This window comes from Micropterus salmoides, unplaced genomic scaffold (genome assembly GCF_014851395.1).
Source record: "Micropterus salmoides isolate LMB-PRFRI ecotype aquatic unplaced genomic scaffold, ASM1485139v1 Ms_hic_scaffold_17, whole genome shotgun sequence".
Lineage (NCBI taxonomy): Eukaryota > Metazoa > Chordata > Actinopteri > Centrarchiformes > Centrarchidae > Micropterus > Micropterus salmoides.
The window spans coordinates 19,307,802-19,374,474 of record NW_024040817.1 but is presented as its reverse complement, the minus strand read 5'-3'; the positions used below and the strand labels follow the sequence as shown (position 1 = coordinate 19,374,474).

Sequence of the window (66,673 nt, the reverse complement as noted above, 5' to 3'; positions counted from 1 at the left end):
ACATACTCACACGCAAGATTTGCTCCAGACTTATATGTCCATTTCATGAGATATGTTTTCAGACACTACCTTATTGGTAAAATAAGATAAAAACAATTCACAGTCATCATTACTTCCAGCTGAGGCACAAGGAGGGGTTGGGTTTACCAGCTGATCCACAGTCTTAAACAGAAACCTGGGATTGTGTTTATGTGTAGTAATGAGTTCAGAAAAATAGTGTGTTCTCGCATCCTTAACCATGTTATTGTAGTTAATTAATAAATCCTTCAGACTGAGGTAATGGACTTGGAGACTGGATTTTTTCTATCTGCGCTCTGCTTTCCTGCATTCCCTTTTTAGGCTGCGAATGCTGTCATTTATCCAGGGTGGCTTACTAGCTTTAGACGTAGGCCTAACTTTAGAGGAGCAGTAATATTTAGTGACGATAAACAGATATGATTGAAGTGATCGACCAGATTGTTGGTGTTGGAATCAGACAGGTGTTGGCTTTGGCTCTGAAAGAATGCGCAAAACTTTGAAACACTTGTTGAGGCAGGCGAATTGCAGCTAAAAACAATACATCTATGGTCAGATATGGTCATGTCCACTAATTCCACAGAGGAAATGCTGACACCCAGGGTAAAAACCAAGTCCAGTGTATGACCATGGTTATGTGTTTGCCCTTTGACATGTTGTTTGAAGTTAAAAGAAGTGGCCATATTTAAAAAGTCAGTTGCATTAACATTGTTGGGGTCATCAACATGAATATTAAAATCGCCACAAAGAACAATTCTGTCATAATTTAAAACCAGAGTAGATAAAAATTCAGGAAGTTCTGATAAAAATCCTCCAGGCGGTTTTGGGGGGCGATAAATTATAACAAATATGATAGGTTGCAGCCCTCCAAGTTTAAGAGTGAGAACTTCAATGGAGTTAAATTCATCACAGCGTACTTGATGACATTTAAAATATTTCCTGTACACGCTCACTAGCCCACCACCACGACCACTGACCCTCGGTTGACTAAAACAATCATATTGAGGCGGACACAGTTCAGCTAGCTGTCTATAGTCTTTCATTTGCAACCAGGATTCAGTTAGTTGTCCTAATCCTTAAGAGATTACTAATATTTCTGTGTGGGATATTCACATTTCGGTTTACTGGTCTATGCGTGATGATGACAGGAAAAGAAGTCTTTGGAACAGCGCTGGGAGCAGACGGCTTTACATGCCAGCAGGTGGAGACAGTTGTTTGTGGCAGTAAGGCAGAGATCTGTCCAGTGAGCGGTGGTGTGTCCAGGTGTGCTGCATGAATGATTAGTCATTCACGTAAGTCATGTGTGGACCGCACCACATGCTGTATGTGAGCATCTAACATTTCTGAGCCCCGTTTGTTTGGGTGAAGTCCGTCTGTCTTAAAAAGAGACATTCTTTGCCAGAAAATATTAAAGTTATCGACAGAACACACGATGAGCCCTGCAGGCGGACCAAGGAGGCCAAGGAGTCTACTGAAGCGGCCAGCACCGCGACCAACTGTGGGAATGGGACCAGAGATAAAAACTCTGGTCTCTGATAAAAACTTTCCGCACTGCTTTAAAAAGTTAAAAAGACGGTTAAAATCTGATTTTGTCAGCTCAGACTGCTGAAGAGCTGTGTCATTTGTTCCGACATGGACTATCACTCTTGTGATGGAGGACGGGAGCGACGGCATTAGGTCCTGGAGTTTTTTTAAAATGTCAGCCGTGGTGGCACCGGGGAAGCAGTAAGTGGTAGCGTTAAAGAAACGGATGTTTCTGGTTATGGAGTCACCAATTATTAGTGTGGTTGGGGAGAAAAGGGGACGAGGAGATGCCGGTTGTTGGGTTCCAGAGCAGGACTGAGCAGAATCTGCTTCAACACTGTGTGCGGACTGAGGATGGAGTGTGTGAGCTGCCGAGTGTTGTGTTGGAGTAGCAGTAACAGACCTGAGAGAAGGGCTACCTGACGGTGCAGGGTAGAGACGGCCTCCGGAGCGTCTGAGCACAGCCTCCTTCAGGATCCTACGTAGGGAAGTGGAGGTTTTTGACCGGGATGACGGCCGCCAATCAGGCCCAGTGGCAGACCGGCGGCCCAGCCAATCACTGTTTGCCGCCAGTGCAGGAGGTGTAGCCACTGGAGAAGATGCAACAGTGTCGGCCAGCACTGTCTGCCAAAAGAGATCCGTATCAGGGAGACTCGAAGCCGCAGGTGCATCCGCTGGATGGACCGGAGTGTCGTCAGACAGGGCTGCATAGTGGTTGGAGAGGCGGATGTGCGGAGGAGAGGCAGCCCCTTCCGAGCCTCTCTTGCTCGGGTTGACTGATGCTTCGGAGTCGAGCAAGAGGAAAGCCCTGGAAGGGATAGAGGGGTCCCATAGCACGGTGTCCTGGATGTTGGCGGTTGCGCTAAGAGAAACAATCTGTTTGGCTTGTACTGAAGCCACATCCATAAAGCCAGTCAGCAGGGAATCTTTCTCTTTGAGTTCCTCTGAAAGTTGTCGGATGTCTTCCATAAGGTCAGCAATCTTCTTGTTCGCTTTCTTAAGGAGTGTGCAGTCCTCATGGGGCAGAGTTATCTCGGCTAGCGTAACGTTAGTCGCCGGAGCTTTGTTGTGGTAAGTAGCGTTGATAGCTTTTTTCGGTCATCTAGCTTAAAATCTGTGTCGGATGACTAAAATAGAGAAAATAATAATAAATAAAATGATGATTAACATATTTACAGCTGGACTAATACAAGTTCTCTGCTCTTCTTAGACAAATTTGAACAGCAGAGAGTTGAGTCTGATGTGGAGTCTCAGGTTGAAGCGTTACCGTGCTGCACTGTGTGCTGGGTAAAATCATTAACGTTAGTTGCGCATTGATTTTATTAAAGTTTAGTTGTGGCAGTCACTCGATCAACAGCTGTCTGTCTGTGCCGAACAGCGAGAACCACACGTCTCCGTTGTGTTCACCGCACAGACGGTCCGGAGCTGCACTTCTGCATTTCCGAGTTCCGCCTTTTTCGTTCCGTCAGCATTATGTGATCAATTAACCTCTAGATAATCGATTATTGACATTTGTGAATCGATTCATAATCGTCCAAGTCCGCATCGCGATGCATCTAAAAAACTGTTATTTTCCACACCCCTACTAACAATGTCTTATTTTGTCTTTGCAGTCTCTTTATTGGTGGTATGTGTGTCGTCTCCTTCTGCATCATTACTCATTTACACTAATCCATAATCTCTCTGCTTTAGTTATTTTGCATGGCTGTCAACAGGCGAAAAAACTCAGGGCAGTCACTTGTCCACATACTTGAAGGTGCGGGGACTGGAAAATGAACCAGTAATAGGTGGGTGTTTCCATCCTCACACAGCAGACCCTTTTATGTAATGTCATAAAAACACACATATGTGAAAGACGGTGTGTCCTCATCAGGTCTGGGCTCTATTTGGGAGTGTCGAGGGATAACTCGGAAAGCATTCTTCTTGTGTGAGAGCTGCAAGGTTATGCTCCCAGCGGGACTCATCTGTGCCCACGTCATCAGCATTGAGCACAAGTTGTCATACACAGTGAGTGGAGTCTTAATAATGTATTGAAAACCTCTAAACAACAAAAGTATTTCATGTTTGCTCCCACGGTATTTTATGAGATAATATGCATATCTTTCAGCTGAGGCAGGACCCCAAATTAATGTCGCTTTGGCGGGATGATGAGCACCAAGAGAACATACTTTTAGATAATTTATTAAACATTGTTGACAAACTCTCAGACCGCGAAGGCTTGGACAAGACCGAGGCGCAGGTAACCTATTGGGCCCATGTATTGTGTATGTTATCTGAAATGTCCTTGGGGCAATTTGAGCAAGATGTGGTTAAAGATAATTCTAAACATATTTGTTGTCTTCTTGATAAGTTCAGAAAGTAATTATGTTGGACAACCTATTTAACCTTTATTTGCCAACAAAAACAAGTTAATGTACAAAGTGGAAATACACATCCATAATGCTAATTGTTAACCTGTGTTTTCTCTTTCAAAGTGTGTAATGCTGGGAAACGAGTTGTATGAGTATCTTCAGAAAGCTTCATTCAGTGAAGGTAGCAGTAAGCTTAAAAGGCTACAGAGTTTATGATCCATGGGAGTGTACAGTGTGTAGTATCAACTGTGCTCTTTGCTTTTCATAGCTTTAGAAATTGTAAAAGACATCTGGAAAGAACAGAGACTGAACGTCCTCTTTCCAACCCCTTCACAACCAAAAGGTGAGTCCCATTAGTCCAGTCACAGGGTCATGTTTTGTCATTCTTATACACAACTAAAGTGACTAATAAAGGCAGAATGTGGGTCTGAGCAATGAGTTTTTATTATTTCTGTTGCACAGACCAGCAGCCTGATGGCCAACAGAGTCTAGAGGAATCTCTTCACTATAATAATACACTGATGGAGAGAAGTTACGTTTTGAGTTAACATATATTTTATTTACATAGTTTACAGCTGACACATTACAGTGATTTACTTTTAAATGTCAGGATGCCTTCTGTGTTTTCTGCATTTCAAATACTTAAATTGCTTGTTTTTGTCTTCATCCAAAAGGTCTAGATTGCAATTTAAGAATTTGTGTGTGAGTGTGTGTGTAAGAGAGAGAAATGTGTGTGTGAATGTAGTTTTTGTTTTACTTTTTCATTATGGAGAATACTGAGGCTTGATGATGACAATGTCAACACAAAGTTTAATTTCATTAAACAACCTGACCTAAATATACGCCAAGATTGTGTCTGTCCTTTTGTCCTTAAATCTGTGTCTTTCTGCTTTTGACATTTTATAACTTTACAGTAATTGCATTTACTTACCTACATACTTAGCATTGCACTACCTAAAATTGTTGGACTCACAGTTAAAAAAAAGGATAAAGATTGATGTAGCAGAACCAGAGATACTGTCTTTATTATTCCACACATTCTTGCAAGCTCAGGCGGCGCCTTTGTAATGCTCCTGTCTATTTCGAAAAAATAATGTATTTTCTTCAAGCAAAAGCGTATTTCACTAATTTTGTGGTATAAAGTTCACACAATATACTGAGCAGCAGATTAAAACACAACCTGCAAACAGAATTTGATGTGTAAAATCGATGGAACCCCTTTAACACACAGCAGGATGAATCACAAACGTAGAGGAAATGATTTTGATGAATAACAGTCTCCCTTTATTACTTCCTGATCAAGGTTGTTTAGGTCATGATGCATTTAAGGGAAAATAAACTTAGACTGTGATTTGGAGCATCCACGTGAGGTGAAAAATGCAAATCACTTTGCTGATTTCAATCCTTTAGTTGAGTTCATCAAAATAACCGACCATATAGTGTGTGCATATTGGATGATTGCATCTCTAATCAAATTAATAGTAAATCAGTCAGAAATGATATCATCGTTCATCGCTATAAAGTTAACATAGGCTGTTTTTGTTTTATTTCATGTGGATTTTATCCAAAACCAGATTGGTGGTGTTGTGTAAGAATGTGTGATCTCTTCAGTATACTATATTCTTTGTTATTCAGAATGTATCATCTTTTCAATATATTACGTGCTATGTTATTCAGAAACTTGTCTAAGCATGTAACACCTATAGTTAGATCTGTGTGTTTGAACTTTGATCTGCACTCTGCACTCCACACTATTCTGTGGGAAAGGGTAAAGCCATGCAACTAGAGTGTATTGGAAACATAAAGTCTCATTGGTATTCTGTGAGAAAACAGATAAGATCAAGTACCCAGAATGTGTGTAATCCCTGGACCGTAAAGGCTGTGTAGGGTAAAGCAAGGATGTATAGCTATAGGGGACACATTAAACTTAAAAAAAAACAGGACCTACATACTAGAAAAAAACTGCAAAAACATACTCTATTAGCTTTCTTCTTTTGTCAATAACTGCGTAGTCAAAAACTTCACTGGAGACGGTCAAGAGTCAGTGCAAAAGAGTTTATTCCAATAAAGGACAAGTAAACCCGAGTAACATCTCTGCAGGTCTCAGGATGGAACTGAACTGGTGGTCAGCAAACATCGCTTTATATTTACCTTAACCTCCACCTTCCAGTGTGGACGTTACACCTTGTCTCCGCCTATGGTGTTTGCTGACCACGCCCTTCCAATGGTGAATTTCTTATCCTCTGCTGCTATCTAGTGGCCATTTTTATATACTGTTTTACCAATTTAACCCTTTCACTAATGTCAAAGTTAAAGTTATAATTTATCCTTCTTTATATTTTTAACATTACTGGACTAGAAATTCACCAATATGTTTCAACTTCAGTCTCAGCGTATAAACTTTAACAGGCATAATTTGACACCATTAAAACTCAAACACTTACAATTGGATTTTTTAAAAGAATTAATAAGGAATAACATAATTGATAAATGTATAACATGATTCAACATCAAACATGAGTATGCAGCGCCGTGTCTCATACAAAGCTTAGTTTCTTACAGTACAAAGCTTAGTTTCTTACAGTCAACATCATTCACATCATCATTCTTGGCCACAGTGTGACATGATCTCATTCTTGGCATCCGTGACTTGCAGCAGGTGCCTTACTTCTATTGTGTATGCTATGGTAGGCTAGGTTTTGCATATTCTGCCTGAACAGTTTCTCTGCTCATGTAGGGCACAGGTTCATGAATAACACAAAGAATAAAATCCTTTAAGTCTTAAGAATAAAATACTAGTTGACTTAAGCACTTAGTCAAACCTTACATTGAAAGAATGACATTAGTGGTCAACACCTTTACCCAGTGAGACCACAGTCATTCTCCCAATGGCTACACTAAATGCACTTCTGAGTAATAACAGCACCTCTAGGATATCAAAATAAAGTTTTAGATAAAACACAGCACACCAACAAAGTAAACAAAGGAATTATTATTCAACACTATGCCTAAACTATGTCTGTTTGCACGCTGTTTACCAGGTTGACTCAGAAACCATTTATCTGCAACAGTTGTCATCATGATTGTTGTTTTTCAGTGAACTTTTGACCAGGAACTATCTGGACAGTTTCCCAAGAAATTTACATTGTACATCATATTTCACATGGTTAAAATAAAAAATAAAACTGAGTTATCACTGTATGAATTCACATGTGTTTGGAGGTTAATCCCTTTCTGCTTCATATAGACACATCTTCTTGGACTAATTTGTCACCTAGGCCATAGAGGCCAAAGTTTTCTATGTGACATCATGTCAGCCAGACAAACCAAATCAGCCACATTTTTTACCTACCAAGAAAGTTACATCATTAAAATAAAGAGAAATTGGTTATTACCAGCCACCCTATATTCTGATCATTTTGGTAATGTGGTGTCCGAACAATAATGCTGCGATGATGTGTTGAGAAGAAATCTGCTTGACACTGTTCTGGATCATAAAAGTTTATTAAATCAAGGAGTTCAGTATCAATTACAAGTGACCCAGCCCGATGACCACTCTGTCTCTCTGTACATCAAACAAAGCTTATATAGGATATGTGTACCATAGAAGGGTACAGTACTATTCTGAGGTAACAAAGCAAGGGGTTAGAGGTCAAATTCTATAGAAGGACTGACTGGTTCTGACGAAGTGTCATTCCTTACACTTAAATGAACTGGGAGAAAACGAGGGGCTTTGTGAAGGAAGCCTTGGATGGGCTGGATTTAAAAAATCAGGTCAATTACAATCATAAATCTTTAAATTGATCAAAACAATCTACCTGGTTTTATTTATCAAAATTTAAAAACATTCAAAGCCTATACACTCAGATGGAAGAAAATAAAAATGTTGACAAGAAGTCTAAGCAATAAGGGAAAAGATGACATGAGATGAGATTTTTTTGTCTCTCAAGGGAAAATTTTATTTACAGTAGTGGGCAAAACCACAAATACAAGAGCCAAGAGGACATGGTACAATAATCACCACAGTTACAGCAAACAACTAAATAAAAAAGACGCAGCTTAAAAGTGTCAAAGTGACATTGTAATTACTCCTAGAGTCAGTTGTTTATAGAATATACAACAATGATTGTGTAGAATAACTTTTGTTATCAGCAGGGTTAGTTAGTGTTAGGCTTATTTTTTGGTTCTTGTCCAATTACTCTCTCCCCCTCCTAATAAGGAGCCAGGCATATTCGGCATAATCAGAACATAATGGAAGTAAGGGTTTAGCTCTCTTGCACAATCTTCTGGCACTACATACAAGCCAGGATGTTCATATAAGGACCATTGCCCAGCCAAATAATGTTGTTTATCTTAAGAGTGTTTCCACATATTTTCCAAGCACTTATGAGCCTTTGTGGTGTCCGAACAATAATGCTGCGATGATGTGTTGAGAAGAAATCCGCTTGACACTGTTCTTGATCATAAACGTTTATTACATCAAGGAGTTCAGCATCAATTACACGTTCTGCAGCAGCTTGGAGAGTGACCCAGCCCGATAACCACTCTGTCCCTCTGTACATCAAACACAGCTTATATAGGACATGTTTAGGTATCTGCTAAATACCATATAAGGGTCAGAGTCTGCAAACTAAGGCTCCAATCCATATAAGAGCAAAGTTCTATAGGATAAGTGTAGACATCAGATAAGGGTCTGAGCCTCCACGTGACCACTGACCTCTGAACTCCCCTTAAAGGTCACTAATCCTCTATCCAGCTGCTACAGTGCTATGTTAAACTGTTATGCGTCAAATGCACATATGTTATACACCACACCTTCTTACCAAGCACTTGGGAGTTGCTCAATAACTCATCAGAAATAAAACTCAGAGAGGTAAAGCTCACATTTCAGGACACAGACCAGTAAGCTCTTTCCAAGGCATGGGCCCCCTTTTGCATTTTTCTTGACCTCTGGTTGTACACCATTAGCTTCTATGCAAACAGGTCTTGTTTTGTAAAAAGATTTATGACTCCCTTATCTTAGCTCACAGGTCAGGTTGGTCACAGTCTGTGGTCTTGTCTCTTCTCGCAGAACTTCACTCACAGAGCGTAGAGTGTCACCTCAGAGTTCAGTATTTCACATAGATCTGACAAGGGTTGGCATGCTTATACAAGTTCATATATTGAATGAATGATACATTTTGAACAACATAAAATGTAATAATAATGACATTCTTACACAACAACTTCTTGATGCTGAAGATCACTTTGTTCACATTTATTCATTTAGCAAACACTTTTATCCAAACCAACTTACAATTGCTATACATGTCAGAGGTTGCTCCAGTTGCTCTGGAGCAACTAGGGCCTAAGTGTCTTGCTCAGGGACACATTGGTGCATGGGTAACAGTGGGGAATTGAACCCAGTTCTCTCACACCAAAAGCATGCGTCTTATCCATTGGGGCATCACCACCCCATCCTGTTCACTCATTTGGTATTTTGTTAATTGTCTGTCTGGTGTCTGTTCTGTGTCTAAAATCTGGTGTTTGTACACAGGTGTTTGTTGGAAACAAAGAGTGTGGCCCTCATCCCGCCACATAACACTATTCCAGCCGTTCCAGACATGATTTGTGTGTCAGGTAATGTTAGTGACACTGACATTCAGCTTACTCTCTAGTTCATAAAGATATCTTGTTGTGATGTTAGCTATAGTAGCAGGAGAGTTGTGAGTATTGCTGTCTGGAGCTGGTGTGCTGCTCTGGGACGTCCCATCCTCTCTGCATGTTAGCTTTGCAGCAGCAACTTTAACAACAGTTTACTAAGCCACAACTTGGCTAAAGTAAGTTATGTTACTTGCTGTGTTGTTGTTTGCTTTATGTCATGGTATTTTTCATGGTGTTGGATTTTTCCAGAATTGCTTACTTCATCTTTAAGACTACTGATAAATGTAAGGTGATGAGTATATGTAGTATAGGTTTCTACAACAATATCTTAGTTGGTACTTCAAATTGGGCAGTCTTCTAAAATCTGGGAGTGGCCTCGCTGCCAGGAACAGTGTACTTGATCATGTGTCTGGAAAGTACCCTTGACACCTCCTACAGCCCCTCATATTTCCTGTGGAAATAAATGGCTTGCTGACACAGCCACATCTTGCAGGCCTACTAATAGTATAAAGTAAAATAATCAGTAAGCTATAAAGAAGGATTGCAATAGCTTGATGAGTGATAAACACTTTGTCTGGTTTTGGTTCCACATGACACTCAGCATAGCAGGAACCTGCATTAAGGCAGTTCTGGCTGAGGCAACTACAGATATGCTGAATGAGTGAACTGTGTGTGTCCTTCTAGCCTTCTCTTATGTTCTTTCCTTGTGTATAAAAGTATGCATATTTGCAAATGTGAAATAAACACAATAATATAAAAATAAAGTATTAATCCGACTTAACTCTAAACTCCTAAGGGAACCTAAGGGATTGGTTGGAGATGGTGAGGAGAGCTAAAAATTCACATTCTGCTCTTTTTACCACTGTCAACCGTGGAAACCATGGGAAGTAAGTGTGCTTTCACACCTAACATGTTTGATTTGGTTAAAATGAACCCTGGTGCGTTTGCCCGGTGAATGAGGTTCAGTTGAGCTGATGTGAAGACTGTCAATCGAACTCTGGTGTGGACCAAACAACCGCTTTGATGTGAAAACAAAGATTGGTGATTTTTCTACATAATCATCTGTCAGTCAACTGAATTTGATTTTCCCATAAGGGTCCTGATGAAACACTGATCAAATCTGTCATGTTTACTTCTCTTGGTTCGTTTGTAAAAAGTCAGAACATGAACCAGACTGAAACTAAAATGCAACAATAGCATTATTTTCCTCCTGGTCTGGACCAAATAAACTAAACAACAGGCGTGAAAGCGCCATATGACTCTCACACTAAGTGAGAAAATGTGTTTTATTCATGTTTTGTATGAATCGACCCTTTATAGCTTCATTAAAAAACAAAAACAAATGCAGTTTGTCACCCTGTGTGGTGTATAATATATGTGCATTTGACGCATAACAGGTTAAAACAGCACTGTAGCAGCTGGATAGAGGATTAGTGACCTTTTAAGGGGAGAGCAGTGATTAGTGGTTATGTAGAGACTCAAACCCTTCTATGGTACCTAACAGATACCTAAACATGTCCTATATAAGCTGTGTTTGATGTACAGAGAGACAGAGTGGTGATCGGGCTGGGTCACTCTCCAAGCTGCTGCAGAGCTTGTAATTGATGCTGAACTCCTTGATGTAATAAACTTATGATCAAGAACAGTGTCAAGCGGATTTCTTCTCAACACATCATCGCAGCATTATTGTTCGGACACCACACCTGGACTGAAATCATACAAATTTCAACTTCATAAAATCTAAACAAAAACACTTTTGAACTACTTGTTTTTTCACACCAGCAGCCTTCAACATGTTTGTGTCCTGCTGTAAGGTGACCCTCAAATCAGTCCGCACATGAGCTGAGAGAAGGGAGGAGTCAGCCCACCCGCTCTTTGAAAAAGCACGGCAGCTGAGGCAGATCGGTGCATTTGAGCAGAAACTGCGCTTCAGGAAGGAGGAAACATTCTTTGCTTTTTGAATCAAGCTCGATTTGACACGTCAGTTTTTTTTCTTGTCAGCAGCCGCATTAGATGAGCCGATGTGGTACTTTTTTTATAACCCTGCAAATGACAACTTTACATTAATTTCCTGTCTGAAGAGAAGTGTTTTAGTTCACGACGGCTGTAACTTTTCACGATGGAGCGCAACAGCGTGGGCTGCCAGGTGGGTGTGATTGTGTTACATGCATGTGTCTGTAGCTGACCGTGCCTCAGCTTTGTTTTGAAGCTGTAACAATCCAGAAATTAGGGGGAAAAAACGTTTAGGTGGTTTAGTGGCAATGTTTAGTCAGACTCGATCTGTTCCTGCTTGTGCACGAAAGGGGTGTGTGTTACGTGTTCATGCTTTAAAAAAAGTGCAGATCCATGGTCTGAAATGACATAAAGTTATGGCTTAAATCAGAGAGGTTTATTAATTTCTACCTTGACATAGGCTGTGAGACCGTTACTCCACATATGACGTAGGCTAATTAACTTCATTCAAATTTAAAGGCTCTCTAAAACTGAAAACCAAGTGAAAAGATGGGAGGGAGATTACTATTCGGCAGTTAAGGTAAAGTTAACCTTAGTAGCATGTCAGTATTTCTCATGAAGGCTATGAAAAGTGAAGGTTCGCTTGAGGAATGCCGACACTGCACTCAAACAATGGAGCACCGCGTGGTCACGTGGAGTTTCTTGACTGTGTAACAAATGTTTCTTCCATCTGTCTCAGGACAGAATCCCTGAGTCTGACCACACTGAAGCCTCTTTCCTATTCGGCAGTTAAGGGGAAAGTTAACTTTTTGCACCTCTTGCTGTTGTGATGGCTTGTAGGAAATTTAGATAGGCCTAATGCCTTATCACTGCCTGAAACAGGCTTTCAGATTTGTAAAACCTTTTTCATTTTCGTTTGTGAAAATTAATATAATAGGCTTTGTTTTTTTCCCCATATAGACTACATTGAATCAGGTCCAGATTTAAAAAAAAAAACTATGCTGAGAGCAGTCAGATATGGTCTAGATTATTCCAGAGAGGCTAAAATATATTTAAACCACAATACAAGAAAAGCACATTGCAGGAATTGCATGAATCATATCGGTTTGGTTTGAGGAAAAACTTGCTGGTACATTGTAAACAAGTTTGATGCACTTAATCTGTATTGTCACTGTTCTGAGGTCACTCATTGCTTATCCATGTTAATTTGGGGAAAATGCAAATGTCTTGCTAACATGTGCAGGTAATGTTTGCTTAATGCCTAGATAATGGCATAGTTTTTGATCAAGGTTCAGATAACATGCTGTATAGTAGTAGGGATGAGTTGTTAGGTGGACACCTGCTAAAGATCACGTTCTACTGAGGAAGATCATGACATGTACACTGTAAGAGACTATTGTGTGAAATCACTGCTTTTTAGAAGGTACTTACTACATACTTGATGATGATCTTTTAAAATAATTAATCTTTTTAAAAAATACCATTGTGTGTTTAAGTTTTTTTAATACTGTCAAATTATGCACATGACTTTTAAAAAATGCGGCGTGACTTGTTTATAAGACGATGTTCGCTGACCATAAGATCAGTCTCCAGAGAAGTTTTTGACTACAAGTTATTGACTACTTTGGTGAGCTATTTAAGTATTTTTCACTAAGTTTCCTAAAGTGGTGAGGGTTACAATTGGGCCTTCAGCTGGTCTAGCCTTTTCTCTTTATCAGTTGCTTTGAGGTAAATGCTAACATCAGCATTCTAACATAAACATGTTTTGCTGCTATAATGTCTACTATGTTTAGTTGAGCATGCTGGCAGCACTCATTTGCTTATTACCACAGAACAGCTGAGGATGGCAATGTCAGTTTCGGAGCTGTTTGGTCATAAGTTACATTTAAGCTACGTTGAGACTGCAAGCCAATGTGACCCAGATCTGATTTTGTTTGGTTTTTTTGCCCATATGTGACTCAGATCTGATCTTTTTATGACCGTGTGAACAGGCCAAGTTACATGGAATCTGATCTTTTCAGTTCGGAATTGGGCCACTTCCATATGTGGTCCAAATCCAATACAGATGGGATCTTTTTAAATGCGACCTCAGTCTGGACACTCAGGTCACATTTGATGCGACTTTGACGTCACTGTAGCGCAGCTGTTCTGCTGCAGACGGAGCTGCGCTGAACAAAAAATCTCCACAAAAAGCCATAATTAAACACGTGACTCTCTTCCTTCTCTACCTCGCTATGTTCGAGCAGACACAGTGGAGGGAGAGAGGGACTGAGTTGTGGGGCAGATGCGTACAGCGCCAGAAACCGAAAAGAACAGAAAGTTGTGAACACTTGTTATAATTCGGGAGAAATGTGACAATGAAAAACGTGAGTCTCCCGCTAACCGGAGCTAACCTCTGTTGCTCCTTGTTTACGTCTGTAGGCTGCAACAGCGTGCTACGTGACATTGTGTTACTCTTCTGCGCATGCGGGTCACTTTCAGGCCATGGACAGTTCACACTGGAGTCTGATATGGGCCACATTTAAACTATAATATGAACTGTCAAACAAAAAAAATCAGATCTTGGGGAAAAAATCGGAATTGAGCATTAAGGCCTGCAGTCTGAACGTAGCCTTAAAGATGGTGCTAGATGAAAAGTCGGAGCAGCAACAAAGTTATTACTATTCATGGGGGAGTTGGGGGGGGCATGAATGTCACTACAAAACTTAGTAGAAATCCATTGAAAAGAGACATTAAGTCTGGACCAAAGAAATGGACTGACCAGCATTGCCATCCCAGAGGTGCCCCACAAGCATAGTTACAGAAAACAAAATGTCTCAGTAAGGTGTATGGAACACCATGTGCATCCAGAAAACTTCAGAGCTCCTTGTTTTGATAATGGTGGGAACGTCTGTCCAAAATCTGGTGATTAGTTAGTCTCTGTTTCATGGCATGTAGAAACTTTCCAGCTCTGATGGGAGCACTTGGCAAAGTTGGTAAAAACACTGGAGACGTCATACAGTTGAGAAAAATAAGGTCAAGTTTAGACACCATAACCAAGTTATAACTCTGAAATGTAAACATTGTTTCTAAATGCAACTGGAGGATGGAGAGAATGTTTTCTTTTACCTTTGGTCTGCATCATAGAGTGCATGCAAAGATGGATGACAGGACAGCTCCTCAAGTGAAGCCAAAACATCTTGATCACCTCCTGGTGGCTGGCATTTCAGGTAGCCTAATTCTTATTATAGAAAAGATATCAAAACCAAAATCTGACCCTCTAACAGACGCAACTTTACCACGTCGGTTTTTTTGTTGTATTTTTTCCAAATCCTGTTAATATTTCCCCCGTGTGTGTGTGTGTGTGTGTGTTCATGTACTTTCCCCTTAAAAGCAGACTACCGCGTGTGTAGCCGCATCACTCCGCCAGTCCCGTCCAGTCCTTCTCCGCTTCCAGACTGGAGTCTGAAACACTGGGAGATATTAGCTTGCGCTAACAGCATTCACTTTCCAGCAGATGGGGGAAACAACAGATATTTGTTGACAAATATTTTATTAAAGGGTAGGGCGCAATGTGACCTACACTCCATTTTTACTGCCAGACTGACAAGTAACTCGCTCACTTTCCTGTCTTTCGGCCGCACACTCTCACATTCGCTCGCCCTTTCACTTGTTATGCACCCACACATTGCACTGCCGTTAAAAGACCTAACTCTGCCGTCCATATAAAGGTACCTGGAAGCTAGCCAATTGACATCAATTACGTCAACTAATCGTTGCAGCCCTAGTGTTCATGCTACTTCACGTGTTTGTGGACTGCTGTTGTGCTGCAGTGAAGCCATTTCCAATTCACAGAGCTCACGGAACCGCACGTTGTTGACTGTCTAAAATACTCCCAAACTTTAGATGGGCATTATTTACGTGATTGATATGTCGACAAATTGCCACAGCCCTAATTGTAATCAAGGTAAAATGTTCAATTAATTGTAATTTTGATTTTAGGCCAAATCATCCAGCCCTACTGATGTATATTAAGTGTTTCTGAAAAGTTTGGTTTTAATTAGTTTATTTGATTGGCTCCAAATGACGTCAACAGTGCAAACTGGCAGCACCTATATCCAGGATATTGTGGCTTCATTTTTGTACAGGGGTAGGGAGTAGAGACCCATCGTTCATCTTGACATACAGTCTATAGTCAGCATCTGTTTCTTAGTCTTGGCACAGTAATGAAATTTAATTATTTGGGTACATTGTCCTTAAAGGGATACTCCAGCAATTTAGCATTGCACTTCCATAATGTTGGAAGAAATAGTCTGAGTAAGACCAACATAGTCTCTAGTATGGGTCAAGCTCCAAAGTTGGATTCAACAAATCAAAACATAATGCTACTCAATAGTGTCTTTAATTAACCCTGATGAGGTCATCAGGGTTATGTTCCTGCCAAAGCTCTTCCAGAGCTACAAAATACACTGAACAAAATTATAAACGCAACACTCTTGTTTTTGCCCCATTCATCATGAGCTGGACTCAAAGATCTAAGACTTTATCTGTGTACACAAAAGGCCTATTTCTCTCAAATATTATTCACAAATCTGTCAAAATCTGTGTTAGTGAGCACCTCTCCTTTGTCGAGATAATCCATCCACCTCACAGGTGTGGCATATCAAGATGCTGATCAGACAGCATGGGTATTGCACATTATAGGCCTACAGCTGTTTTCACAGGCTTGTCCTCATGACAAGTAAACTGAATTTCATGTGTAAAATTGGAGTGTATGTAAATGTTTTGATATTTTCAATATTTGAATTTCTTAGAGTTGCAATGTGTTTTTTTTTTTTTTTTTTTTTTTTTTTTTCTGGTGCTACTGTACAGAGCATGCTGACATGTTGCATCACTGCGTAGTAGGGGAGTGATGAAAGTATAGTGCAGGTAGACGAGATATTGTGAATTCTCATGAAATGATGACGTTAGTGTCGTAATATTACGACTTGTCAGAACCCAAATATGTGATAGATTTTGAATGTGCAGAAAGTTTTGAACATGAGCAGAAAACCTGCTGAAAACACCTGCTGAAACACAGGAGCCCAGGAGTTTATAACTAAATTATTAAATTATTTAATTTGTCATTGAGGTGAAAAGGTCCCACAATCACATTTACAGAGATTACTTCCCAAATGGAAGACAAGACAGGGAAGACGATATCATGTCTGCATGTGTGTTGACTCAGCAGGTATGATATTATGAGAAAAGTTGATCAACAGGAGAAAACATATCTGAAAGCATTATAGAATGCCTGAGAGCCTTACTGATTTATATCCCCTTTTTTTTTTTTTTTTTGAAGTTGTTTCCCTTTACATAAAAAAGCAATTTGTTGCAGAAATAGTCACCAGAATGCAGGATCTAAACTGTCTAATGCTCAACATTTTCATATTAAATCAGCATTGAAAATGTCTTCAAAATGGTGTTAAAATCTCGTCATGTCTTGTGAGCTGATTGTATTGTCACACCCCCACTGCGTAGTAGAGCAACATGTTTCCTGCTAACAGGCAGGGTCTACACCAGGAAGTAAAAACTGCCAAGAGTATTACTGGTATTAGCTTACCCTGCACTGAAAGAAGCCAAAGAAGGGCCAGCAACATCATGAAACCTCCAACCCACTGTACTTGGATTGTTTGTTTCATTCCCATCAAAGAACATCCACACTAAGATGACCACACCCGAGGAAGTTTCACCTCCCAAGCTGTCATCTGCTCTCTGGACTCCATGATGACTCCTACAGCAGCTTCCCGATATGTTTTTGAAACACCTTTTCTTTCATTCACTTGGACAACTTGCTGCTGTTTTTTATGCACATCAGCGATGTGAACACAGATTTTAAGTCATTAATATATGTTCTTAAATGGTTTCTTCAATGGGGTAGTGATTGTAAACCAATACACCTGTTAAATACAGCAAATATTTCCTAATGGTTTGCCAGCTATGTTCTCTGAAAAACAAATTGGGGTTTCCTACATAGCCCAGACTCTGTAAATGGGAAAACAAAGAAAGTAGTGTGGTCCTGGCCCACAACATTGTTCCAGTCAATCAGCAACAGGTGGCGTTGTGCACAGGAGTGATCGGGGAGTGGGGCGGTGGAGAGAGAGTTCTATACACAGGCACATTCAAACATGCTAGACTCCAGGCACTGTAAAGGAGAGATGGCAGAGAAACGTCAAGTAAGAAAGGTCTGAAGAGTGTAAATAGAGAAGAAAGGCATATTGACCAGACAAGGGTGAAGGCACTCTGGTGCTGAAGAAACCTCCCAGAGATTTAAAATTTGGGGGATGGAGCCTCTGAGGGAGCACTGAAGGAGGGGTGTATTTGTTTGGCAGTTGAGTTCAAATGGCAACAATCCTTCTGCAGAATCACTTACACTCCCTTTTAATGTTTGCTATATAGTTACCTTTGCATGAGGGCACCTTAGAAGTGAGACCATTAGTTCTGAGCTGGTCCAGATCCTGGCTGCTGAAGGGGATGGGGAGGTGGATGAGCGTTGTGGTGCAGTGAAAAGGGAAAAACTGCTCAAACACACAGGACCAGCTTCTATATCAGAGAACAAACCACTTGCGTGGGAGATCACCTCTCTAGACCCAAGTAGTAACTGTAAAATCTACTGTCAGGTTCAGGGATACATTTGGCTACTGCCCAGAACTAACTAAAACAAACTAAAAGTTAATATTGATGACAACGAAGGGAAATGTGTTGGACTGGAAAAGTAAATATGAAAGTGTCATAATTATAGTGAGTAATTGTAATCTATAATTGCGGTGTCACCTGTGTGATATCAGTCAGTTGGCATTAGGATTGCAAATATCTTGCATTGTAAACATGTTTTATTAAAAACATGTTTACAATTCTCTTTAAATAAAACTTTAACTGAGTTAAACAGTTCAAGCCCTGAAATAGTGAAATATTCATTCAAGTTCGTCCGTGCTAAATTAGAAAACCAGATAGCCCAGTCTGATAGGGTCTAACTTCAGCTTCTATATTTTCTGGAAATGTTAGCGGTACCCCGAGAGCCAAATCTGTCATCCTTCAGTCCCGTGCCATCTTTATGTTTTGCAATATTTTGATTGAGGATTGTCAACTAGGAGAGGGTCTGTAACCTATATTGTATGGGAAAGAAAATGTGGATGTAGTGACACCCACTGGTTTGTGGACTGCTGTTTTGAAACCTCAAGTTTGGTAGTTTGGCTGCCTACATCCTGATTTATTATTTGATTTATTTTTGATTTATTATTAAGCTTGGTTTGCTAGATGCACCGGTTATTCACGTTTACTGTTTTTAACCAGGTGCTACATTTGGCTAGCTATAAACTGGCTTAGAATAAAACATTCTTACCGGGAAAAAATCAACAGCAGACTCCTATATTGCTTTTTCCTATTCAGCTTTTTCAACGGCACTGGTTACACAGTGCAGTGAACAGAGGTGGGTAGAGTAGCCCAAAACTGTACTCAAGTAATAGTACTGTGACTTTGCACAAACAAGTACTCAAGTAGAAGTAAAAGTGGTCATCAAAATAACAACTTGTGTTAAAGTACAAAAGTATTTATTAAAAAAATTCTTTAGTAGTAACTTAAGAAAACAACAATGGGTAATTTTCCCCAAGTCTTTATTTGTGATGAAATGACAAGTCTTCGTTTCCAGACTAGATAACCTTCCATATTTACCAGGACAATATTCAGTGTGTATCCAGCTATTTATTATTAAACATGTCTGCATTAACACAACAGACACTGCTCTCTGTCAGCTCAGTGACAGCACAGTGTAGCCTATTGGCTTCACAATCGAAACCCGCTGCACCAACATGGTCTCATCCCAGGGCGTCCGATACCGACCATCAGGCTTCCTCAAATCGTCTGTATCTGATGCACTGGGATGAAACAGTGTTGGTGCAGCGGGTTTCGGGCTGGCTGCATAGTGCACTAAATTTTAATCTGTTGCCATTTGAAAGCCATACTATCATGCTGTAGCCTCAGTCATTCTGTTCTAACAGAGTCATAAAGAGTCATAAGCGGTAAATAAACAAGTAGAGAAGTGGTGGGATAAATGTATCCAAATGTAGTGGAGTAAAAGTAATGATTTATCTCTTTAAAGTGTGATACATTAAAACTACTCTGACAAGTACAATTTACTCAAAGTTACTTGAGTACATGTAACGGAGTAATTACCCACCTCTGGCAGTGGATGTGAGTCACTCTTGCCTGATTTGAGAGGTCACCATAGTAGCGACTGATCAATCACAAGGTAGTCCCGCCTAAAACCATACCCTACTTTATTGTCTACCATCCTCTAAATGGGACCATGTAATGGATTTGAAGTGGGATGACACAAGGCACTCAAAATACTTTATTAGCACAGAGGTTAGGGTGACGGGTCATTTAGTCGTGATGTCAAGGGTGATGGTGGAGGATTTGTAGCAGGCTGGCACATGGTATGTTTCCAGTGAGGTGTCTGTGAACACTGGAGACAGCTGATCGGCACAATGCTTCAGGGTAGATGGGGAGACAGAGTCTGGCCCAGCAGCTGTACGCCTCTTGAATAGTCTGTTGATGTTCATTTCTAAAATGAAGAGAGGGAATGGGGAAGACGTGGCCCTCACTGAGAAGGGGGAGGATGAGTTGGTGGACTGGGTCTGATCAGTGAAGTCACTGGGGTTCAGCTCTTTGCCCAAGCGGGGTTCAGCTCTTTGCCCAAGCGAGAGTTGAGGAGTGGGGGGCTTTAGGTTTATACACTACTCAAAAAAAAATAAAGGGAACACTAAAATAACACATCCTAGATCTGAATTAATGAAATCTCATTAAATACTCCTTTCTTTACATAGTTGAATGTGCTGACAACAAAATCACAAATTGTCAATGGAAATCAAATTTATCAACCTATGGAGGTCTGGATTTGGAGTCACACTCAAAATCAAAGTGGAAAACCACACTACAGGCCGATCCAGCTTTGATGTAATGTCCTTAAAACAAGTCAAAATGAGGCTCAGTAGTGTGTGGCCTCCACGTGCCTGTATGACCTCCCTACAACGCCTGGGCATGCTCCTGATGAGGTGGCGGATGGTCTCCTGAGGGATCTCCTCCCAGACTGGACGCTCATACGCTGATGTCCTGGACTAAAGCATCCGCCAACTCCTGGAAAGTCTGTGGTGCAACGTGGCGTTTGTGGATAGAGCGAGACATGATGTCCCAGATGTGCTCAGTTGGATTCAGGTCTGGGGAACGGGCGGGCCAGTCCATAGCATCAATGCCTTCCTCTTGCAGGAACTGCTGAGACACTCCAGCCACATGAGGTCTAGCATTGTCTTGCATTAGGAGGAACCCGGGGCCAACCGCACCAGCATATGGTCTCACAAGGGGTCTGAGGATCTCATCTCGGTACCTAATGGCAGTCAGGCTACCTCTGGCGAGCACATGGAGGGCTGTGCGGTCCCCCAAAGAAATGCCACCCCACACCATTACTGACCCACCGCCAAACCGGTCATGCTGGAGGATGTTGCAGGCAGCAGAACGTTCTCCACGGCGTCTCCAGACTTTGTCATGTCTGTCACATGTCCTCAGTGTGAACCTGCTTTCATCTGTGAAGAGCACAGGGCGCCAGTGGCGAATTTGCCAGTCTTGGTGTTCTCTGGCAAATGCCAAACGTCCTGCACGGTGTTGGGCTGTAAAACAACCCCCACCTGTGGACGTCGGGCCCTCATACCACCCTCATGGAGTCCGTTTCTGACCGTTTGAGCAGACACATGCACATTTGTGGCCTGCTGGAGGTCATTTTGCAGGGCTCTGGCAGAGGTAGCAGTCCTGCTGCTGGGTTGTTGCCCTCCTACGGCCTCCTCCACGTCTCTTGATGTACTGGCCTGTTTTCTGGTAGCGCCTCCAAGCTCTGGACATTACGCTGGCAGACACAGCAAACCTTCTTGCCACAGCTCGCATAGATGTGCCATCCTGGATGAACTGCACTACCTGAGCCACTTGTGTGGGTTGTAGACTCCGTCTCACGCTACCACTAGAGTGAAAGCACCGCCAGCATTCAAGCGACCAAAACATCAGCCAGGAAGCATAGGAACTGAGAAGTGGTCTGTGGTCACCACCTGCAGAACCACCCCTTTACTGGGGTGTCTTGCCAATTGCCTATAATTTCCACCTGTTGTCTATTCCATTTGCACAACAGCATGTGAAATTGATTGTCAATCAGTGTTGCTTCCAATGTGGACAGTTTGATTTCACAGGAGTGTGATTGACTTGGAGTTACATTGTGTTAAGTGTTCCCTTTTATTTTTTTTTGAGTAGTGTAGTTGGGGATCTGTTGGAAGTCCCTCCAGACAGAAGCAGAGTCTCATGTTGTCAACTCATGTTGTAATCTTTGAGTATAGGCGTTAAACTTGCTAACTGCTAACCTGTACTTTGACTCCTTAAACCTGGCCCTGTCTCCTGTCCTAAAAGCCTCTTCCTTTTCCAGCCTTAGCTGTCTGAGTTTAGCTGTGAACCAAGACTTGTCGTTATAACTAGGCCTAGTGCGTGATGGTATACAACAGTCCTCAGAAGTTGATGTAGGGCAGCTGTTACAGCCTAAATTTCAATTCAAAGAACTTTATTTATCCATTAGGAACTTCATTCATGCTGAGCATCAATGCGTGGATGGTTCCACATACACAGCACAATATACCAAACACACATTACATGAAAGTAATAATAAACGGTTCTATGTAAATAAGTAAAGCACAATAAATGAAAAATAGGCAGTAAACGTTAATAGGATTGAATAATAATGTCAGATGTTGTCAGCTGTTATGCTTCCTACTGTGTTGACAATGATAAGATTGTACAGGTGTATCCAAATAATAAGCCATGGGTAAGAAAACCACTTAAGCTGTTATTAAACAGAAAGAGGCAGGCATTCAGGGAAGGCAACTTCTTAGAATTGAACAAGCTGAAAAAGGATATAAGAAGTGAAATAAGGAGCGCAAAGCAGGGTTACAAAGAAAAAATAGACTTTGGAAGAAATCTACGTTCAGCCTGGGATGGCATGAAAACTGTTATTGGAACCAGAAGAGAAAAGAACGATAAGGTTGTGTTGAAGGGCTTCAGTTGTGACAGTCAACTTGCAACAGAGTTAAATAAGTTTTATTTGAGGTTTGATACCTCTAATTTTAGGAATGTCATTTTAGAACAGAAATCCCACCTATCTGGAAATTGTCCTGTGCCTTTCTTTGAACATGACGTGGTCAATATGTTTAAACACTCTAGAGCTAGAAAAAGCCCTGACAACATAGGCAGTCGCCTGCTTATCTCTTGTGCAGAGCAATTAGGCCCAATTTTTCATTATATCTTCCAGTTGTCTTTAGAACAACACAGAGTGCCGAATATCTGGAAACAGTCTACAGTCATTCCAGTGGCCAAACATAATCATCCCAAAGTATTAAATGACTTTAGGCCGATTGCTCGACCTTCTTAGTTATGAAGTGTTTCGAAAAACTGGTTAAAGTTCCTTCAATTAAATGTAGAAAAGACAAAGGACATGCTGATTGATTTTAGGCATAAGTCATCAACTCCTCAGAACACTACCATCAATGGGCAGATGGTGGGATTTGTAGAAACATAAGTATCTCGGCAGTTTGACAATAAATTGAATTTTAATTCCAACACGGAGATGCTCTGCAAAAAAGGCCAACAAAGACTGTTTTGCCTTCGCAAACTGTCAAAGTTTCATGTTAAGACCCTCACGACCCTTTTTTATAAATCATACATTGAGTCTGTTTAAACATTCTCTGTAATTTGCTGGTATGGTAATCTCACTGTTAAGGCCAACACTGCTCTTTCCAATATAGTGAAGGTCAGCAGTAAAATGTTAGGTGTCCAGCAGTGTAGCCTCACTGACCTGTATAATAGACAGGTAGTTAGGAAGGCCAAATCAGTTATTGCTGACAGCTCCCACCCCCTCATTTGGAGTTTCAGCTCTTACCTTCTGGTTCTCGGTTCAGATTACCCCCAGTAAAGAGCAATAGATACAGGCACTCATTCGTTCCGAATGCCATCTCTTTTCTAAACTCGGTCCGGAGAAGTAGATGGAGTTAATAATTAAATAGTGATGGGGTTGTTTTATAACATGTATAGTACTGATGTTGTTGAAGTGATGGTGATTGTTATGGAAATGTTCCTCTGTGTTGCAGTCTATTATTGCTATATTGTGTTAGATGTTTGTTTTTAACATATGGTTGTCGTATTGGAGGCCTACTTATTTTTAGAAATGGAGCACCTCATTCTGTAGTGCTTATCTATCTTAATTCTCTGTTGCGCAACCAGAGCTTTTTAACATTTAGTATTTATGTATTTCGGTCTTGCATATGTGTCTGTCCTTTGTCTATGTCTTGCTGCAGAACCAATTGCCCTACGGGGACAAATAAAGTCTTAAGTTTTAATAAAGGAAATGATCGATTTTGGGAGGGACTGAAGCATAAAAGTTAATTGAATCACATCCTTAAATTTAGCTACAGTACTATCAGATAGACATCTTGTATAGAAATGTTTGCCTAATGGCATGTAGTTCAGCAATAAAAACTTCAAGTTATCAAATGATGATCAGAAAAAAATGGACCAAAACAAGGTCGAGGGTGTGGTTAAAACAGTGAGTTGGTTTATGAAAACTGAGAGAAGCCAATTGAATCTAATAGAGAGAAACTCATCTCTCTCTAGGCAACGTTAATATTAATAATATATATAGGGCTGTACATATCAATTATTTTTCAAGTCGATTAATCTAACGACTAATTTTGCCTTATTCTAAAGAAAGAAAAGTTGCCAATTACTTGATTTAACATACCAATTTATCCAAAATATCAAAAACATGTCTAATCAGTAAATCTGTATTTTATTCAATCATCCTGATGAAGCACATTAGAATAATGACAATAGTAGCAAATCTTAAAAGGAATCAAATTTCCACGTCACTGCTGTGTTATAACAATAACAGACATTAATTAGGCTACTTAACTTAAAACTTTAAATGTTTCTGACATGGATTCATTTCAATATTAAGTAATGCAGTATGATGCATCAGTGAACACCTGAAAGGACTCAGACTGTACAGTCACAGATCATCTGTACTGTTAGTTTCAGCTGTTTTTTCGCTCATACGTGGCCGTTAAATAAACAGAAAATATAAAACCAACATTAGATGACACGCGGTGTAACGTTACATTACCATGACAGCAGCAGGACAGAAATTACTTTTAACATGAAGGCAATAAACATGTGTTGTGTTGTGCTTGTGTGTTGACAAAGTAAACAAGATTTGCGGTGCTGCCGTCTAGACAAAGTGCTCCGGGATACTTTCGTTTCATGTATTTGTGGACAGCAGTTGTGCTGCAGTGAAGCTGTTTCCAGTTGAGCTCACGGAGCAGCACGTTGTTGAGTGTCTGTCTGAAATAATCCAAACTTTAGACTGCCGAAGGCATGGTCTTGTAGCTGCTGGAGCTTGTCCGGGAGAATCCCACACCGGATGCAGCGCCGCGTCAATGCACGTAATGCGCCCCAGCCCTAATAATATAATATCCAATCCCCTTCAATAATAACTTTATCCGTTTTTTTAAGGAGTAAAGTTGACAAAACTCTGCAAATTCAGATAAATGTGAAGATTAATATGTCTGGGGGGGTGGATTCATTTAGGCTAACATAATTTTCATCACTCAGCCACTCCTCCCATAAATTACTATGCAAATAAACATAAATGTGTCAACTCCTAAGGTCCAAATAACAATGGCTAATCCTGCTGCAAAACCCGTGATAAAGAGAAATTACAGTGTGAGATTGAGTTGCTGATCTTTGAAGTGGAGGAAAGGAGAAATATTTTATTTGATGGTTTGAACTCTTTGATCAGCAACAAATGCAAAACGACGGAGTGGCGTTGGTGTTACAATGGCAGTCAGTGCAGCTGGCTCAGAGACTCATACTAGCTAAAAAAGAATACATGGTCTGACATAAAGTGGATGTCAAAAAACATACAGAAATCGAGGCGCATGTGAGGTGGAAGTTAGAAAGTAGCTTATGTATTGTTTGATGCAGCTTGTTCAGAGTGTTATAGAACTATATTATTGTAAACAAAGACTTTTGGTAGAAAGCTAAACTCTATATATTGTTGATCCCATCAGACACACACCAGTGGTTATAGCCTACTTGTATGGCACAGTCCCGCTAGGTCGGTCTGTCAAATGCTGTTCAGTCAAATGATGTTCAGCACACAGATCCAAGAGCAGGACTCTAGGGAATCTAAATCGAAGTAGTAGTCATCATCATAGGCCAGGAAATCTTAACAGGCACTCTCTAATCTTCACACACTGTTTTCCTCTCATGCAGCATTACGCATGAGTGTCACAAGAATGCAGATCTCGCGACGTCTCGGTGCCCTCTGTGCCCCTGACAGCACGGTCTTGTTCACCGCAGCGATTTTACACACGAAAACGAAAAGGGCAGATCAACACCAGCTTTCATTCAGCACAGTGAGACACCAGCATATTGGCACAGTACTCCTGAAAAAAAAGGCAGAGTGACAGCGGCTATAGAGACATACAGACAGGGCGACTGCTTCACACAACATGCTGGAAACTCAGGTAAACTCCCACTGCAACGTTGCAGTAATGTTATCAGCTTGAGATTGAACTAATCCATGCTCGTTACATGATAACATTACATTTACTGCATTTAGCCAACGTGCTACAGCGTTAGCTCGCCTGCTGCTTTCAGTAACTATCTTTACTACTTGTGTATCTTTCACCGGAGGCTCAGCAATGTCAACACAGCTAAATGCATATAAGGAAGCGGTTAGTAAGCTGGATTGAATACCTTGTGGACATTTTTTGGCCAACCTTACATTGGAAAGTGTTCTTCTTGAAAACACATTTAAAATTCAGATCAGATTTACCTTTCTAACATTCCTTTTAGTAATCCCATGGTACCAGGGTTAATTGATCTTAATGACTAATCTAAACTAATCTTTATGTCTTCAGATAGAACAGACAGGTGACTATAAATGATTGTCATGTATTAATTTAATAAATCTCCAATAAACTCAGAAAACAGCATGTTAAGTGGTTTGTCTGTAAACTGTCTTACAATAGTCTACAGCACGGTTTATTGTGCTGTGTGGAGATGCTGCTGCAGTTGGTCAGAAAAAGGAGTACGAATGTTTGGTTTACCAGCTGACATGGAGAGGAGGAAAAAATTAAGGGTGCTCCGATCGATCGGTCACCGATCATAATCGGCCGATAATGGCTTTAACTAGTTTGATCGGTGGTCGCTAAAAAGGCCTATAAGAAAAGCCGATCAGATGATGCAATACTCATCAGGCAGAGAGAGACTGATCCTTCAGTGTGAGTTTCCTGATGCAAAGAGCGGTGCCACTCAATCAGCTGACTGCTTCTCTCTCTGTTTTCGTTACAAAAACGGAGACCTTTTGCTATGTTTCCGCCTCCCGTCCAGATTAAAACGGTTAATCAGAAGATGTTTGTTTGAAAACGCTGCTGACCCGATGGACAAAACAGAGGACAAAAGGATGACACACACTCACATTTGGCTTTGTGAGTCAGTCTTATCAGTCATGCAAAGCTACTTACAGAGTTTTAGTTTTGGTATTTTTATTAAAATATAAGTACTGTGTAAATAACACTTAACAGTTAGTCTAGCCTACTGTGCATGTCGCTGTATTTACTTTGCGACAACTCCCAGTCTGTTTTCTGCCGCCGTCTCTCGTACTCCCGTGTTACTTTCAGTAACCGTTCCACTTGCAAAAGAAAAAAGCCTGGTGGTTCTTGGTCTGTATTAATTTCTTGTTTCGATAAATTCTGCTACTGCGGTGTAGACCATCTGCTTAGTGTTTACACTGGCACGCGCATGCCCATTGTAGGCTACCTGAACGGCCACTAGATGTATGTTGTCAGTCGTTTTACTATAGACAGAGATCAACTCGGGGGGAGGGGGAGAGATCCAATTAATGTTTATCCAAGAAAAGTTGAATCGGGAGCATCTGGACGTTTCAGAAAAATTCCAGTTGCTCTCAATTCAACCTTTCTTGTGAACAGCTACAAGTTTGAGAAGGTTATGGATTGTTAAATTTTGGAACTTCATTAAGAGCTCTTGCTGCTGATGTTGGCATCAGTTACTTGATAGTTTGTAAGTAAGTGAATGTTTTTATTTTTTCAAACATTTCTCACATACAGGAACTCTGATGGTGTGATATGAATTTGTACAAAGTAATTATGTAATTAGAGTAAACGCATCCAGTATGAATTGAGTGTTCACCAATATGGTGCGTTCAGCCACTATGATGTATTAATGTGGGTAAATAAACCTGAATTGTGTGGAAAATAAGCTCATAAGCTAAGACAGGATGCAAACACTGCGAAAAGGGAAAGAAAATGTTTTATCATTTTCTAAGTATGATTTCTTATAAATGGTATATTATAATAGGCATTTGCAGTCGTGGTGTTTTCTATCTCACCATGGTCCACACAGTTCTCTTTAGCATCACTGCTCCTCCACCTTGCAGAGTCTACTGCTCTAATATAATTAATGAAGATTGTTTTTATAATATTTTAGTATACTACTTTTAGTCTTAGGGATACCCCCCGCCCCCCCAATAAATAAAGTTTTGAAATCTTTTATTCATACATGCACCACTGATATATTTAAATAAAATTAAATACCACCCCCCCAAAAATACACATTTTAAAATAAATGAATAAGCTGCCTAAGCTAACTTCCGGGAACTATTAAGATGCTCCATGATCTGCCATTGCTGTGAAAAACTGGTCCATTGGAGTGAACGGAGATGACGCGACTCTCTCTTTAAAGGGCTCTGAGTTAGACCACAGTAAGTAACTTTACTGTGGTGTTAGTGGATGGCTTTGTCGCCGTTTTGTTGCAATATTGTATCATGTGGGTCACGTTAGTTACAGCAACCAAGAGGTGGAGAAGCTGTGTACCTGAATATTGGTAAAACCTCTAAATCTAAATTGAATGTTACGAAGAGCGGCAGGTCCGAGCTAATGTAGCGTTAGCTGGCTGCTCCTGGCTGCCCTGCCTGCATCATTATAGGCTAGTAAACAAATTGCTCCACATTTGCTTTTTACCGTTACAACAACAATTTGACATAATACCAGTGGTACACAGGATAGTAACAGGGGTTGCGTTAGTTGGTGAAGTAATGTGGAAAGCGCAGAGCTGAATCCAACCTGGAGACCTCCATTAAAAGCAGAATAGTGGCTGATGCAAGCAACTGAGAAAACAGGTGTGTGCTTCATTTCTAAGTGAGTTTTGAGCCCATTGACAATAAGGCAATGAAAATTTGATTTATTAATAATGTCTTACAAAAACTTACATATAGTCCCTTTAATGCTATTTGATGTTATCTTGGATTTTCCATCAGTTAGCAGAGTTTAAGTTGGAAACGCTCTGGCTTTCTATGCTGCGCTCCGGGGGGACTAATGGAAATATTTAGCGGACATTGATTTAAGATTTGGCACTCATTTTATTTCTTGTACAATTGAAAGGTGCAGTATGGAATAGTTATGGCTCACTAGCGCGAGCACATAACACTGCTGGTTTGAATGTTTAAATGATAGTGATAACGTGATATGAAGCGAAAGAAAATATGTGAGCGGCAACATTGTCTATTCCTCTAGCATTCAATTTTATTTTGATATTAAACTCTTATTGTGTATTAACGGACATAATTAGGTTTTTGATTGACATTTTGAAACATTTGGTGAGTTTTGGCACTTTGGAGTTTTCTAAAAGATACGGACAAAAGTTTGCAGAGGGTCCGTGGCAAAATGATGACATGCGGCTGTACATGTCATCACTGGTCAGATTTGGCAAGGGTCCAGAGAAAACTATGGTGTCCGACATTGTTTTTGCGTTATGTACACGCCGACTCAGTATGTATCTTACAGTTATATGTATTTACATTTATCCTTAGCCAGCAGTTTCAAATAAGACTATGTTGCCTGCTCTGGCCCCAGGGATGCACTTAATTATGGCTGCTGGCTTCACTAACTTCACGTTTCTCAAAATGGTGTTGTGTAATTGTTAATTTTGTTTGTTAACCTACTGTAGACATGTTTTAATATAGAAGTGCAACTTTAATGTAGAAGTGTTTCAGTTATTAGTATAATGATGGATTGAATAGTGTAACATTATAAGCATAATTGTTTTTGTTTAGACTGTTTTTTTTTTTTTTGTTTTTTTTTCTGTGTAAGCTTGTAACCTTCCAGTGTCTCTACATGTGAAGTAGAGCTCCTGAAAGTCAGTCACTGACAGTAAGGCCATGAATGTAAAGACTAGCAGATGTACATAGGTACTGATAAAGTCAGAGAAGCCGGAGAATAGCCAAAGTAAATTTGATATGATTGCTCAAAGACCCAATAAAGTGATGTAAGGTTTGTTGGAAAGCTAGATAAAGTGTGGTAATGTTTGCTTAACGCCTAGGAGATGGTGTTTGCTCATGTTTGCTTAATGCATAGATACTGTATAGATACTGTGTTTGCCTGAGGATCTGATAACACGATCTACTGCGTGAGATCATGACCTATACACTGTAACCCATACTATTGAGGGAATCAGGCCTGCTGGAAGCCCAGATGTGTCATCAGCACTAACAAGTGTTGGTGGTGGTCGACAGCACTTGGAATTCAAAAGAAGCTACTGGAGTCAGTCAGAGATTGATGCAGTAGAGTTTATTGTCAAAGCAAGACAAAACCCGAGTAAGCTTTAGCATACCATCAAGGCACACTGAAAACATGGTGCAAAGCTTCTCAACATATAGCGCTTGGTTCCCCCTATGTCAGGTAGGGTCTCTGTGAGGCGCCCGCCTATTTTAATTTATTGCAGCCTTCTGTTAATTTTATTAGTGTAATTTTCTTCTTGGTGGTCCCCTCTGGAACCGTCTTAAAACCCCATTCCCATAATATTTTACTCCCTTGATTGCTCTCATGATTTCCTTTAAAACATTAAGTCATTTTTATTTCTAACTTTATCAATCATATCGTTGACAGGGCTGTTCCGTGGTTATATATATCTTTTAGACATCATACATCCTTTGAGACACTAGTAGAACTATCAGGCAGGCTTTTCCCAGGCCATGGGCCCCCTTTTGGATCGTTCCGGTCATACACAATTAGCTTCTAAATTCATGGGTCCTGTTTTTTTTAAAAAAAAGATTTGTCCCCCTGACCATACATTCCTACACAGTTATGGTGACCCAGGCATAAAGCCATACCTGGTCTTATCTCTTTTCTCACAGAGTACCACGGAAATTTTACAATACACTCGTGTTGCATAGCTTTACCGTTCTTCACCTTTCCCTACAGAACACATTCCACAGTACATCCTTGGGGGTCATCATTCTTAGACTGTCAGCTCTGATCTCACGTAGAGCGCAGAGTGGCCCCTCAGAGTTCAGTCTACCACACAGACCTGACTAGAGATGTTACATGCTTGTACAAATTCATATATTGAATAGATGATACATTCTGAATAACATAGAATAAAGTATATTGAATAAATGATAGTCTTACACAAGACAATTGTCCAGTCTTTTTGAAAGATACAAGGCTATATACTTACGTTTGATATGTTAACTAATGTCGTGTAAAAATTCAAGACTTGGGCCAGATAAGAAAGCTTGAACTCTTACCAACATCTTTATTATCAACAAAAACAGACACCAATTAGAATACAAAAGTTCCATCGGAGTGTGTCGGCGATACAAAATAGAGCCCCATTCTGTTACCAGAACAGAGACCCGAGTCGACATGAAAACCATGTAACAACTGACTTTCACCTCCCGTTGGACCTCCTTTTATAGCTCTGTTTCTTGGCTTCACATAATCTCTTGGCTCTCTTTCCTACTGCACCTGGATCTGGGAAAGTCCCTGACTGCCTGCTCCTCCTCTCTGTGTCCTTTGCATGCCCTCCGCTTGATGATGCCATTTCATCCATAACCTTACTTTTGGTGTTGTTTGTGCTCCGTGCTAGAAACAGGACATTCTTACTGTGATGGACTATATTGATGCATGTTTTGTAATGCAATTTTCACAAAATCTGCTTCTACATTTTCCTTTGCAAGTGTTTTTGATGCTATCTTACTGTTAAAGTATGGTAGTATTAGGTACCAAAACTCTTGGAAACAACTGAGATTCAACGAGAGTCGCTAAAAGATGGAAAGAACTGTGAGAACTACTGTGAGAGTTAGGGCTGCACAATTAATTTAATCGAAATCGCAATCCTGATGTCATCATGTGTGATTTAATAAAACCGTGTGTGTGAGAGAGACTCTTTTGTGTGCGAGCTGCAGTCGGCTCATTATTTCCGACCACACCGGGCTCTCGCATGTGCCTCTAACAACGGATAAGCCTATGTGCAATGAGAAAAGGGTTTTATGAGCAGTGTGTGTGAGTAACTTTTAAGACCGCAACCTACCGTAATCCCCCGCCCCACCGCTAATCGTTCAAATCATAGTTTGACTCGCCACCAACATCTCGTCCACAGCTGAAGCTGTAAGACAGAAGAAAACAGGGACAAGATATGATCAGAGTTGCCTGAGGTGGCTCCCAATCTCACAGTCAAATCTTTTCAGAGGCCTTATGAAACAAGGAATATCTCATTTTGTCTATATAGGAGTGCTCAACGTCTGATTTTACGTGGAACTATCAGTTTTCCCACAATAAGTTAATATGCAGCCTATTATGATATACAGATGCTGGTCATATAATTAGAATATCATCAAAAAGTTGATTTATTTCAGTAATTCCATTCAAAAAATTTAACTGGTATAATTTATACATTCATTCCACACACTGATATATTTCAAGTGTTCATTCCTTTTAATTTTGATGATTATAACTGACAACTAATGAAAACCCCAAAATCAGTATCTCAGAAAATTAGAATATTGTGAAAAGGTTCAATATTGAAGACACCTGGTGCCACACTCTAATCAGCTAATTAACTCAAAACACCTGCAAAGGCCTTTAAATGGTCTCTCAGTCTAGTTCTGTAGGCTACACAATCATGGGGAAGACTGCTGACTTGACAACTGTCCAAAAGACGACCATTGACACCTTGCACAAGGAGGGCAAGACACAAAAGGTCATTGCTAAAGAGGCTAGCTGTTCACAGAGCTCTGTATCCAAGCACATTAATAGAGAGGCGAAGGGAAGGAAAAGATGTGGTAGAAAAAAGTATACAAGCAATAGGGTTAACCGCACCCTGGAGAGGATTGTGAAACAAAACCCATTCAAAAATGTGGGGTAGATTCACAAAGAGTGGACTGCAGCTGGAGTCAGTGCTTCAAGAACCACCACGCACAGACGTATGCAAGACATGGGTTTCAGCTGTCGGATTCCTTGTGTCAAGCCACTCTTGAACAAGACACAGCGTCAGAAGCGTCTCGCCTGGGCTAAAGACAAAAAGGACTGGACTGCTGCTGAGTGGTCCAAAGTTATGTTCTCTGATGAAAGTAAATTTTGCATTTCCTTTGGAAATCAAGGTCCCAGAGTCTGGAGGAAGAGAGGAGAGTCACAGAATCCACGTTGCTTGAAGTCCAGTGTAAAGTTTCCACAGTCAGTGATGGTTTGGGGTGCCATGTCATCTGCTGGTGTTGGTCCACTGTGTTTTCTGAGGTCCAAGGTCAACGCAGCCGTCTACCAGGAAGTTTTAGAGCACTTCATGCTTCCTGCTGCTGACCGACTTTATGGAGATGCAGATTTCATTTTCCAACAGGACTTGGCACCTGCACACAGTGCCAAAGCTACCAGTACCTGTTTTAAGGACCATGGTATCCCTGTTCTTAATTGGCCAGCAAACTCGCCTGACCTTAACCCTATGGAAAATCTATGGGGTATTGTGAAGAGGAAGATGCGATACGCCAGACCCAATAACGCAGAAGAGCTGAAGGCCACTATCAGAGCAACCTGGGCTTTCATATCACCTGAGTACTGCCACAGACTGATCGACTCCATGCCACGCTGCATTGCTGCAGTAATTCAGGCAAAAGGAGCCCCAACTAAATATTGAGTGCTGTACATGCTCATACTTTTCATGTTCCAACTTTTCAGTTGGCCAACATTTCTAAAAATCCTTTTTTGTATTGGCCGTAGTAATCTAATTTTCAGAGATACTGAATTTGGGATTTTCATTAGTTGTCAGTTTTAATCATCACAATTAAATGAAATAAACATTTGAAATATATCAGTCTGTGTATGTAATGTATACATTATGCAAGTTTCACTTTTTGAATGGAATTACTGAAATAAATCAACTTTTTGATGATATTCTAATTATATGACCAGCACCTGTAAATATCAACAGATCATGCTTTAAATAAATGTGAAAAGACAGAAGCTTTTAATAAGTTTTTTTTTTTTATAAGTACGTGAATAAATCCAAAATTGTATCCCTTAAGGTAGGGTCGTCAGTGCGCATGTGTGGTGCAGCGTGTGTGTAGTAGAGAGAGAGCACCACCAGCTCCGGTGATGTGCAGAGTTATGCGTGAACTTTGTGGGACATTCAAATTAGGGCCACACGGTACCAGGAACAGCCCAGCTGTGTAACTCATGACTGTGACGTTGCAACCCAAACACAACAAACGCATGTGTATATATTTACAGCTGAGAATTGTGGCTTACTTTTGCTAGCCTTCAACTCAACTATCGTGTTACTGTTACCTTGTTTGGGGTCCCCTCCATGGACTTGAAATAATAGCACACTTCCTGGTTTTTTTTCCTTCTGGTCTCTTCTTCTCTTCCTATTTTTTCTCTCTTCCTCCACTTTGCAGACACCGGCATCAAATCACTTCGTATTCATAGATCACAGAGTAAGCACGCGCAATGTGCGTCAGTAATAAATGTCGCTGTGAAACAGTGCGCTATATAGTTATATGGATTAAACGAAGTATCGATGCAAAGAATTTGTGTCTATTCTTTTTAGTAATTGTATTATTCAAATAACTTGAAAATTTGTTTCAGCCCTAGTTCAAATCATTTATCACCATTGATGAACCACACAAAGAATATTATATTTTTTTATTTACACAGTAGCTTACTCAGAATAGACCCGAAAGGAACTGCGATGTGCACCGATGAGTCGGCGGACACGCACAACTCTGGTGAATGGCAGGCGAGCAGAGAGAAGAGGATAAATAATAAGCTTCAGTTTAGCCCCCCCCTTTCTCGACACACACACGATTCGACTACCAGTCCACTATAGGCAAGACTTGACAATACTGATTTGACTATGTAAATCCATTGTCAGGGAAAGCCCTAGTCTATGGTCATCTCCACAGATTTCAGCGAGTTAAGCTCCAGGTTGTTCTGCACACACCATAGAGCCATCTGTTAAAGTACCCATCTGTAGGCGGACTCATCACTAGGAATGGGTATTGTTAAGATTTTAACGGTATCACTACTCTTACCAATACTGCTTATCGATCTGGTACTGTAGAGGGACAAAACGCTAGACTCAGGCCCGCTGGAAATCCAGATCTGTCCTCCAAAAAGTATTGCTGGTAGATAAACACTTGGAGTTCGAAAGAAGTTACTGGAGTCGGTCAGAGATCGATGCAATAGAGTTTATTGTCAAAGCAAGACAAAACCCGAGCAAGCCTTAGCAGACCGGTAAGGCACGCTGAAAACATGGTGTGGAGCTTCTCATTATATAGTCCTTGGCTCTCCCTCGAGAGGTAGGGCCTCTGTGAGATACCTGCCTATTTTTTAATTTAATGTTGCAATTAATTAGTTCTACTGGTGTAAATCTCTTCTTTGGCGGTTTCTTTTCGGACTGTCTTAAAACCCGGTTCCTGTAATATTATACTCCCTTAAAATCCTAATTCTCCTATTCTCCTTAAAAGCATTAATTCATCTTTATTGTCAGTTAACTGTATAAACACATTAACTGAGGGTACTATTTTGTAGTCATTTTTAAAAAACATTTGTGTTATAAGACACCAGTAAAACTCTCGGGTCAGGCACTTCCCAGGGTTTGGGCCCCCTTAAGAGCGTTTCTGGTCACATACCAGTAGCTTCCAAATTTATAGGCCCTGTTTTTAAAAAAAACGATCAGTCTCTATAACCGTATGTTCTGTCACAGGTATGGAGATCTATGTCCCCATCCCCATAGGTTCTGTAATAGATATGGGGCACAGAGATGATGTAATATCTGGGTACACTTTTCTCCTTTCCCACTGAGTAGTATCGTGAGTCTTACAATATATCTCAGGTGCATATGCTTTTAGCTGCATGCCCTTTTTGACCCATCCCTATTACACACATTCCAGGAGCACTCCTAAGAGGGTCAACTTTCTTGGCCTGTCAGCTTTGGTCTTATGCAGAGGGTAGAGCGGCACCTCAGAGTTCAGTTTAACACTCAGATCTACCTAGGGATGTTACATGCTTATACAAATGTCTGAAAATCATAAGGCATAACATTCTGATAGAAGAAACATTGAGTAAATATGTTCTGGATAAATGAAACATTCTTACTCAACAGTACTTTAACAGTATTCTTATTGGTTCTTTTTGTTAAGAGGAAAAAAAAGTTGCAAAATCTTTAAATGGGTGATTGAATTTATGAACCACCCATAGCTTTAGTGAACTCCATGTGTAGGCTCTAGGCTGCTAGCAAACCCGATGTAGATGGGGCAACGAGAGATGAACTACGAGCTAGGCAGTCAAACTGTGCGTTTCTCTGCCTGTGTATACGATGCACTTTCGATAAATGTTTGGACAGGTCGCTTGAATTTCCGCGACCAGGGTCTCTGCGCACGTGTGTGTTGAATCAGTATCAATGAATTTGATGTATAATGCAATATAAAAATATTAAAAGGTATGTGCAATTATTTATCAGGACAATTCACATTGCAACAGTAGAATATTAAAATACTAATTGATAGGGGACAATTCACAATGAATGCAATGTATGCATTTTGAACATTTCCCTATCAATCAGGTGGTTACTTGACAACCTCCACAAGCTACTAAACGTAGTATAACTAATGTAAGATGTCACAGTGTCAGTTCATCCAGGTCTGTAGTTGCAGCCACAAAAACACTCCAGTCAGTAGAATATAAGCAGGCCTGTAGTTGCAGCTTTGACTCGTTGGTCCATCTTCTTACAGGCTTGACCACAGACTTGGCAGAGTTAAATTTCTGCCTGTAGGTCAGGATAAGATGAACCAGATCATGATCAGGGAGTCTCCAGACTGCATGGGGAACAGACATCATCCTTTTAATGTTGTGAAACCATTCCAGTGGTAGAACACGTAATATGCTGTCTTTATTTTGGGAGTTCACGGTTGATGTTTGCTCTGTTAATGTCCCCAAGAATAATGAGCAGGGAGTCTAGGTGTTTGTTTTCCAAGTTAGTTATCTGAACAGATATCTGTGTGCCAACCTTCATTTATAAAATCTTAATCTTTTATTTATAAAGCACTTTGCAACAAACAAGTTGCAAAGTGCTGTAACAAGTGCATAAAAACAAATTCGATGGGGAGAACAAGTATTTGATACACTACTGATTTTGCAGGTTTTCCTACTTACAAAGCATGTAGAGGTCTGTAATTATTATCATAGGTACACTACAACTGTGAGACGGAATCTAAAACAAAAATCCAGAAAATCACGTTGTATGATTTTTAAATAATTACTTTGCATTTTATCGCATGACATAAGTATTTATTTTATTTACTTTTATTTATCCTTTATTTAACCAGGAAAAAACCCATTGAGATTAAAAATCTCTTTTGCAAGGGAGACCTGGTCAAGATAGGCAGCAAAATTACATCACATCATTACATACGTACAAAGACACACAAATGAAAGCCAATTATGCACTTGCAATGAAATCTCAATAAAAACATTGACATGTGAGGGAGTCCAACTCAAAGCATGTCATTCTCAACTCAAAAACACTTAAAGGAATCAATTTACAAAGTTTTAAGTTGTTCTGCAGCAAATTCCATGTAAAGGGAGCAGAATAAACAAAGGCCTTTTTACCCAGCACAGTACTGACATGTGGGACAGAAAACAAGACAACAGCTTGAGAACGGAGAGGGTAATGACCAACACTTTTTTTCATAAGAAGTGAACATAAATAGGATGGTAGCACACCAAGAATAGCCATATATATATATATATATATATATAAATGTATACCAATGACAAAGCCTCCGTGTTGTCAGAGCAGACCACCCTACACGAGAATACCGCTCACAGTGGTGGGTGTGAGCTTTACAATTAGTGATAAATCTCAGCAATGCATGATGGGCTGCGTCAATCATGTGAAGGCATTGAGCAGATGAATGCACATACTGTATAATATATCACCATAATCCAACACAGATTAAAAAAAAAGTGGATGCCACTAACCGTTTTTTAACATTAAAAGAAAACACAACTTATTTCGAAAGTAAAAACCCAATTTTAGCCTCAACTTTCTCACTAGACAGTGAACATGAGGCTTAAATGATAGGCAATCATCAATAACAATACCAAGATACTTATAAGTTGTAACAGTCTGTATTTCACGTCCATCAAGAGTAATCACTGAGGGAATATTCAGTGGTCTATTCCGAGGGCCTGTGAAAAGCATACATTTGGTTTTGTCTGCATTGAGCACAAGTTTCAACTATAGCAAAGTGTTTTGGACCATATTGAAGGCATTCTGTAAATGTGCAATGGCTTGTTTGAGAGAGGGTGCACAGCAATAAATAACTGTCATCTGCATAAAAATGAAAATTTGCATCAGACACATGCCGATTAAGATTATTTATATAAATAGTAAATAAAATAGGGCCTAATACAAAGCCTTGTGGAACCCCTTTAAGGATTGGTAAAATACCAGATTGAACACCATCATGCTTAATGCACTGAGTTCTGTCACTAAGATAGTTTGAGAACCAAGAGACAGTTTTCTTTGAAAACCCTGAATTAAGAAGCCTAATCTTTATTCAGGGTTTTTATATTTCATATAACGGAAAAGCAGAACTTAATATTTGGTACAGAAACCTTTGTTTGCAATTACAGAGATCATACGTTTCCTGTAGTTCTTGACCAGGTTTGCACACATTGCAGCAGGGATTTTGGCCCACTCCTCCATACAGACCTCCAGATCCTTCAGGTTTCGGGGCTGTCGCTGGGCAATACGGACTTTCAGCTCCCTCCAAAGATTTTCTATTGGGTTCAGGTCTGGAGACTGGCTAGGCCACTCCAGGACCTTGAGACGCTTCTTACAGAGACACTCCTTAATTGCCCTGGCTATGTGTTTCGGGTCGTTGTCCTGCTGGAAGACCCAGCCACGACCCATCTTCAATGCTCTTACTGAGGGAAGGAGGTTGTTGGCCAAGATCTCGCGATACATGGCCCCATCCGTCCTCCCCTCAATACGGTGCAGCCGTCCTGTCCTCTTTGCAGAAAAGCATCCCCAAAAAATGATTTTTCCACCTCCATGCTTCATGGCTGGTATGGTGTTCTTGGGGTTGTACTCATCCTTATTCTTCCTCCAAACATGGCGAGTGGAATTTAGACCATAAAGCTCTATTTTTGTCTCATCAGACCACATGACTTTCTCGCATTCCTCCTCTGGATCATCCAGATGGTCATTGGCAAACTTCAGACTGGCCTGTACATGCGCTGGCTTGAGCAGGGGGACCTTGCGTGCGCTGCAGGATTTTAATCCATGACGGCATATTGTGTTACTAATGGTTTTCTTTGAGACTGTGGTCCCAGCTCTCTTCAGGTCATTGCCCAGGTCCTGCAATGTAGTAAAGTAGTATAATTGCGGCAACAGTTGTTGCCTTCGCACCAAGCTGCTTGCCTATTGTTCTGTAGACCATCCCAGCCTTGTGCAGGTCTACAATTTTATCCCTGATGTCCTTGGAGTCTGTTTGAGTGAGTGGACAGGTGTCTTTTATACAGGTAGCGAGTTCAAACAGGTGCAGTTAATACAGGTAATGAGTGGAGAACAGGAGGGCTTCTTAAAGAAGAACTACCAGGTCTGTGAGAGCCGTAGTTCTTACTGGTTGGTAGGTGATCAAATACTTATGTCATGCAATAAAATGCAAATTAATTATTTAAAAATCATACAATGTGATTTTCTGGATTTTTGTTTTAGGTTCTATCTCTCACAGTTGAAGTTTACCTAAAATAAAAATTACAGACCTCTACATGCTTTGTAAGTAGGAAAACCTGCAAAATCAGCAGTGTATCAAATACTCCCCACTGTACATGATAAAAGCAAGACAACACAAAATCCATCCATCGTCAACCGCTTATCCTGCGTACAGAGTCGCGGGGGGCTGGAGCCAATCCTGCCTGACATCGGGCAAAAGGCAGGGGTACACCCTGGACTAGGGCTGAACAATTTTGGAAAATTATGTAATTGCGTTTTTTTTTTCTCAATATTGCGATTTAATATGCAATTAATTTTTAAGCTCTTTACCGCCTGTATTATTCAAAATGGACAAGCAGTAAATCAGTGTATACACAATATTAGAACTACACTGTTCTTTCTTGTGTTATGATGATGAATTAGGTAGAATTATTACTATGAGCAATGGTGGAGAAGATATATCAAATTGTAATAATATGAGAAAGATAATTTGAGTCAAGTCATGGCATTAAATAACATGATATAATATCATCAGGTCGGCCTACCTATAGACCACAAGAAAAAATAACATTAACTCACCAGTGTGCTCAATACAAAACCCAAAGTTCAACCTCCAATTAATGCGTCTTTATTTCAGTTCAAATCTCTTAGTCCATCTTTCTGTATCCCAGTAAGCACACTTAAGGCCATTGTACAACAAGAAGACAAGGTACAGCGTAACGTGCAGACGAAGCATCAACTTCTTCTGCAGACTGCTTTCCTCTTGGATGTCATGTGAGTGTAATCGCAGCCGTTGCGATTAGAAAATCTCGTTTTATTACATCGCGATAATATCGCAAATGCAATTAATCGTTCAGTCCTACCCTGGACAGGTCGCCAATCCATGGCAGGGCCACACATAGACAACCAGTCACGCTCACACCAAAGGACAATTTAGGGTCACCAATTAACCTAGTCCGCATGTCTTTGGATGGTGAGAGAAAGCCGGAGCACCCGGGAGAACCCACGCAGACATGGGGAGAACATGCAAACTCCCCACAGAAAGGCCCGGAACGACCAAGGTTTGAACACATGACCTTTCTGTGAGGCGACAGCGCTAACCACTGTACCACCGCGCCGCCCAAAACAAACTAAAATGTTAAAAATATAAAAAATATATAAAATAAAGTAAAATAAAATCATGAAAAGCTCAGCTGTAACCGCTTCCCCCAGGGAAAAAATACTGCCGGTGTTGTGGTGCTGCTGCTCTTCAGCAAACTCCCCAGTGACTTCTTGGACTTTTTTGGTGGAGGTGGGGCTGGGACTGTTTGATCCTGGGGCTCCGTGGCTCTGTTCTGGAGGATCACAGAATAATAACACGTAGTACATTTGGCCAAATAAATCAACAATTAAAGGACTTTTTGTATCCACACTGCTCTTAAGATATTGGAGGTACTGTATAGTGATACTGTGGTGTCCGAACAATAATGCTGCGATGATGTGTTGAGAAGAAATCCGCTTGACACTGTTCTTGATCATAAAAGTTTATTACATCAAGGAGTTCAGCATCAATTACAAGCTCTGCAGCAGCTTGGAGAGTGACCCAGCCCGATGACCACTCTGTCTCTCTGTACATCAAACATAGCTTATATAGGACATGTTTAGGTATCTGCTAAATGCCATGTAAGGGTTTGAGTCTGCAATCTAAAGCTCCAATCCATATAAGGGCACAGTGCTGTAGGATAAGTGTAAACATCTGTTAGACACCATAGAAGGGTTCAGTCCCTACATAAACACTAATCACTACTCCCCCCTTACACTGGGTCAGAGGTCAAATTCCATAGGAGGGTTCACTCTTTACACACCCATCAATCACTACTCCCCCCTTAAGAGTTCATTGAGCCTCTGTCTAGCTGCTAGAGTGTTATTTTAAACTGTAATGGTCGAATGCACATATGTTATACACCACAATACAACTATAATTCTAAAGTAAAAAAATTACATCTACTTTATCACCTTTCATTGCAAAAAAACACCCAAGACGTAATCACTTTCATCACCATCTTTTAGAAAAGACGAGCTTGTATTCAGGTGTTTTTATAGTGCACAGAGAGAGTTATTTAGGGCTCCAAAGTGCGGCTAGATCACAGATCCATCATGGTTGGAAAAATATTCCATCTGTTTGATTCCAAGCTCAGCCTGCACAGACTTTCTGCACTGCTTGTCTAGATGCGGAATAGCCACCTGTGAGAAGTAGGTGCGGGATGGGATTTGATATTGTTTGTCCAGTTAATTCAGAAGCTTCCTAAAGTCTTTTTACCAACTGTGTACATTGGCTAGCTCTGGCGTATTAACAAGACAGGGTTGTTGCATTTTTTTGGGGGACACATGCTGTATATCACCATACGGCACATTTTGCACGGTGCACATCTGTCGGATTAAAGCCAAAGTGCTTCTAAGCTACCAAGGAGGCATAATTTTTGCCCACTAACGTTTCCTCTTTGATCTCTGTTTCAATGTCTCACTAAGCCACACTCATCTTCTTACTTTTCTGTCTCCTCTGACTCGTCTTTCTCTCGCATGCTCACTCGCTGTTGAAGTATGCCACACGTCACGTGGTATGCTCCAAAGGGTATGTTCGTTTGGTGGACCCTTACGCTCACATAGTTTCAAGCGGGCTTTAAATCGAACACAACTAAACCTCATCTCCAGAAAATAAGCAGAATATCGCACACTTTCCTCAACGTTTTCAATGTGAAATTGCAATAATGGCATTGAGTCAATGAATCTTACACACCTATTTCTATTGAAGCACTTTCAGTTGCAGCACATCTCTGGGCCTTGAGTTTCCTAAATCCTAAATCACCTGCTGTTAGTGCCAGAAGCATAATCATGGAGATAGAAGTGTATTGTAATGCTATTGGCAAACCTCCGCCTGTTTTTGAAGAAGATTTGAATAAGATTTGTGGATAAATACTATCCACAAATCTTGGCTCATGTAAACAAATGTACTACATATCATTGTATTTCTGTGTTGCTGATACAACTTCTTTTTTTCTCGTTTTAGGTGTGCCTCATCCAGTTTAAAAGTATTTTTAAGTTGAAGCAACATTTTCTCTCAAGGGCACATAAAGAGGTGGGCATTAAACTTCATGTACACTTAACTTGGTTAATTAGTAATTTTTAAATTCTCACTCTGAACCATTCACCAACCAAAATAAATATTTTCCTTGATGGCTACTTGAATGTCTTTAATTTAACTGTCTCATCAACAGCATTATAAGTTATGTGGGTAACTGTGTTGACTTAAAGCTGGAGGCTCTGGACCATTGATTAATAGGCGAGTCCTTTGTTTCACTCAGTGCAGTTGTCCAGTTAACTGTAATCCTGTATCATGAGACAGAACCCATATTTCTGTTGCTATGTTTGCTTCTGCATTAATAAACCTCCTCTGCATGTTTCATCTGTTCTTTACCAACAGAAAATGGAAAACGTCTTCCAGAAAGGTTGTGCTTTTTTCTTATTTAATTTCTTGTTAATCTCTTATCTTCTTGTTTCCCGCACCATCTGTTACTTCGATGGAATGTCCAGTAGATTAACCTTTTTTTTTAATTTTTTTTATTTTTTTTTAGATATTTTAAAGGGACATGGTAAGCCTGCTTATTCTTCTTCCTATTTGTTTGGTGCTTGTTAACAAAGTTCTTGTGTATGTCCTAGAAAAGGAAATGTTAAATGCATTTCCTCAGAAAACTGCCATATTTTGAGACCTGCAATGCTTACATCCATATTTTTCCTAACAGTCTTCCCTGCCTTTCCTAGGTCCTTTGCATTTCTGGTAAAAAGAAAAAAAAAAAAAAAACAAGGATTAGAACTATCTCAAATGAGTTGGGGGTTTTTATTGTTTTTTTTCGAGACAACATAATTCACCTCTTCTGCGGGTATAACAAAGAGTGTGACACTTTAACCATAAAGGAGAGAAAAGTGCACATTATGCCAATTTATCACATCTTGCCTCTCTATAGTCATGTGTTGTGTGTTAAAGTTACAATTCACTGTGTATAACCCACTTTGCTATATATTCTGTGTGAACTGATGGTATGTTTTAAAGTTACCATGTAACTAAAAACATTAAGGACACCACCTGGGAAGAATGTTAGTGGAAACATAAAATTGTAACAAAACATCAAAAAACGTCATTCGGAACTGCTGTAAACTCTTTAAATGTGGTCCGACAAAACAATGTTTAGCCTAGTTTGTTGTAAGCATACAGAGACCTTTTAGACTGAGACTGTTTAATTGAAGTAACGTAGGCTGTCCTTTATTTGAATAGCACATTTCAACAACAAGGCAATTCAAAGTGCTTTACATAAAACCTAATAGCAACACGGGGAACTATAAAAGGCAAAAATACAAAATTTAAAAAGAGTTGGATTGAAAATGAAAACAGCACATTAAACTGCTGAAATTCAGACCTGAGTCCATGACTGCGCCAAGGTTTTTTGCCAGGTCTGTTTGTAACTTTGCTAACTGAAGCTGAGGGCTGACTTTTTATCATGTAATAAAGTGTAATATTTTTCTTTCATTGTTGTTTGCTCTATAGGCACCTTTCCCTTTATTACTCCGCTAGCGAAACATGAAAAACATCCCATCATAGGTTAGTAAAGTGTCTTGAATTGCACATGACGTGCGGTACATTAATATTATTTTATTTTATTTATTATTATTTAATATTTATTATTTATTCTATGCATTTGTTTTTATGACTAAATACACATTTTTGATGTGTAATTAAAGCACCAGATGGTTATGGACTTATATGGTATTATTCCCATTATAACAAATGTGAGACGATGTTTAGTACTGCTGAAGATGTAAAAGATTCATTATGTCTGAAGTAATTATCCTATTTTAAATGGCTTTCTTGCAGGCTTGTCTCTGCTGACTCTGTGTTTCAGTCGAGAGACAGACACCCATTATTATCTGTGCCATGTCTGTGAGGAAAAGCGTCCCTCAGACAAGATTTTACACCACCTGTCTTCTGGTGACCACTGCAGCAACTACTTTGTAAGTGCTGATTATTGATGATAAAAACTAACCCATGCTTAAAATTTGGAAGCACAATTTTAATTTATTGTATTTTGTATGTCAGAACTACACCAACCCCAATGTACTGCCTTTCTCCTGGCTCCCCGTGATGGATATGAGAGCCTTTCTGAAGCCTGAGATCACAAAGGAAGTCAATGAAAGAGGGCCTGGACTACTAAAGGTTTGTACCTGGAGGCCTGGAATCATACAGTAAATATATATTGACAACTTAAAGCAGTTGTATTCAATAACTTTATATTAACAATGGATCACTTAACGACTTGTATGTGGAAAAGGGTTGCTTGTAGTGAAAACCCACAAAGAATTATCACCCAACTCTGCAGTTCCCATCAGCTGTATGGAACTTTATAACTCAGATCATTGTTCATTGATCATGCCGTTTTGGTGATATGGGGGTGCTCAATGTCTGATTTTACATAGAGCTACCAGTTTTCTCCCAATAAGTTAATATACAGCCTATTACAATATACATTTCAGTGTTTAATGCTGTAAATAAAAAAATGAGAAAAGAAAAACAGCTTTTAATAAATGTTTTAAAGTGCGCAAGGAACCGCGACGTGCTTACAGCTATTGGCCGCACGGCAGGCATGCAAAACTCTGCACAAGACTGGTGAATGGCAGGCGAGCAGAGAGAAAAGGGTCAACAATGAGACTCAGTTTAGGTGGAAACGTACAGTGTAAGTTACAGTGACTAATGAGCCGAGACTACAGCTCTGCAGCTTGTCAAAATTAAAGCGGAGCTACCATGTGTTACCCCCCACCCGCTCGCAATCGCCACACACAAACACCGTTCGACTGTCAGTCGACTATAGGCAAGACTTGACAATTGTGATTCGACTATGTAAATCCTTAGTCGGGGACAGCCGTAGTAGGTGGAGACCAAAACGAGCTAAAAGGAGACTGTAGTATCCAATATTTATGCATTTGACTCATAACAGTTCAAAATAGCACTGTAGCAGCAGGACAGAGGGTCAGTGACCTCTAAGGGAGAGCAGTGATTGGTGGTTATGTAGGGACTGAACCCTTCTATAGAATTTGACCTCTAACCCCTTGTTTTGTTACCTCAAGATAGTACTGTACCCTTCTATGGGTTTGACCTTTTACTTTGCAGACTCAAACCCTTCTATGGTACCTAACAGAGACCTAAACATATCCTATATAAGCTTGTTTGATGTACAGAGAGACAGAGTGGCCATCGGGCTGGGTCACTCTCCAAGCTACTGCAGAGCTTGTAATTGATGCTGGAACTCCTTGATTTAATAAATTTTTATGATCAAGAACAGTGTCAAGTGGGTTTTCCTCTTAACACATCATCACAGCATTATTGTTCGGACACCACAAGACACAATATTGGTTTTTGTCAGATGGCTACAAACAAGACTCAAAACGAGTGCTAATGATGATCTGTAACTGCGGATGTGTAAATGGGTAACTGTTTGCTAATATGTTCATCAGCCTAAAAGGTGAAAACATGTCACTGTTGGGTTTATAGCTTGTTTCTGCTGCGCCAAACAAAATGCTACTATGTGTAATGTTCTCTTTAGGTTAAATTAGCACCTGAGTGTGTGATTGAACTGAAACCGGTAACATGGTCATGCTTTTTCTCATTGTCGAGGACAACTACAGTTCACCCTACCACATTATTTCTTACCATTGTATTGTACTTACACAGCACTGCCATATAAAGTTTCTGCAATATTTGTATTTTTTGTGAATAAATTAGAGGATGTTAAATGTTTCCACTACATTTTTTTTAGATGTTGGATTTACCTGGAGATCTGTTTAAAAAGCTTGAAACGAGTACCTACAATGAAGGTAAAGGATTCTAAGATTTCTATATGTAATTTTTGTGTTTTGTTAAATTGTCTGCTTATGAAAATGATCTGATCCTTCTCCCCAGCGATGAAAACGCTTAGTGAAAATGAGAAGCTTCCCAAGCTGTTTGAAGGTGTGTGCACATTTTTCTCAATACACTTATTTCTGCAGATGGATTAATCAGGACTGAGGGAGTTGGAGTACAGTATAGAGTTTAATCTTCCTCTTTACCAAAATCAAACAGTGCTTTGATGTGTTGTATAATTATAACAGCAGCCCTTTGTTGTAAGCACTACTTGGATTGATTGCTTACCCCAGTTAATATCCATCCATCGTCAACTGCTTATCCTGCCAACAGGGTCGCGGGCCCAGTTAATGTATGAAGTTCAAAGTTTGTTGGAAACAGCAGTCAAGTAAACAAAAGGTCCATTTAGTAGCTGGAACTTTCAGTAATATCAAATGATCTTGGTTTCATAAAACATGAACCTACATAGATAACATTACTACATAACATGGTGCTTTAAAAGCTCAAGCCAACATGGACAAGAAGCCTTAAGGTGCTCAGAATTATTTTTAAACTTTAAATATTTAATTATTATCATATCTTACATTTACTCTTTCTTATTGTCCTTGAGTCTGTGTTTCATCACTGCCATCTTTTGTTCCCCTCTAGCTTTTAAGCCAAACAGGACGATGATACAAACATACCAAAGAGACAGCAACAGGAAGCATCCACTTCTTGGTCAGTAAATGTGCCTAAAAATAACACCTGATGATCAAACATAATGTTTTTAAGTATGGAGAACAGGAAGGGCATGAAAAACAAGAAGACCTCAATGAAATAAGCTATCAATAAATCACTTTTTCTGCCTATTTTTCAATGGGCTGTAACATTAGGTAAAAATTATCCACACGCTTGCTTTCTGGGTCCCTTGGAACAGCTGCTATTCTGTGGCCTATGTGATTAAAACCCAGTCGGACTCTCTGCATGTGCGCTCACTAGCCTCTTGCCTACTGATTTTGAACTGTACACACAGCAACAACACTGCAGCTAACGAAAGTCCACTAATGCCAAACAGACACCTGCTCCCAAACAAACTCTAACACAAACTCTGCGTAAGGATAAAAAAACAGTACATTTTTATGTGCTGAAGCCGTCAAGCCAAATGAGTATCAGATCAGTGTTGGGTGAAAACACGATCAACATCAGAAAGGCTTGAGTCACAGTGATTTAGTTGGTTCAAGTTAGATAACATTGGTTTGCCGGCTATTGCCGACCATTTCCTAACCTTATCTGGAGCAAAATACTATTGTTGTATGGTTTTCCATATTACGTCTAATGCGACCCAGATTACTATCCTGTGGACCACTGGTGTATGTCAAAGTGTTGATTTTAACCTGCAAGAAAGGGCATAATGGTACAAAGTAAAAGTGGAGTGATTGTTGATACTAGCCTATACTAACCAGCTCACGTTGGCACGGATGTGCCACTGTTTGCTTCGTTACATTCAATTTCGATTTATTGTCGTTTTACCGATACTTACACAGCTTCTTCACCATCTCAGTCACTGTAACTTATGTGACCCACATTATATAACAATGCAACATTTTGGTGCAGGACAACAGCACAGTGGAAGAACATGTACTACAGTACATTACTTATTGCGGTCTTGTAAGATTCAGTCTAGCTCACTTAGAGCCTGATTAATAAAGGTTTGCGTGAGTAAAAACGTGCGCAAACTTGATATCACCAGCAAATTAGCACGTAAGCTGATCTACTAATGGTGTGCACGCAGAATGACGTCTTTCAAAAGTGCAAGATGGCACCTGTTGTTCATGTAGTACTTTTGCCATAATGAATATGCAAATTGGGGCATTTGAGTTTTATTGTGCAAAGTAGTGGGAGGGTAACATGCAAATAAATTTATTTGCTACATGCAATGTGATCTACCAAGTCTAAACGCAATCTCATGTGAGTGCAGCATCTGTATTAAATACGTTTGAAAGGAAGGTGCAAACCGCCAAGTGTTGCGCAGAGATGGCTGCTGTTATTGTTACCAGAAGGAGACACAGCCGTAGCGAAAGAAAATGTAGAGAAATTAACAATTATTACAATTAATTATTATTCTATATCCAATATATAGAAATAAATTATTGTATTTATTCAATGAACTTTATGAATTGAATAGTTTTTTTTGTATTTTCTTTTAGCTTTGGCAAAACTGTTAACATCCAAAGCAAATTTCGATTTGACCTGACGTCTTTTCTCCGTGAGATGGAAGAATTTAGCGTGGCGCTGTAGTGCATGGATCATGTGTAAATTTATCCGGCCAGAGGGAACGATCACCAACTATTCACAGCACGCCGGTCGTAATAGCGACACAACTCATTGTAGGTATCGGATGGAGAGGGAATGGGGCGTACAGGGCCAGGGACGGGAGATAGTGGAGCAACCGGGCATGGTACGGACAGTCGGTGATTGTTCCCTTTGGCTGGATGAAGCACGATCTGCTGGCATTTCCTCGTGTCTGGGTCATTCCAGCATACTGTATATGTTTCTGCAGTTTTTCAGGTGTGCTGTCCAAAGTATTTAGTGCACTCTCAGGCAGGATGGTATGATTTCCACATAATCGGGACGCACTTAACGAAACAAACCAAGGTTTTTACGCAGTGGCTGCTTTCCCTACCGACTCTCCATGGCGGAAACCATTAAAACACGTAAAACCCTCATTTAAATACACTCACCTCCACTGTGTTTTCTCCTGTTGTCATCAATGCAATAATTCTTAGTAAATCACCCAAAACAGGTACTAAAATTGCACCTGCAATATTTTAGAATGCACACGCAATTAGTACTCTTTATTCGGGATGTTAGTAAATCGGGCCCATACTGTTTGTTTGTTTATCATCCATTACATTTAGCTATGTTGACATTGCTGAGCCTCTCCGGTGAAAGACCGAAAAAGAGTTATTGAAAAGCCAGCAGGCGAGCCAACGCCGACTATCCAAATGCAGTCAATGTAACGAGCATAGACCTTCTTGTTGTCTCTGCGTTTCAGACTCTGCTTGCTCATGAGTTTGAGCAAGTACGCCCCTGGTTGCAATCTAAAAACTGCGCCACTTGTAGCTGCTGAAAACCAGCCCCTTTAAGGGAAAAATGTATTTTGTCTTCTTACATAGCATATTAAATTCAATGGATTAATATACAAATTAAATAAATGAATCACTTTAGTTAGTGGAATCTTTTATTATAGTATACCTTGTCGATACTGTGATATTAATACCAATTCAACAAAATTAATTATTACAAAATTAATACTTGAACAAACCTACTCATGCTGGAGAGTTTACTTCATTGTGAACTTCCTCAGCTTTAACTACAATCCCTTCCCCCTTTGTGTCTCTTATTCTGTCTTGTAGGCATGCAGCACCTTGTTGAATGCATTGGTGCTGGACTGACTGAGAAGAGACACTACCTCTGCACGCTCTGCAACCTAACTATAGCCACCCACACGATCATCAAACATGTCCTGAGCTTTGACCACATCTTTGTTACTTTGTAAGTAGCTATGACATTTAAAGAGGATATTCAGAAAAATCTGCCAATAAGACAAAGATCTTTGTTAAGAAATGTGACTGTATACAGTGACTGATCAGAAGATTTTGGGTTTCTCATTTTTTGATATAAGTAATGGGCATGAAACACGAGTGGAAGCACAATAACACAAGACAAAGCAAGCAAGCTAATAAATTCTTACTTACTAGTCCAACAGTAAAAAGGCAAGCATCTTTCCTGCATTCCCTCAGGTCTTTTAGCTCATGGCAACGAGTAAAGGTCAGTCTGATTTTTACTCTTGTCCGGTCTTTTCTTCGTCTCTCTCTTCTCATGCACGGGACTCCAGTGTTACATAGGGCAAGTAACCTGCTTCTTGGCCCGTAGTGGCAATGAGCGAGACGCCATTCACTATTATTACAAGTCAGTGTAGCATCAAAATGATTTTAAAAGTATTGTTTTAACTTTTGAACAGCAGAGATTTTTGTACAACCAGGACCATAACATAAAGAGGTATGAACCAATGCTCCTCCCACACCTCCAGCAATTCGGGATGTCTGTTAATTTTGGGTGCGTTTGGGGGGGCAGACACCAGTGGACAAGGTGCCTGAAACCAAAGGCACACTATAATAGGAATAAATTTGGAATACCCATCCCACACTGGTCTACCAGCCTTTTGTAGTTTATGCAGTTCAAGCCTTGGGAGACTGGGGGTAATTTGAGAATATAATTGAGCTTCAGTGCGCAGGTAATTTTGTATCAAGAAAAGAGGGGCCTATCTTTCAATATCTGCTTAAAACTGATTCAGCAGTGGTTCAGTGTTGACCTTTTACTATATAGATATAATAATTGGGGGACAGTGAAATCCAGGTATTTGGTGCCATAACTAGGCCAGGAAAAGTTTCCTCTCTGCGACATGACCCTAGGCAGTGCTTGGCCCTAAGCATGCACTTGTCACAGCAGGTTTTGACTACCTGCAACCCCTCCGTAGTCATAATCTACAGTAGGTGACAGTCGAACAAGGTGAAACACCTGCATTCAATCCTCCCACTCAAGGATCTAACCACAGTGAGCTTGTTTCTGTTTTCATGACTACAGTTCACTACTTATAAGTGTCTTTTGTGCTGTGTGCTAGAGACAGGACATTCTTATTGTGATGGACTATATTGATGTATGTTTTGTAACACAATTTTCACTAATTCTGCTTCTGTATTTTCCTTTGCTGGTGTTTTTGATGATGCCTTGCTGTGCTTCCTCACTCTGCTCCCAAAGCACACGTGCTTGCTCACGCACGCACGCGCACACGCGCTACTGCTGAGCCTGGGCAGTTGGATGCAAAAGGAGCACATACACTCAGAGCTATAGAGTTTTAACACTGTGATCCTAACTTTACACTATAAAATAACACTTTAAATGATGACAATGTAGACCACCATCGCTCTAGTAATTAATGATAACAATTTAGGCTATAATGCTCTAAAATAATTTACAACAGAAGTTTTTCACCTGTTACACTGTCTACTTGATGGTTACATGCCACTTACACCATTTACTGCTGAAGTTCTTGACCCTAAAAGTTAAAATGCTTGTTAAATTCAGTGATTAAAAACGCATGGGATTTCCTGCATCATCACTGCAAATTTGATTTTAACTGGAAAAATGCACATATGCAATAATTGTGCAAGATGATACCATCTTACTGTACATAATGTTGCAGGATATCTGAAGGAATGAAGCATTATAAAGAATCCGCCATGAATTTAATTTTTCCCCTGAATTACTTGTGAAAGACAGATGAAGCCTTTTTAAGGTCTTTATTATGTGATTTCAGAATGAGTAAACATAATTTCTGCTCACTGTCTTCCTTCCCACTACACATAGTTTAACAAAAATTCGATATTGAAGTCCAGTGTGTGTATTGTGCAATAGCACAGCATTTTCTCACATACCAGTTTGATAGCTTTCGTTTCTGTTTCTGAGAGCTGTACTTCCCCTGGGACCAGAGAACTTTCCCTGAGTCACTTAATAACAGGATACATCTGAGAGGTCATTTCAGGACACAGTTAGCATTTACATTTCAAGCACTTAGGAAGGCAACTATTACTGTTAACAACTTTAACGTTGGTACATGTACACTGATTGCTGTTAACTGATAAATTTAAGGTGTTAAATTTAGGAAATATAGGTTTCCACCACAAATCACTTGCCAGATGTGGTTTATTAAGTAAACAGTTTGACTGCACAGTCACGGCAGCACTACATTATCTACCCTAAACAGAGTTGTTTTTGTTCTGATGTCTGGTTGAGTAAGAAATCTACCACAACTGAAATCAGTACTGTTTGTTTTCCTGTGACATAGTTTGTGTATTTCACATCAGTTTTAATCTGTGCAGAGAGCATGGCACCCCTCTACTTTGTTGACAAAGGAATGCTACCAGAACTACAACAAGGACTTTGCCTGCATGATACTTGATCTAGCAAAGCAGACAGAGGAAATTCATGGTACTGCAAACACTGATATGAAGGTAATAGTATTTTCCAAAGTCTCTATTGCAGGCTTCCACAAATGGATATTTTGTTGATATTAACGTGAAACTATTGTTTTACAGCAAGTGAACCTGGAGCCTGGTACATCAGTGAATTTCAGTCGTTATGCAGAAGGTATATATTTTTAATGCCTCAGTTTATGTTGTATTCCTCTGAATGATGTCTTACTAATTAAGCTTATGGTGGCTTGTAGCTTTGAAGAAACTGGAATCCATCACGAAGGAAAACAAGACCAGCTTGATTACAACTGTCAAGCCAGGGAACAAGCTGGGTATGTATTTCAGTGTAAACTAGTTGGATCTGTTTGAGGCTGTTGGTGTTACACCAGTTGTGATTATGTGAAATGTCTGCTGTGTAAAATGATAATAATGAAGGTTATTTCCCTCAATGGATGGATGGATGGATACTGTCAGAAGTCTTAGTGTATTAAATGTGACCACTGTTTTGAAGACTAATAGCTCAGAACCGGGCCAGATATCAGATCTGAACTCATTTCCCCACGCTTTTGTATGCACTCTCTGGTCAGAGCATTTGTCGGGGGCTCTGGGTCTTAATAGACTTTTATGCCTGTATTCTTGAGAATTTTATGCAAGTCCAATTTGGGATAGAATAAAATGATGTTGCCTTTACCCCAAATCTACTAGAGGAGCAACAAAAACACTCTACAGGCCATTTCAATAAAAACTGTATTTGAAAAGATATGAAACAACAATTCCTATTTTCACCAAAAAATAGGTAAAATTACCAATTCGCTGCAGAAACTCACTCATTAACTCCTAACTCCTCAGGCTAGATGAGTAATTAGTATTAGGATATTATGATAGTATACCACTAAAACATCCCACTACCAAAATGTAAAACTGTTTTACTGTATTTAATATTAGTACATAATGTTAGGATGTTATATAGCTTTATTAGTATACTAGTCCTAGCTGTACTAGTCAGGGGCCAACAGAATAATTTAAACTAGGCAGTAGCTACAGCAGGTTTAGAATAACAGGAACAATGTTGCTTTTAGTAGTTTGTTTCATTAACCCAAAATAATCTGACTTGTGGTTAGTCTCTAATTAAATAAAAACAGTAAGCCATGAAATTAATCTCTCATTGATACCTGTTTATCTGTTGGCTACCTTATTTGCGACTGATATAATGTTCTTACCATATCACTTATGCTTTGCCTGGGCTACTAGTCCTATTGTTGTTACTATCATTAACATTACGATTATTACCATAAACACTATAAATATCTGTACCATTATTCACTCAGTCCAAAGCAAAATAACCTTTACTGTCTGTACCTCTGTGTGTATATTGTGTAGGCTACCCCCCATCCCTCTCTCACACACTCACACTCACACTCACACACACACACACACACACACACACACACACACACACACACACACACACACACACACACACACACACACACACACCCGCCCCTAACGGTCAAGGCGGATGGGCGCCCACCCTGACCCATTATTCTGCCTCTTAAAAGGAAGTTTTTCCTTGCCTCTGTCACCTAGTGCTTGCTCTTTGTGGGAATTGGTGGGTTTCTGTAATTAACATCACAGAGTACGGTCTAGACCTGCTCTTTTATGAAAAGCACTATGAGATAACTGTAGTTTTGATTTGGTGCTATATAAATAAAATTGAATTGAAATTGAATTGCACTTCATTATGTTCTGATGTGTAGTGTGCTATTGACTGACATAGCACTGGACATAACTGTCTGTTATGTCCCAGTACCTTTTAACATGTCATTAACTGGATCCTGACACCATTAAAACCAGGAAATGTCTAATTGCGTTTTTTCTAATGAAACATCTTCCAGTTGAGGTCAACTGACTTCTCTAAGCATGCAAACTTAACATCACAGTTGATACACTGAGTACATAAACCACATACATTTTACATGTGTATGTAATATAGTGTACACACAGGTTATACTGAATGAATAATTAACTATGACAACTGTATGTTTTGGTGTTAAAATATCACTTCTGCGTCCTCTCACATGTTTTGGCTGCATGCATAATATCTTAATATACTTTTTTTTTAAAAACACCTCCATTGCAACCCTCTACGCAGGAATAAGCGGTTGACGATGGACGGATTGATGGACCTCCAGTGTTTTAAATAGCGTCTATAATAATACTTAAATCTTATCTCAAATTGTTGAAATAAAAAACATAATTTGATAGATTTGTGAAAAAGAGACGATGTGTATTTTTTTTTAACTACTATTGTAAACATTTTTTTAATTGAACTTTAACAATATGGAATTAACAACTCTACTACTATGTTTTTTTCTTTGTAGAGCGTCATACTGCATCAGCAGGGTCTGTAGCAGTGCATGCTACATTATTCTACAAAGTTCGCTGTCAGGTAATAAACTATCATAACACGCTGGATATTACTGCTGTACCAAATACCAAATGTTGCTGGACATTAAGAAAACAAGTTTAATACAGTGGACTTTGTTTCTGTTGTTTTTTCCCCTCTTGTGGCAGAACTGCAATATGGTCTTTACCATAGGTCAGTATTTGAATCATTTGGCAGATTTGCAAAACTGGAACCACAAACAGGTAGATCAACATTTTTATATCTTTCTAGTCAAAATAAAATGATTTTTTGATTTTTGATGATGTGCTATAAAATATGACTTCCGTTCTTCTCCAGATGTTGAAGAAATCCTTTGCTGAAGGTACATTGGACTTTTCTCTGATTTCTCTTATGATAGTGTATTGTTAAGACGATTTAAATGAGATTATTAATTTCTCCCTTTCTTACAGCTGGAAGAGATGACCAAACAGGTACACTTTTCTCCTTCTGTTACAACATGTTGCAACACTTTGAGACATTAGTTTAAAGCAATACAGAAACTGTATTTGTCAAAAGGTTAGAAAACAAATAAGTCTGTCAGCTTAAAAAAAAAAAAAAACTAATTGTAATAAAGTAATAAAGTACTTTATTAATCCCAATAGCAAATTATACTGTCAGCTTGGAACAAAAAATCCCCAAAGACATTGTGCAAAACACTTAAAATAAGTGTGATGATTTTTACTGTACATAGATACCTGTGTTACACACAGTGAGCTTTGTATTTGAATTTCCAGCATTTCCTTTACAGTGATTGATGGTATCACAAAAAGCATTGGCATGTGTTTTTCTGTGTTTTCGGCCCAACTTTTGAGTTGACGACGTGGCAATTCTGCAGTTCCACTCTGACAAATAACAAAGGAAGGAGTTTACCTCATATATATACCTTACCCTACCAAAGCTGTTTCTTATCAGTTATTGTTTAGCAAACCCTCTGCTCGTTCTCCCACAGGCCACGGCTTGACCTTTTTAGTAACATTTGTTAACGTTCCCACTCTGAGGCACCTTTACACAAGATTCTGATTTATCAAACATAGTAGAAATTAAACATGGTTAGATGTGCATGAATAATTTGCAGTTTCCCTCACAATGTTCAAATCTGTTGTAATTTAAGAAAAATTTCCATAGATTTTGGTATTTATTCAGCTCCTTCTCTTAACCCTCTTTCCTTTTTTAATGTTAGCATTCACACCCTGGCTGGACTTGTACACGTACACCCGAGGGAAGGAACCAGCTGTTGGTGAGCTGACCCACTTACTATGGTTTTGTTCGGTGTTAAACTGAGAAACATTTCATTTCTTAATTTGATTTTGTTTGTTTAGGTGCAAGCCTGATAGTGACGTGTATCACCACCGAGATTCAAATGAAACCTATTTATGTGTGCTTTGCTTGTGAGGACTCTTTCTCGGATTCCTTTCTCAAAGAACACTTAGACTCTCAAAAACATCTCATACTCACATTGGTAAGCTGTTGTTTGAGTTATTTCCATATGTGGCTTGTGTTTGGACATTATGACACCAGTGCAGCTGTGTGTGGGTGCTGGCGGTATGTACACTATGTACATAGTTTTTAGTTTTATATCACGTCTATATCAAATTCTGACACAGGTCAATAGCTGCCACATTGTTGGGTGTCCTTTCTTTTTGTAATTAAGGTGATCAGATTTAGAATAGTTTAGGTTTTTCTGGATTCCCACAAGCCCTTATGGTGCCTTTATAAGCCAAACTGTAAAAAAAAACTCTTTCAGGATTCCATTTAAAAATAACAATTCATGCAAGGGCCGGAAACACAGTAATATACAGCGAAATCCAATGGGGAAAAGCTTGTTTTTTTGGCCACTGTCCTAAATTATGGGGCGGCTGTGGCTCAGGAGATAGAGCGGTTGGCCGTTAATCGGAAGATCGGCGGTTCAATCCCGGGCTGCATGTCGAAGTGTCCTTGGGCAAGATACTGAACCCCGAATTGCCCCTGGTGGCTGTTCCGCCAGTGTATGAATGTGTGTGAATGTCAGTTCAGTTTCTGTTTGAGCACTTAGGCTCAGTGTATGAATGTGTATGACTGGTGAATGCAGATGTAGTGTAAAAGCACTTTGAGTGGTCAAAAAGACTAGATATACAAATACGGAGCATTTACATTTAAATTCTTAGGTGTACCAGAATCCCTGGCGTCTCCCTTTTGCCTGGGAGAAACCTCTGGATATGAATTTCTTGAGGTCAATGGCATGGGAAGAGGAGAAGGAAAGAGGATCACATCAGATGATGCTGAAGGTAAAATGCCAATTCAAATATTTTGTATTTTCTTACTCTGGTGTTTACATCTGTGTATACATATACAAAAGTCATTATACCCGCATCATAGCATATAAAGTACCATTCAGTCTTAAAGCTAACACCACCACCACCAGAGTGAGGCTTCTTAATGTAATAGAAAGGTTAATTTCCTGTAATCATTTTCTCTAAATAATTTTCTTTAGCCATTACTTATTAAAAATGTTTCCTTTCTCAGGTGCTTGATATGCCATACTGGATGTTCCAGAGGCTCATCCCACCTTCTTACCCTAAAGGTACAACTGGTCTTGCATCAAATTATTCAGAGGTAGTTAGGGAGACTGTATCTTTCCTCTCTGCACTTAAACCCTTGTTTTAGACAATGCAGGAAATTATGCCACTAATTAATGTACCTGTACATTTCCCCACACTGCAGTTTTATTTATGATGTCAAAATTGTGACCAGTGCTCTGTGAGATTTTTTGAACTGGTTTTGGTCATACTTGCCACCAAGCCTACTTGCACAACATTAAAATCCAAAAAATGAAACCTGTAGCAGTCTAACATAGTTTTGTGTTTTGTTCTTGATTTTGTCTGTAGTGATGGAGAGACTTGAACTATACCACACTATCTTAAAGCGTGAAGGTTAGTGCTAAAATAATTTCTTTATTATACAAGATAAATGAAATTATTTGACTTGTTTACTTTCATCTGACTTGTCTTTCTGCTTTTCTGTCTGTGCAGTTCCGCGGTGTGAAACATACAGCAAACTCCAACAAAACGAGAGATTTCCTTTGCTTGGTGGGTACTACTAGGGAGAAAAAGAAATCAAAAGTGTTGTGGTGGGAGATTTCTTTAGCGAACGCTCGTAATAAACTTTAGTCAGCCAAAAGATGAGAACTTCAGGCCACTTGTACACTTTATTGTGATATCACAGAACAATACAAATGCTGACACAACTGAATAAAGCATATGGTTTTATACCATGTGTATGTATTTCTAGCAGCTTTGTTTGTTCCTTTAAGTTCCAACATCTTTCTAATTTCTTTTCTACCCTCTCCCCCTTTTCATTTAAAGCTGTAGCCATTCTATCTCTCCCTGATGTTATCCATAGCATTGCCTAATGATGCCTGAATATGTTTTCATATTCTATCTTGTGAATAAATATCTGGTAAATAAATCCTCAAACGTTCCACAGTTTGTTTGTTTTTTTTTATCTGTAGTCATGTTCAAGCATGCATCATATCACTGAGGGCTATAACATTTACAGGGAGCATGCCCTTGGTCACGCAATTTGCTGCGCTTCAGCAAATTTATTATACATAATTTTACCACAGTGCACTATGGATTTCTTTTGACTTTTCACCTCGTCATTGCAGGTCATCAGTTCATGGTCAGTTACAGTGTGGCTGTCAAATGGCATCCGTCCACAGAAAGGGAATCCCTGTGTTTGCTCTGTGAGAGGAAGCTGTCAAAAGATGAATATTATGCTCATGTGTTCAGTCGGGAACATGTTGGAACATTTCTGGTGAGTATTTTTATTCCAAACGCTTCTCATGCATGATTTTTTCATTAATGGTGACCGTTACTCTTATTGTTGTTGACCTCTACCCAAATAGTGTTGTGCAAAGGCACACAAACAGCACAGTAAATAAAAATCCTAAAGGGTGAGACATCTGGGTCTAAAAAGAGATTAGACAGACACTGGAACTTAATAATAATAATAATAATAATAATAATAATAATAATAATAATATAATAATAATAATACATAGAATGCATAATAGCATGTAAAGTACAGCATTTTGAAATAAGTGCAGCAGTGCATAAATGTGAAACAAAGTGCAAAAAGAGGTTTCATATCTACATTAGGAAAGTCATAGCTAGTTAAAAGCAGTTTTTAGCTTTCTTTTTAAAATATTTAGCTTGCAGGCTTTCCAGATATCTATAGTTAGTGTGTTTCATAGCTTTGGGGTGTAACGGTCAAAGGCTGCATTTTCTTTCTGCTGTTTGTGAGAACCTCCTATAAACCGGGAGTAGGGGATCAGAGTGTTCTTGAAATCAAGTTGTGAACAAGGGAGTCAGCAATGTAGCTTGGTCCTAGCCCGTTAAGAGCTTTGAATATCAGGAGGGAGGACCTCCAAATAAATTCTAAATATTGAAGGAAGCCAGTGCAGAGCAGCTAAAACAGGACTAATGCTTGAAATAAAGGCATGAATAAGTTTTTCTGGATCTTTTTTAATTTATAAATAGTCGCACTTGCTGTGTTTCTAAGGTGTAAAAATTATGTTTTTGTTTCCTTCTTGAGTCAATTTCCCCAGAAGACCACTAGTAGGATTTCAGTTTTGTCCTTGTTTAACTTTAAGACATTAACGTACCTCCATTTATTTATTGCCAAAAGTAGTAGAAAAATGTGCTATGCTTAAGTATGTTAAACTGTTGCGAGCGTTTTCGGTGAACTTATATAGTCTCAGTCAACTTATAAAACAGGACCTGGTGCATAGACAGAGCTAGGAAATGTCTACGTGACTTGGTCATTCTTTGATAAAGATTATTCTAACAGTAAGGTAGTTTATAGCTGCAGCATTATTTGGTTCAGCAGAGTTGTGCAGTAGCTTATCACTTGCATGGAAACATACATTGTGCTCTCTGATGATGTTACCACGTGGCACCATATATATTGAGAATCATAATGTACCAAAGAAACTATCATGTGCAACCCTGAAACAGGTCTCAGACATTTAGTAAGAGCACCTTCAGTGCTGTTGTATTGTCTAAAGCCTAATTGAGATTTATTCAGGTAATATTTTCTTCAAGAAATGAGTTTATTTGCACTGGAACCAGTGAAAATAAAAAAAGTCCCTTTTTACCTTTTCAAGTATCTTACTAAAGATTGGAAGGTTCGATATCAGCCTACGGGTGGTCCTTGCATTACCGTTTAGGCTGTGTTTTTTTTTATTTTTTTTTTTTTTAGTAAGGGTTTTACAACAGCTGTTTTGAAGGCATCTTCAGGACATGACTACAACCACTATTGAATACCTGCTTAAAAAATGCTCTAGATACAGGGTAATACATGAGGTGGAGGAGTACTCCGTGTTAGTCTTGGAAAGGTCAGTTGACGTAATACCGGTGAAGTTCTGTTTTTACAGGATTTGGTGACGCCTTGTGTCCCCCTATTTTCCTTCAGCTGCTCTACAGATTCTGTTAACTAATTAACACTGTTTTTGTTAATTTTTCAACCATATCATTTAAAGAGCAGTCATAACTGTATTACTCATAATATTGGAGAACTTTGCTTGAGCCTTGCCATCTAGGAATCTCTAACTGTAAATTTTTTGTTTTTGTTAATATTAGGTTGGCAAATTCAGGGATGGTCAGAAATAGATCATCTTAATACTGAAACATTATCAATGTTTAACCCTGTTTTTATAAGCTAGTTAAGACTTTTACCATGATAATGAGTGGCTTCATTTACATGGTGGTGAGTTCAAAGCTGTTCAGTAAAGCTTGAGAGCTTTGGGGTCATTATTTTTGTTAATATGAATATTCTGAGAAATTTACCCAGGTTAATGCCAACTGGCCCATACGATATTGACATTTTGAGAATTAATTCAGTGCAAGTCTATGGGAGAGAAATATTACAGGTTAGACTATTAACAAAGGGCAATTTATATGAGATCTAAGGAAACCTGACTGCTCTTTTAAGTGGAAGTGCTTGCCCTTAATTAGAGATGTGACTTTAATAACTTATGAGTGTATGTATAATGTCAATTGGATATAAGAATATAAACATACTGTACATGTATGTGTTTCACTAATTATTCAGTAGTGTGCAAAAGGCAAAACCCTCCAGCCAAGCTTCTGGCAGCACTGTGTGGGCTCTGTGGTGCAACTCCTCAGAGTGGTCAACCCTGGACACGACAGGGAACAGGCCATGTTAAATTTACTGCCCCTCTTGTGTCACTCATCCTTTCAGTGTTTAAAGAACTAACTTATTTGGTTGTGGTCTGAAAAGGGGGATAGCTGTCTGACAGTGAATGCACTAATAATGGAGGGGTCCTTGTCAATGATTTCATACTGTAAGTTACTACACTAAACCCAAGAGCCAGCACATTTACAATTAATTTTACTCTGGTTGCTTCTATGTAACGTTAGCAAGTACACGTTGCTCGAATCCAGTGTTATCTTTATTTCTATTAATACTTTATATCATACATAGAAGCTTATATTTTAGCTTACTCAATTTTAGTTGCCTAACTCTAGCGTTAGCTAGCTTAGTAACGTGTTATGTCACTGTTGGACATGCTGTGGTCACCGGGGGAGGACGAGAGAGGGCAGGTATTTTTAAACAGTCTATGGTATTTGCACAGATGCCATGAGCTGAAATGCCAAACTTCTGATAAAAAATGTCAGTTGTTAAACTTGATCAGATATGGTCTTGATTTGAGTTAATTTTAAAATGTCCATCATCAAAAGGGATTATTAAATATGTTGTAACTTAACTGAAACAATATTGGTTATTGGTACATGTTTGTCCTGTTGAACTGTTAATACTAAAAACTGTAGTTTAAAAACAATTTATTGATTGGTAACATTTTTAGGTTTTTAAAAGGCTGACGAGAACAGACATTTCTGTCAACCTCATTAAAATGCTTTGTCAACAGTTGTTAAAGATAAACTTCGCTAAAATGGTCAGTAATTTGTTGCAGTCTGTTTAGTCTATGTTCATCTTTCTCATTTTATAACGTTATCCATAGCAGACTACAATAACTACAGTTATGTTTATGGACAATGACACTGCTGTACATTTTACCACCAAACTACTGTTTTATTACTACTTAATTCATTAGACAAAATTCAAAAATTAAACATGTTACCACTGTTGGACCGTGACTTTAAATTACCCTTTTTAAACTATGTGTAGTCCTTGGCCTGCGTGTTCTTTCATGAAGCAATAGGAGAAGATGTTTTTGGTCCACGTTAATCAGTTTTATTACAAGCAAATGAATAAAGCTTACAGAGCTCTGGGTCAATCTTCCTTTGTCTGACTGGCTATCTCTCCCTGACCCAGTGTTTTAGTATACATCCTCACCTCATAAAACAATAAAACAAAAGTGTAGGTCAGTCCATGATGTTGTCCTCTGACTCAACGAATCATCATGCTGTTGCTGGGCAGATTATGAGCATAGTTCCTGAAATAAGATATCTTGGAGAAGAGATGTTTTGTACCACATTCCAAACCACCCCTCACCCATTGTTCAAGTGTCCTTATCTGATCATGCAGAGACCCCCTGTTCCTGCACCTCTCCAAAAAACACACACATCAGGTCTAGTTTAATAAATGATAAACCAACATATAAACTTCTACCTATAAAATACATCAGAGATCAATATAAGAAAACACAATAATTTTGGTTACCCTGAGTAATAGAAAAATCATACTATAATAATCTCTCACCACCCAATGCTAATTATATTATAAATTATACAGTATATTCTTATTTTTTTTTTACATGTTTACATGTCTTAAAATGTGTCTGTCAATACTGTTTATTAGCTATAGTTGCAAAAAACACAACCACACAAATAAGTACAATAATGTACTGTAATGTAATAATAATGAATAGCTATGGTATATTGGATATTGTACACATGGCGTCAAATGACTGTTTTAAATGTACCAGAAAAACTGACTAGACATTTTTGTGTGTGTCTTTGTGTCTGTGTAGAACCATTTCCACCCAGGCTCGCTGAACTCAAGCATGGATGCAGAGGCCTTGTTGGACTTGGCAAAACAGGCCGCACGTATTCATTCTGTATCACATGCACAGGTATTCTATACTAGAAACTGAATTTACTATCTTTGTGGAGTGTCTCCTCCAGCCATGCGCTAATGCTTTTGTTCCAATATTTTCTGCCTTCAAAGATCATGGCGTTGGAGACGCCCATCTGGGAGCCATGCTCCTACCGGAAAAGTGAGTGTAACTATTGTGAACAATGTTCCACATGGTCATCTGTAACTGTGAATTGGTTTCTTGACTTTATTATACTGTTTTGTTCCAGCAATATCCATCCTGGCATCTGTGAAGAGGAGAGAAGGCAAAGGAAAGCTTGAACCTGAAATAATACCAAAAATGAAGCTTTGTAAGTCAAGCCTGATATACTAGCTAAACATTTTGTTATGTAGATGTTTTATGTTCAGTATGACCTTTACTAGTATGGTTTAGGCTTGAGTGGTGGCATGGTGGGAGATTTTGTTTGTTTTTTATATTTAATTATTATTTGGTGTAGCAGTTAAGAAAAATATCATGAGGGTACATTTGGCTTCCTGGAAATCCTCTACTATTAATCTGTTCACCTCATCCACTGATTTCTTAACTTGGACAGCTCTTTTTTTGCTGTTTGTATTATTGCTCACTGGATGGATACTTGATAAACCATTGCAAATGATTATAATCAGATTCATTTTTTTAATGTCATGTTTCTCAGCCCCCAGAAAAACTTCAAAAGACATGGACAAGGACCATGTGAGAGACAACAGTCAGAAAAACGGCAGGATGATGGAGGGGCCTGAGAAAAACTACAGTCAGAAGTCCATAGACAATAATGAGACGACCATGAAAAAGATTTCAGTAGAAGCTGCTGCTGAAATCACCAGTATACACTGTGTAGAAAGTGCAGCTGGCAAGAAGACTCATACACAAAGTGAAAAAGAGTCAGAGCAGAGAAGAGAGGTGTTTTCAAAAGCTAGTTCAGAGGAGACAATGAATGCAGATAGTACGTGCCCGGCAATAAAGGTGGAGAAGATAGAAGAGGAAAAGGTAGAAAAGACTATTAAGCAGGAGAAGGTAGAAGAGCCTACAGCGACCCTAGAAAGCTGCCAGAACACAGACAAAAACGATGGAACAGAGTTTGGAGAAAAATGGAGCAAAAGTAGCAAAGAGGTCTCGACACCGTTGAATAACATTTACAAAGAAAATGAAAGAAAGAGGCCTAGCAACATGTTTGAAAAATCACAGGACACATGGGACTATAAAAGGCAGCGGCTCACCTCCGAACAAGACGCATCTGAAGGAAGTGGAGGAAAACCAAGTCAGACTGCGAAGGATAAAGGTATCTAAATGTCATATTTAGGTTTGTGGATGATTTTTCTGTTTCTGTGAAAATGTCTCAGTCTGTGGTTGTCTATGGCTCTCTTACAGTGTCTTCTAATGTGAACCCCCAACAAGGACATCACTTGTGGCAGTATCTCCAGAGGGAGAGCCGAGAGCCTGTGGTTGGTCAGTGCCTTTAAAAAAATTTTAAATATTGTAGGAAACTTGGTCTGTTACTGTCCACTGGTAATGTTGTTGTTACGCTGATTGTACCATAAATGTTACTTTCAGTTATGATATTTTGATTTCTCATATGTACATGAGCTTCATTTATTCTTAATTAAATTACTTCTGTGAAAATTTCTAGCCAGATTTAATATTGATAACACAATAAATGGTGAATGATATGTCTTCTAGGTTTAAGTGCTCTCATTGAATGCCATTGTGATCAGCGTGCCCCTATCTACCTCTGTGAGTGCTGCTCTCTGAAGATCCTAGAGAAGGACATCGTCAGCCATGTTACTGGATTATACCACCAGAAAGTGTATCTGGTAATGAGTAAATTTAATATAAGTAGGTTTGGCTTTTTTCAAGTCTATCTTAAGCCTAGTTCACACTACACGATTTTAAGCCCAATTTGCCGGTTGGTGAGCTTGGTGACCGTCTGGCTCAGACTTGGCTCAGACAATCCCTGCTACCTGGGTGTGCCAATCCATTCTTTCACCCTTATTCTTTGTCTTTATATTTGCTATCTTTATAATAACAAACAACAGCTGTTTTGTGTGTAGATTCACGTCATTTGTTTCACATTGCACGTGTGTTTTCTTGACAAAACGTGGTTTGGAGACCAGCGTCTTGTCAGCTCGTGTAGTGTGTGAACCCCTGTCATCCAACAGTCACGTAGTGTGAACGCCACAACGACTTCAAGACTCCCATCACATCATTGCAAGCTGTGTAGCGTGAACAGCACGGCGATTTGCCGTCGCTGAAAGTCGTGTAGTCTGTGCGAGCCTTTAGTAGTCAGAAGTGTCAGATTCTGTATTTACATAGAAAGACTTATTGGTCAATGTAATCCTTCCTCCTCTCCATACTGGCCAAGATTCCTTAAAGAGGTGGTATTATGGTTTTTGGCTTTTTCCCTCTCCTTTATTGAGTTAAATATCTTTTTTGTGCATGTAATAGGTTTGCAAAGTGGAAAAAGCCCGAAGTCCAGCCCAAAGGGAGTTCCCATCTCCCACAGAAAACACTGCTCTGAAGTGCTTGAAAACAGCTCGTTTGTAGTCCAGTCTTTACTTCCCTTTCTTGTGACGTCACAATGAAAATACGTGTCATAATGCTCGCTGAGCGACTAGTCCGACACGCCCTCAAAAACACTGGTGGAAAAACACCTCTCCTCTCCCTTCCAAACACTAGCTACCCTCCAAGCAGTCAATGGACATAAAGTTGTTACTGTGATGTAGAGACAGAGCTCAGTTAAAACATTATGGATAAAAGATACTTTTGTTACAGATTAATAACTCACCACTCTGAAACTCTTGCTCCAGTCCAAATTGCCAACATGGTCGGCAACACGTAGCCTACAGCTGAATCAAAGCTGTTTCTCTGCTTCTGATTGGCTATTACCAGCCTTCGCTGTTTCTCTGCTTCTGATTGGCTAGTAGTCCTTAACTAGGAACTGCGCATGTGCAACTCCCAATAAAGATCATTTAGAGACAAGCTGTATCACTTTAGCCTTCAACACACAGGGTGAAAAGAGGAGCTGCAGCAATGTGCAGTATGACAATAAATATGGTGTTTTTTGAAAATTAAACCATGTAAACCTGTTCTGGTACAACCTCTAAATAGGATTTTGAACCTGAAAATGAGCATAATACCACCTCTTTAATGGAGCCACTACACTGTAAGAAATGGGGGACAATTACACAGTTGTCATTCTGTGCATAAATGATGGTTAATGCTACGTTATGGTCATTTTAGTGTTTTTCCTTGCTGAGCAGTGGTGGAGAGAGAAGTTCTGACAAACTCTCAGTTGAATGTAAGTTTGTTGCCTGAACAAAACACCAGCAGTAAAGATGCACACAACTGCTAGGTCAAGGATACCCACCCGATTTGAATGAGTGAGTCTACTGACAATATTCCTTTACAGCCAGTATGAACGGAAGGAATTATTGCAACCAATATGTCTTTTTTTTTTTTTTTTTTTTTTAATCTACGTTTTTCATGTTAATATTGTTTTAAGATAGACTTAATCATTCCAAACCTATCCTTTAA

The 66,673-nt window shown here is 39.5% G+C and overlaps 2 protein-coding genes across 3 annotated transcripts in view; both read left to right on the top strand.

Annotated features, from left to right (window-relative positions):
• The first annotated feature begins 11,454 nt into the window (after positions 1-11,454).
• LOC119907778 lies at positions 11,455-50,122 on the top strand. The gene is made up of 11 exons (XM_038725463.1): positions 11,455-11,679; positions 42,706-42,774; positions 43,120-43,144; positions 43,271-43,288; positions 44,239-44,292; positions 44,566-44,702; positions 44,788-44,904; positions 46,502-46,559; positions 46,645-46,692; positions 47,233-47,301; positions 49,980-50,122. The coding sequence occupies exons 1-11, from the start codon at positions 11,653-11,655 to the stop codon at positions 50,120-50,122; spliced, it is 765 nt and encodes a 254-aa protein (XP_038581391.1). The 5' UTR covers positions 11,455-11,652.
• Positions 50,123-52,628: 2,506 nt separating this feature from the next.
• LOC119907231 (serine-rich adhesin for platelets-like) overlaps positions 52,629-66,673 on the top strand; it is a 24,494-nt gene continuing 10,449 nt past the window's right edge. For both annotated transcript variants that reach the window (XM_038724946.1, XM_038724945.1), the window contains exons 1-20: positions 52,629-52,637; positions 52,722-52,773; positions 52,853-52,930; positions 54,980-55,047; positions 55,173-55,247; positions 55,342-55,366; positions 55,455-55,475; positions 56,225-56,281; positions 56,364-56,503; positions 57,189-57,308; positions 57,547-57,604; positions 57,909-57,953; positions 58,053-58,109; positions 58,688-58,836; positions 63,038-63,139; positions 63,235-63,283; positions 63,372-63,452; positions 63,798-64,421; positions 64,511-64,588; positions 64,820-64,953. In XM_038724946.1, the coding sequence (XP_038580874.1) occupies positions 52,632-52,637; positions 52,722-52,773; positions 52,853-52,930; positions 54,980-55,047; positions 55,173-55,247; positions 55,342-55,366; positions 55,455-55,475; positions 56,225-56,281; positions 56,364-56,503; positions 57,189-57,308; positions 57,547-57,604; positions 57,909-57,953; positions 58,053-58,109; positions 58,688-58,836; positions 63,038-63,139; positions 63,235-63,283; positions 63,372-63,452; positions 63,798-64,421; positions 64,511-64,588; positions 64,820-64,953 (2,019 nt within the window). In that variant the 5' untranslated portion in view covers positions 52,629-52,631. The remainder of the gene's footprint in view (positions 52,638-52,721; positions 52,774-52,852; positions 52,931-54,979; positions 55,048-55,172; positions 55,248-55,341; positions 55,367-55,454; positions 55,476-56,224; positions 56,282-56,363; positions 56,504-57,188; positions 57,309-57,546; positions 57,605-57,908; positions 57,954-58,052; positions 58,110-58,687; positions 58,837-63,037; positions 63,140-63,234; positions 63,284-63,371; positions 63,453-63,797; positions 64,422-64,510; positions 64,589-64,819; positions 64,954-66,673) is intronic.

What these genes read in the sequence shown, in the direction of transcription:
- LOC119907778 (XM_038725463.1), top strand. Translation starts at nt 11,653, where the DNA reads ATGGAGCGCAACAGCGTGGGCTGCCAG. An exon ending in GAGGGCCTGGACTACTAAAG is followed by an intron (nt 44,905 to 46,501) that starts GTTTGTACCTGG and finishes CATTTTTTTTAG; the next exon opens with ATGTTGGATTTACCTGGAGA. An exon ending in AACGAGTACCTACAATGAAG is followed by an intron (nt 46,560 to 46,644) that starts GTAAAGGATTCT and finishes CCTTCTCCCCAG; the next exon opens with CGATGAAAACGCTTAGTGAA.